The sequence below is a fragment of the Magallana gigas genome, chromosome 4 (genome assembly GCF_963853765.1).
Source record: "Magallana gigas chromosome 4, xbMagGiga1.1, whole genome shotgun sequence".
Taxonomy (NCBI): Eukaryota; Metazoa; Mollusca; class Bivalvia; order Ostreida; family Ostreidae; genus Magallana; species Magallana gigas.
Genome location: NC_088856.1, coordinates 3,432,352 through 3,504,440, shown reverse-complemented (window position 1 = coordinate 3,504,440; position 72,089 = coordinate 3,432,352). Strand labels below are relative to the sequence as shown.

General features: G+C 33.4%; 5 protein-coding genes and 1 long non-coding RNA gene across 15 annotated transcripts; 3 read left to right on the top strand and 3 right to left on the bottom strand.

The window, feature by feature from the left end:
• The first annotated feature begins 11,068 nt into the window (after window positions 1–11,068).
• Window positions 11,069–19,800, top strand: LOC105341151 (uncharacterized). Of its 5 annotated transcripts, none has more exons than XR_010712658.1 (8): window positions 11,072–11,194; window positions 11,566–11,668; window positions 15,472–15,629; window positions 15,767–17,566; window positions 17,827–17,996; window positions 18,784–18,821; window positions 19,128–19,288; window positions 19,459–19,693. XR_010712658.1 is itself a non-coding variant. In XM_066080948.1 (8 exons), the coding sequence occupies exons 4-8, from the start codon at window positions 17,527–17,529 to the stop codon at window positions 19,506–19,508; spliced, it is 384 nt and encodes a 127-aa protein (XP_065937020.1). In that variant the 5' UTR covers window positions 11,072–11,194; window positions 11,566–11,668; window positions 15,472–15,629; window positions 15,767–17,526; the 3' UTR covers window positions 19,509–19,800. The 5 variants fall into 5 exon arrangements, 2 of the variants coding, with proteins under 2 accessions (XP_065937020.1, XP_065937021.1); XR_010712657.1 differs by having other exon boundaries at window positions 18,784–18,841; XM_066080948.1 differs by lacking the exon at window positions 18,784–18,821 and having other exon boundaries at window positions 17,827–17,907; window positions 17,945–17,996; window positions 19,459–19,800.
• An 893-nt stretch (window positions 19,801–20,693) lies between these two features.
• On the top strand, window positions 20,694–25,140 carry LOC105327029 (cysteine and tyrosine-rich protein 1). 2 transcript variants are annotated; one of them, XM_011427309.4, is made up of 4 exons: window positions 20,694–20,827; window positions 23,413–23,542; window positions 24,636–24,796; window positions 25,006–25,140. In XM_011427309.4, exons 1-4 carry the CDS (start codon window positions 20,788–20,790, stop codon window positions 25,101–25,103), a joined length of 429 nt encoding a protein of 142 aa, XP_011425611.3. In that variant the 5' UTR covers window positions 20,694–20,787; the 3' UTR covers window positions 25,104–25,140. The 2 variants fall into 2 exon arrangements, with proteins under 2 accessions (XP_011425611.3, XP_011425610.3); XM_011427308.4 differs by lacking the exon at window positions 20,694–20,827 and adding an exon at window positions 22,425–22,849.
• Window positions 25,141–32,035: 6,895 nt separating this feature from the next.
• LOC105327028 (carbohydrate sulfotransferase 11) lies at window positions 32,036–39,133 on the bottom strand. Of its 5 annotated transcripts, XM_066080943.1 has the most exons (6): window positions 39,055–39,133; window positions 37,913–37,948; window positions 37,059–37,120; window positions 36,539–36,671; window positions 35,014–35,060; window positions 32,036–34,333 (listed from the first exon to the last, which is right to left on the bottom strand). In XM_066080943.1, the coding sequence occupies exons 4-6, from the start codon at window positions 36,648–36,650 to the stop codon at window positions 33,395–33,397; spliced, it is 1,098 nt and encodes a 365-aa protein (XP_065937015.1). In that variant the 5' UTR covers window positions 36,651–36,671; window positions 37,059–37,120; window positions 37,913–37,948; window positions 39,055–39,133; the 3' UTR covers window positions 32,036–33,394. The 5 variants fall into 5 exon arrangements, 4 of the variants coding, with proteins under 4 accessions (XP_065937015.1, XP_065937016.1, XP_065937019.1 ...); XM_066080944.1 differs by lacking the exon at window positions 37,059–37,120 and having other exon boundaries at window positions 39,055–39,105; XR_010712656.1 differs by lacking the exon at window positions 32,036–34,333 and having other exon boundaries at window positions 35,014–35,603.
• Window positions 39,134–43,399: 4,266 nt separating this feature from the next.
• On the bottom strand, window positions 43,400–49,510 carry LOC117682098 (uncharacterized). Its single transcript, XM_034448996.2, has 3 exons — window positions 49,276–49,510; window positions 44,405–44,600; window positions 43,400–44,088 (listed from the first exon to the last, which is right to left on the bottom strand). Exons 1-3 carry the CDS (start codon window positions 49,401–49,403, stop codon window positions 43,645–43,647), a joined length of 768 nt encoding a protein of 255 aa, XP_034304887.2. The 5' UTR covers window positions 49,404–49,510; the 3' UTR covers window positions 43,400–43,644.
• A 452-nt stretch (window positions 49,511–49,962) lies between these two features.
• On the top strand, window positions 49,963–53,601 carry LOC117682099 (protein rolling stone). Its single transcript, XM_034449006.2, has 2 exons — window positions 49,963–50,198; window positions 52,647–53,601. Exons 1-2 carry the CDS (start codon window positions 50,121–50,123, stop codon window positions 53,439–53,441), a joined length of 873 nt encoding a protein of 290 aa, XP_034304897.2. The 5' UTR covers window positions 49,963–50,120; the 3' UTR covers window positions 53,442–53,601.
• LOC117682100 (uncharacterized) lies at window positions 53,473–68,213 on the bottom strand. Its single transcript, XR_004596615.2, has 4 exons — window positions 67,805–68,213; window positions 60,693–60,723; window positions 54,611–55,731; window positions 53,473–53,608 (listed from the first exon to the last, which is right to left on the bottom strand). It is a non-coding gene; the product is annotated as an uncharacterized lncRNA (long non-coding RNA).
• Window positions 68,214–72,089: the final 3,876 nt, after the last annotated feature.

The window sequence follows — 72,089 nt, the reverse complement described above, 5'->3', positions numbered from 1 at the left end:
ACACTATTGCATTATTGTGGACAATTTACTGAATACGTTGCCAGGCATTCATTTAGACAGACTGTGATTTTATTGCCTTGTTGTTTAATTTACTGAAAACATTTTCTGAAAAATATATTTTTGAACATATTTAAGGGTTTTGTGCCAACAAGTCTACAGCTATCTTCATGGATGTAAATTCAAAACACATCATACATTTGGAGATTGGAGATTCTCGGGAGGTTGGACGACACAGTCCTAAAATGGAGAGGCTCCTGATTGAGAGAGGTCTCAACTACATTCTAAATGTATCACCGTATGTAGTGTGGGAAATAATTTCTGATGCTAGCAGAAATATAATTTCCATGATGCGTAAGTATATATACATGTATTTTACATAATATTGTAAGAAATATTATAGTGTGTAATTTATTCACCATTATATATCTACTTCTAAAAGGAAAATTTTGAAAATATAACTACATGTATATTACAGGCACTGACCCCTTCAAACATCTGCAGCACAGTTTAGACATCTGGCATAAAGCAAAGAAACTGGCCTTTCTGCTTGGAGAGATAGCCAAGAAGGCAGCAAACAAAGACTTACTACCGTGGATTCGTCCAATTATTAACCATTTTTGGTACTGCTGCAGTGCATCAAAAGGGAATGTAGAAAAGTTATTGAAAAAGTGGTTTGGCATTCTCCATCATGTCACCAACCAACACATTTGGCCTGGGGGAAGGTAATGTTGACAATTTAATTTGTATCAAATTGTGTATGATTCACTAAGATAAGATAATATTATAATATATTACATTTCTATGATTGCAGATGTCATCATACTGAAAATAACTTGGAGTCCTTATCTTCAAATAGAAAATGGCTTCATAGAAATTCTTCTGCTCTTCAAGAATTAAGGTAGGTCAACTAGAATGTACATTTCTGTAATATTCATTACTGTACTTATGAAAAAGCAATAATTGTAACCACATACATATATTTTAGGAAAGCAATAACCAATAGGGATTGGTGTGGAAGTATGGCATTCTATGTCAACTGCCGGCAAACTTGGGCAATTGAAAACTTTTTTAGCCATACCCTTTTACACTATGTTCCAAAAAGAGTGTCCTATAGCTATGATTCCTACACCATAAGAAACATGTTAGCTGTAATGGACCATAACAACCATCTTCATAGGCTACCACAGGTCACAGAGAGTGGTTTGCCCTATGTTTATTCCCACTTTTCACGGAAAACAAAGCAGTGGGTTGCATATGAAAAGAAGTCAATCAAAGAATACTCCTACAATTCAGGTACCAGTAGATACATGCTTTGGTGATTTTTTATACTTCCTTATTCTCCTGACTATATGAACCACTAGTAACAGTGTAGTATTACCGGTATATGATGATCAGAACTTATTTTGGCATGAAAGAAAATTTATTATTTGTTTTCAGGACTCATTATAACCTGCATGAAAGAAATATATGGGAGATCTTGTGCGGGTTATACAAGGACTAGGCAGTCAAAAGATCTTGACAACATATCTGCCAATTTATCCGGATCAGCAAATCCTGGGTCTCGGGTTTTACTTGCAGAAATGAAAAGCAGAAAAAAATGAAGTAAGTTTTTCACCAATAAAAACTTATTCTGAGTCTGAATTTGCGGAGTGGTAGCCCCTATATTGTCCATTTGCTTGAGGAAATCTCCTCCTGATTGCCACGCACACACATGAAGGCACTGGCACTCTCCTGCCTGCTCCCAGGGTACTGTGTTGCCATAGCACAAAATTCCTGTACGCTTGGTTCCGGAATGTAGATTGAGCGAATGAAGGTTCAAGGTTGGTACGATAACTCCAGTTCAGAATGTTGGCAATCTCCAAGACATCATGCCTCAAACACAGATTTCTGAATTCTGGTTTTGAAGTTATGCATGGAGATTGGCAACAACATAGGTTCATGCGAGGATCATCAAATGCTTGACATCGCCCACATGAACACCATGCTATTTCTGAGCTGGGGTTATTGTCCTGCCTTGAGCCTTCGATGAAACTTTTCATCAAGTCTGGTTCAGCTTCAACTGCTCTAATTAGAACTTGGCGTAGTGTCTGCTCATTCATTTCTGAAATAGTTTCCTAAAGTAAAATAAATATCATTATTTAATTTGGGAGGATGAAAACAAAACAACTTGAAGTATATCTGAAGTGTATCATTTGATAGAAAAGTATCACTGAAATGCTGATTGTAGTCATTGAACAGTAATGTACAGTTTCAGAAGGCAAGGAAAGTTGTATATTGCTGTAAAAGTATAAGAGACTAATACTGTAAATGTATTACATTTGGCTGTGTATTCTATTTAGCGTCTTTGGCTGAAAACGCATCCGCTAAATCAAGTACATCGCCAAATGTAAAATATATAAGTAGATAAAAAAGTACATTCGGACATGCGCTAAATCAAATCCACGCTAAATTGTTGAAAAATCGTATTCCCCCAAATATCGTACACACTAAATATGATACGTTTACAGTAACTTCATAAATACTTACTCGCAATGTTGACAGTGTCTCAATGTCCTGTCTATTTTCAGGACTAGCTGCAGCCTCCAAGACTTCATTTCGGCTCGGAATATTTCCCCTACTCGAGTTGCGAATGCTCTGTGAGGCGTAAGGGTGATAGCGTGCAGGCTACAATCAGAAACAATTATTGTAACATTTACAAAATTTATCCCTTCTGATCTAGGAGGACCTCATCGTGGTAGAAGGGTGAACATCGAAATAGATGGCCAACACTCCTAGGAGAAGAATTCATTTTACTTACTTCCTCATTTGTGGATGTTGTCTTGAACTGACAACATGGGTTCCGACAATTAGTGCAACCTCTCCTCTTGCATGGGCAACTTTTGCACTTCCCCCTGTTTTCACAGGGACAACAATGCTGATTAAAAATGTTAAAATTTACTCATTAAAACATATAATATTCATGTAGTTTTGATGTATGATGTATGAATTCATTAAAAGGTTAATGTTTTTTATAATATATTTTTATGTATAATATTATAATATATCAACAGAATACAGTTTCAATATGTAAAAGTTTTTAGGGTGCCCATGTCTGTAATATTAGTATTTATAACTTTTTAATTTTGTATGGTATAGATAAGAGAGAAAATTCATGCATTTTTTTTACATCTATCTTTTTTTATGAAGTTTGCTTACTACTTGTATGTAGAAAATGAGAAACATGAAAACTTGTGTATTCTGAACATCAGTCTAATATTTATGAAGCTTGCATATGTGTTGTATGTAGCTGATGTTTATTGAAATATGATTATGATTTACTTCAGATAATAATTCCTGTTCTGTCATGAATGAAAAATGATATTATTTTACCATATTATTTTTATTGAATAAAGGCATTTTATTGCATATTTATTTAGTTCCTGTTAAAGATAAAAGAAGGTATCGATAACAGCAAGATATTTTTCATTGGCAAGTTTACATGTGTATATGGCAGAAAATATACATTCCATTTGATTCTTTTGTGATGATGCATAAAAAGAATACTGTTTAGCAGGTTTATTCTAACATAAATGATCAGACATGTTTTTTATTATCACAAAATCATATATATATAGCTCTCGTTATGAAAAAAAATGACCTAGGAATGGCTAGGATTATTATTTATTTATCGTACAAAAGTACATACCCCCCCCCCCCCCCCTTCCCATAATCAGAGGACTTGGAGCGTAAAATCTAACCTTTTTGTTAGAATAAAAAAAAATGGGATAACCACGTAAATTTACAATCCAAAACGATTATATTTAATTTATTTCCTATCAAATATATGTTAGCATCATATTGAAAAATAGTTTCCTTTTCTTTTTTTTTTCTTTTTTTACGAATAATTGCTTCTCCCCGATCAATGCTTTCAAACGCTTGTCAGAAACAAGCATTTCGTTCACACAGAGTATGCGTGCGTGCATGTAAATACATTTGAAGTGAGCACATTTGCGTGTTGGTGTTCTTTATTGCTTGAGTGTAATGTGCATTTTTATGCAAGATTCTTACATTGGATGCCATGACTTGTTGCAAACTTCTCAAATTCTTCTTCGCGATGCGACCGCGGTCTCTAGGCCTATGCACACACCGGCACTTCGTCACCTTGTCGAGGAGTACACAGGTACTGTTTATCGACGAATGCGCTCATGGGTGACGAAGTATAGGGTCTATATATGGTTAGCAGATAACAATAGAACACCAACTAATATGGCGTCTATCGATAAAATATGGCGGCTGATTGTTTACATTCGTTGCTATTTTATGATGTCAGTAGAGCTTTAATTGTTTATATATATGTATAAGAGTAAACATGTCACATACCCGGCCTGGTACATCATACAATTGTATGTACAAGTATATGTATACATCATTTCCAATTGCCACATGCAGTAAATACGTCACCCGTTATTGGTAATATTGTTTGTTATAGAATTGATAGTCTAAAAATCATGTATACAAGTAAATGTTTAAACATACTGGAACGGCGCCGTGATCATGAAAACCGGGAAAATTGCGTAGAACTAATACCCTAATAGTTTCAATGCATTTAATAAAAGAAATGATTTCATCTTCCTTGCATTTCATTTAGCTGTGAATTAGATGAACGTTTATCTACTCGGTTTAAATTTATTTACTAAATAAGCCTAACGGTTTCCATTATGGTATAATCTATTTTTTTTCACTGAAGACCAAGTTCCGTATTTCATTCTAAATATATGCATGCATGTAATTTATAAATTAGATATGATTGATTGTTACAATTTGAATGGAAGTCAAAAATTTTTCAAGTAAAAAATACACATTGAATACATTGATTCAATATCTACTGATATATAGAATATAAAAACCTCCCTCAAAATGTAAGTTGCCGTGGCGCAGAGGAAGTGAGGTGATGCTGGTAAACGAAGGGTCCCGGGTTCAATCCTAGTCTTGGGCGTTTTGATTATTTTTTTCATTTTATTTTCTAGAACAAAAACCGTTTTTAATACCTTTTCTATCATTATCATATAGTTAATATATTTTGTTGGTAAATTAAGTACAATATTGAATTAAAAGATTTTTTAATGGCTTAAATGTGGCTTAAAGGTGGCTTAAAGGTAGCTTAAAGGTAGCTTAAAGAAGTTTGGACATTAAGGACCTATAAGTTGTCCTTAAAGGTGGCTTAAAGATAGTCTTTAAGCTGCCTTTAAGCCATCTTTACGCTTTCTTTAAGCCATCTTTAAGCAACACTTATAGCTTCAAGGTAGCTTAAAGGTGGCTTAAAGATTGTCTTTAAGCTATCTTTAAGGAGAACTTAAAGATGGTCATTCATCCTGTGAAGGTTCCATTTTAATCCTCATGCATTCCATTCAAGAAATATTCATTAATGTCATGGTGTGGAAACTAAAATAGAATAAACATAAAGTGTTAAAAAAATTACATGTAATTTTTGCAAACATTGTGCACTCATCAAATACTTACATGTATATATTCAATGAAGTTATTTCAAGAATGTGCAATTACTAACAATGTAATCTTTTCTAATATTGTACATACATGTATTACATCATTTTGCCACTAATTTTAAACCCAGCTGACAGTTTCTTTTTGTTATATATACAGCGTCAAAAGATAGTTGCATCATGTGCATGTACTTTCAGTAATTTTAAAAGCCATAAAAACATTTCAGTACTGCAAAACACTTTTGTCAAATGATTTTACAAATAAAATATGTACTAATATACCAGTAAGTCAAATGAGATGTATACTTTTTAAAGCAGTACAATGTATCACTTATATGACAACATCAGGAAACCTGGCTCAATCAATTCTGCACACACATGATAAATGTAATGAATGTGTAACTTCAATGGTGTAACTTCAAAGATATTTTAATTAGATATCCAGTGGACAGAAAGATATTAAATGTATTGAACAAAGATCAAAGTCATAAACACTTTTGTACTAACACTTAAGTAACATATGATTGTCTGTATGAGTTTCAACTATCAACATTCTATGTACACCAAGATATGATTGCATCAATAACAAAAACTAATCGGAAAAACATATTTCCAGCATAAGAAATTCATGGGATTTCTGCAAATCCCATTTTCTCAGAGAGTGTAAAACACATCTCTTAAAGTTTATAATATTTTCAAACTCCTGGTATTCCTTTCAGAGGTTCCCACCCCTTAAAATACAGATAATCAAGCAGATTTGCAACAAGATGCCCATATAAACCTTTCCCTTTTACACAAGACATTGTAGCTATTTAGATGACCTTGCTTGGCTTTCAATCAGCTTAAACCAAATATATCTACATATGGTAGACAAGTTGTAAGTTTATTACATGACAAAGAAGTACCTTCTGGGCTTCAGCAGACTTGATTGGGTCATTATCAAATTGACAATATTTTCTATATTCCTGATCTTCAGATCATCTGGAAGCCGCAGGTAAATCTGTAGATAAGAAGAAGAAAAATACACTAGCTATCATTACAAAGCTAAATGCTGTCATTATCAAAACGAAAGGGTGTGTCCTAGATTACACTTTTTTATGGGCACATGCAGTATCTGAGACATGGTCAAAACATTACCATGATAACAGCTATAACAACTCATTAAGTGGGAAATGACATATAACTATAAAATTTGTTATGGCTTTTCATACTCTCTCTCTCTCTCTCTCTCTCTCTCTCTCTCTCTCTCTCTCTCTCTCTCTCTCTCTCTCTCCATGATCTCTCTCAACATCTTTGTCAGCAATATTTTTAGTGCAATGTGGTATTATTGAAATATATATATGGTTCATGGAAGAAAGGCAATCAATAACAATTACATGCACACTGTAATTACTCTCTCTTTCTCTCTCTCTCTCTCTCTCTCTCTCTCTCTCTCTCTGAGAGTATCTCTCTCTCATACTCTCAATTGTATAATGTTATATTTACATAACAAATGCAGACCCTTGATTCATAAACACTCTCATCGTTAATAGATAAATAAGACATAAAGTTAACAGTTTGAATGAGATACAGATATCAGCACCACATGTACAGTGTACATTGTACGTGTCGAGGAAATTCTGTATGGAAATGACTGAAAGCATGATTGACAAAAACTCAATATTCTAGGAAAAACATACAATATTTTTTTAACGTACGCTGCGTAACAATATGTGTAAAAACTGACTATAATACACCTGCATACACATTTCATACTAACACATGTCTTTCAAGTCACATTTCATAACTTGTTCGACCATTAATTATCGACATTTTTGTAACATATGTACTAGACTTAAAGCATTGTAGGCTTTTAAAAGAGTTTTTGAGTAGTTTAACAATGTAAGTAAGTATGTTCTTACCGACGAATGACTACTCCTTAGCACGTTTTACATAGTTGACAAAATCGAGGATTGCTGTTCAGACTGTTTCATGCCACAGGTGCTTGTGGACTGGACCGTGCACGATTTGCAGACATTAAGGCCCCAACATGTTTAGGCCCCAAGACGGTTAGGCCCCCCCCAAGACGGTTAGGCCCCAAGACGGTTAGGCCCCAGGTAAGATGTTTAGGCCCCAAGATGTTTAGGCACCTGTAGTTTATAATATTGTTTATATAATAACTGATAGTTGAAAGAACATGGCTTTTAAGCACTTTGGAGCCAATAAATGCAATTTATTTTAATTTGTAGTAAACTAACAATTGTTACGCACACATGGCGTTGTTTACTTTATATACAAGTTCTTGAAAAACTTTAATCACGAAAAACATTATGCTAAAAACTATAAACTTGCATGCACACGCTATCAATGATAGTATCATCCAGCATGGTTATGTGTCCGTGCTTTAAATCAGTTAATACCGTGATCAAATCATACTATCATCACAAAGAAACAAACAAATGTTACATGTATATAAGGGGAAGTATTTCATTATTGATATTTCAAGAAAAGAAAACAAATTATTGTATTTTTTCTATTATTGGAATTATACAACACTTGAATGTCATAAAATTGTTCAGTAAGCTTATTTATGGCAACTGATTTATACATAATATTGTTAGGAACCCTTATACATGTATAGCCTAAAAGAATTCACCTACTTATTACCCAAATACAAGTGAAATATTATATCTGTGATCATATTTGTACAATTAAAGGATATCTCCCAAAATTATGTTATTTTTCTGCCAATGAAGCTTAACTTGTATTTGGCCTGTCTTCTTTTGGAGACCCGTCTCTTCATGGTTTACTTCCAAGGTGAGGTGTGAAACCCTCATTGTATTACTAGAGGATCTCTTCATTATCTTCTCCTAATTAGCACCTATCTAGAGAGGGAGCAGGATACGGTGGGGGTGTTGTTTTAACAATTTAATTCATGTCATACACAAAGTAAATGAAAGTCTTTACCGTTTCTTTGATCTCTAATTAGAAATTAAATATAGAAAATAATATGATGTGACAAAATAATATGATATTTAAAAAATAATAAATTATGCATAAGATGCAGATTATACTTCTTTATAATTTTTAAAGTAAATGAAGTTTTAAATAATAAAATGTAAATTATAATTAACTTGGAAAAATGTAGGCTGGTGCCTAAACATCTTGGGGGCTAAACATGTTGGGGCCTAAGCGTCTTATCAATGAAGGGCCTAAACATCTTGGGGCCTAAAAGTCTTGCTACCCCGTGCACTACCCCCCCCCCCCTTTTTTCTATATTTTTTTTCAAAAAATATTTTTGTTATTTCTTTTATTAATTATCATTAACAACCCCTTATATATGTCTCCAGCCGAAAAATAAAAGAAATATCACGACTTGGTAGCATTTTATAATCACACTCGTTTCCCCTATATATATAAAGAGAGAAGGTAAGCAACTCCCGTTTGTTTACATTGAGGTACCACCTGGGAAATTCAATCGATTACTATATCAAAAATCGCTATACCTTTGGTGTCATCTATTTTTCTCACTTCCACACATATCCTTCTATCTGAAAACTTATATAAATTAACACGCTGAACCGTAATCTATCCAATTAATAAATATTTGTCACTCGCGACCACGATATTTTGAAACGTTCCAAGTAGAAGCTACGGAAGTTAGCTGCACAGCGACATCTATGCTAAGAACGATAACTCTTCCCGTGATCCGAATGTCATTGACTTAACGGTAACGCACGAGAGGCCCGAAAGAAAGTTCGGGAAAAGTTTTAGCGCAATATTTAAGAAAATGGATGTAGATCAATTGTTTACCTTTCAAGCAGCAATTAATGGCAATAACTTGGTCATCACTGGCCAAGCTGGGACAGGCAAAACATACATAACAAAAAAATTGCAAAACACATTAGGTATACTCAAAAAAAAGAAGTATCAATAGATTGCTCTACAGGCATTGCAGCAACACATAACCAGGATTTGAAAGCCCAGACACTTCATAGGTGGGCTGGCATAGAAAACAGCAGATATTCAAATGCTGAAATTTTGCATTTAATCTAAAACTTTTCCCGAACTTTTTTTCGGGCCTCTCGTGCATTACCGTTAAGTCAATGACATTCGGATCACGGGAAGAGTTATCGTTCTTAGCATAGATGTCGCTGTGCAGCTAACTTCCGTAGCTTCTACTTGGAACGTTTCAAAATATCGTGGTCGCGAGTGACAAATGTTTATTAATTGGATAGATTACTGTTCAGCGTGCTAATTTATATAAGTTTTCAGATAAAAGGATATGTGTGGAAGTGAGAAAAATAGATGACACCAAAGGTATAGCGATTTTTAATATAGTAATCGTTTGAATTTCCCAGGTGGTACCTCAATGTAAACAAACGGGAGTTGCTTACCTTCTCTCTTTATATATATAGGGGAAACGAGTGTGATTATAAAAGGCTACCAAGTCGTGATATTTCTTTTATTTTTCGGCTGGAGACATATATAAGGGGTTGTTAATGATAATTAATAAAAGAAATAAAAAAAAAAAATTTTGAAAAAAATATATAGAAAAAAGGGGGGGGGGGTAGTGCACGGTCCAGTCCACAAGCACCTGTGTTTCATGCTGAACAAAATTTAACGAGATAAGGCTAATCACCCCAAACTTCGACTTCACATTAATAAACAATTGTTCTGCAACTTTATATTATTTAAAAGCTTGCCAATATAAGAAACAAAAACTTTTACTTACTTTTTCCATTTAAACTCCTCTCTCGATTTTCACGAGTATAAGACTGGTCTCGTTAAAATCCCGAGATATACGAAGTTTTGACTTTCTCGGGTTTTTTCATTCCTCGTGAATATAAAAACCAGAAAGGTTCCGATTATGCTAATAAGGCTGTGAGGTGTGCAGTGCTACCGACCATTATTAACCTGGTGAATGTATCGGTCTCAACTGAGATCTGTTTAAATAATCTTGAAATTACCATTTCATACTTCATAGAAAAAGACTGTAATTAACACAATTTTATTGACTATAGACCAGTCTCAAAAACTTTATCAGCAGGGTTTTTGGGCATGTTGTTACTCAGCAAACGCATAACCATCTCATTAGGACAGTTCTGTACGAAAACCTGCAGTCAGCATGCATATCATGTACTATGAGACAGACATCCTGCAAATAAAGAATGAAAGCAGACATAGACAAGGATCTAGAAGACGGTTACGCCATTCAGAAGAAAGGAGGTTCGATCGAAATGGCCACGCGTAACGTTAGGGCCTGAAAATCAATAACAAGCGTCAAATATGCCAATGTCGACAGGAGTGACCCTTAAGAGCTGGGTTTTTTGTCCTCTTCTCTTTTAACAAATACAAATATATCAAACATGTCTTACGTCTATACTATACCAAATGGTGTATAAACTTGGTTCAAAAAGATGAATTAGTGTAAAATACGAATGTGTAAATAATTAGATGTATGTACATGTATTATATTAATTTAAATTCCAATGCATGTATTAAGTTATCTTTTATATAATTGAAGATATAAAGATAATGGTTCTACTGCGGCGTTGCTTGAATTTGAAGGACTGCCAAATTTTTCTTTATTTAAAAAACGGAAAAGATTTTATGACGTGTGCATTGCATGAGAAGCCCTTGTCGTGTGAAGAAGTTTACGCTTATCTCCCTTGTTCTTAAAAGGATGTCAAAACACGGTTTTGATTTAGTTTGGAAATTGATTCTGGTTTTTCGTAAGTATTTTACGTGACAGCAGAAGTGTTATAGTGATTTCTTGTTAAATCTATTTAAATTATTATTTGAATATGATGATAATTTGATACTTACAAACAAGTTTAATTTAGACTACATTTTTATCTCGAAATTTGGTTCTTTGGTAAAACTGCCTGCATATCTTATTATCTGGAATTATCTAAGATATAGAAAATCCTAACTTTATCTCAGCAATAATCCGTAAATATTCATATCCTTTATGAGAACAATATAGTGCAATATCAAAATAGCTACAACATTGTTGATATCCACTGCATATTATTGTTAATATGATAAATGTATACAAGTAATACAAACATTTTAAAGGATGGTTTAATTACAATGTTTACAGTGACAGTTCCCGCGAAGTGTGCTTCTTACTGCTATTACTACTTCAGTTATACCTACTATACCACAAGGCAGCTATGTTACTACTATTACTACGACTCGGATAGGTGAGTAAGGCATTTGTAACTTATAGTCAGTTTAATCATTTTACTTTTACCATTTAAAATTTGAAAAATTAATGCTCGTAGTTAAGTTAGTACATTTATATTAATAATTCTTTTTCTTACACGGTACATGTATAGAATATGGTTTCAATAACATCCGGGGTATTAATTTGGTGGGTTACGTGAAAACCAAAACTAAAGGGTACTTAATTCCTTGGCAAAAAATCTGTACTTTTTCTAATTATTTATTTAAATTTGACTTGTCATTTTATAGATCAAGTCAACAACAAAATCCACAAAAAAATTTAATGTTGCATATCAAATTAATTCGTATTTTTATATTCTATTCAATTTTCCCATTACAAAAGTTGATGTCTGGGCTTTTCGAATCTTAAATTTAAAAAGCTGCTTTAATATTGCAAGTCTTGTCGTCCAGTAAATCATTTTAACGCCCTATATTAGGATTGTGTATGTATATCACGTTACTAGGAAGTAAATAATTTCAAATACTCGGATATATCATGTTTTCATTGGTCTAAATCGAAATTTGATTACAGAAATGTTTGCCAATTGAGCCTGTCTACAAAAACGATTCTATAGTTCGTCTATAGATAAAGGTTGTCTTTTGTGTCATGCTAGAGTGATTTTTTTAAGAGATGGTTGTTTAGTTAATGTTGATTGCAAATTGAACGTCAGATCTACGCAAAAATAACATTTTTACATAAGGTATACCTTATTACATATAACATCATTGGCGATGCTCAGAAATGTTTTACTTTCAATTCCATTAAAATAACTCTGCTCTTTCTTACAAATTAATGAACATTAAATCAAACCATAGGTTTTATATAAAAACGAAATAATCCGTTAAACTTAAGGTAATTACAGTTCAGCCCTGAAAGTTTTAAACGCTATGAATTACAATCCGTTTGCTTAAGAAATGCCCAGTAGATATTAAAAAGTCATTTAAATTATTCTAACGCCCAATAAAAGGATTGAATATTCGGTTATTAGGACGTAAATTAAAAACACAAAAAATTTATAAATAAAGATGGTCTCTTGTTCTATGTTACACCTAGGTGGTAATTTAAATACCTTAAATCTTGAAAATGGCCGGATTTCATAATAAGCCGGATTTCATAATAAGCCGGTTTTGAAAATAAGACACCTATTTATTGCATTGCAAATTTCTCGTTTTATGCACTGAAAATTACTCGAAAATAAGCCTGTTCTGAAAATAAGCCAGTCATGACAATGCCAGTTTGGAAAGCTTTAAGATTACCGTAAAGTCTTATGTGTAGCATGCAACTGTATATATTTTTTTTTTTTAAAACGCTTTTACTATGCATTATTCGCATTACCAAAAAGACAAAGTTGTTTTTTTTAATTCATCGATATGCATGCGTACCTTGTGTATTCAAATCGTATAAAAGAAATCAAAACAACCAAAAACGGCAATTATTTTATTGATAATTAATCCAGCTACTTGATTATTGTAAAATAAACATCTGTATATGTCGTTTATCGTCATTAGCAAGTCTAATAAATGATTGGTCTATTTTTAAAGTGTCCATCAGTATGCAAACCAATTACTGCATAACAGGACATCAAGTTAATATTTTTTTTAAACAAATCATAATCATTGCTTATCTTCCTACACTCATATAAACTGTAAAGTCCAACAGGACACCGGAAATTGTTAAACAAACATTGACCACGCTACAAGTCAAAAGATGGTTGTTTACGTAATGGCGAATACAATGGCTAGGACTTGTTAGATGCAAGGAATAGTGGTCAGAGTGCATAACTATTATAATACATGAAAAATCAAGGAAGCAATATAGCAGAAAAATACATAACTCGATGTTGTTAAATGTCTTTAAAATCATTGTATCTCAATTTAAATGATTTCAGACTTGGCACAAAGCATCACTAGGTAAAGGAGAATCATGTTTGTTCAAATAAAGGGCACGCCTTTTTTAAAGGGAGATAATTGAGAATTTTAACGAATTGTTGGTATCATTTAAAACTCTCAAAAAGTTAACTTGTGTGGAAGCATTCTTATGTAGCGTAGATTCAAGTTTCTTCAAATTATGATCTTTGAGGGAAGGTTGGGGTCACAATGGAAAATCAAGTTTTACTTAAGAATATCAAGAGATTTTTTTTTAATCTTCTCAGAAATTATTTGACCAGATAAGGTTAAACTTGTGTGGAAGCATCATCAAGTAGTGTAAATTCAAGTTTGTTCAAATCATGGTCCACGGAGGTTAGGTGAGGCGACAATGGGAGGAGGCAAAGGTAGGGTATTGCCACCATGGAGTGAAATTTTACATAAGATTAAATTGAGAAAATCTTTTTTTTAAAACTTCTTTTCAAAAATCATTCAGCTAGAAAAGGTCATTTTTGAGTGGAAACATGCTTAAATATTTAAGTTTCAAGTTTGTTTAAATCATGGTCCCAGGGGGTAGGGTGGGGCCATCATGGGGATCGAATTTTTACATAGGAATATATAGAGAAAATCTAGAAATCTTCTTCACAAAAACCATTCGGCGAGAAAAACTTAAACTTGTGTGGAAGCATCCTCATATATTGTAGATTCAAGATTGTTGAAATCATGATCAACGGGGTATGATGAGGATACAATGGCAGGGGATGGGGAGAGGGGCTCGAATATTATCAAAGGAAAATATACAGAAAATCTTTGAAAATCTTCTTCTCAGAAACCATTTTGGGGGCGGGGGTTACATAGGAGTAGAGAAAAATCTTCTTTAAAATACTAAAACAACAAAAGGGGCTTGGTTAGTACCATAAACATATTTGGATATGGCGGATTAAAAAAATAGCAAGATCTACCTACTTAGTTGTCAAGATATTTTGATTTTGATACTGTTATGCTTATTCTTATTTTGACAGGAGTATCTAAATGTATAATGCATCTTTTGTATTTTCCCCAAGTTTGTACACGGTTACGATTGTAGTAAACAAAGGCTTTACAACACAAAATCAAAAATGTCGGTTGATCCCTACTATGTTGTAAAGTTTCATGCTTTTTATAAACACTAAATTCAGCGCTAAAACTTGTTGATTTATATGACTTAGATAACAATAGATGAAGGTGGATAAAAATAAATTATGCTTGATTTGAATCTACATTTTAATTCATTTTTTACCCAGGGCCCTTGTTCTTTTAACGTCATTTTTAATTTCATTTAATTATTTTTATCAAATGAAATTGTTTTAACAATTACTACACATTTTATTTAATATTTCATAAGAAAAAAATGAATTTATTTTAGAAAAAAAACTTGTATCGCTGAAAATTTAAAGTTCCTGTCTTAAACAAAACCAGCACGGTTTCTCAAAAATTTTCTAATCAATATTATCTTTTGAAAAAAGCGAATCGGAATACGTTTAAATGACGTCATCCATGTATCATTTGTGTACCGGTATATCATTGGAAGTCATTGGGGTAAATAGATGCACACTAATAGAAAAATCTTTTAGCAGCTGGGAAAGGTGGATATAAAATAAAAGTTGATAAAAAGCTATACATAAAGAAAAGGCTTTCAAAACAGACTGTGGATTTAAGCATGGTTTCCATTGTAGTTCATATTTGAGCTATAGGGCTATTTAGCGAAAAGACAACAATCAGATGACAACATAATTGCTCAGAAAAGATATTTTACATATGATTTGGGTTTTTTTTTATTTTCTTGGTTTTCTTTTTACTTTCTTTTTTTCATCTTAGTTACTATACATTCATTTATCAATGTGATTAGCGGAGTATATCTTATGTTTATATTTAGTTCGGCTGGAGCGATAGCTGGCGGAGTTATTGGGGGCATCGTTGCGCTGGCCGTTATTTGCACCATTGTTATTTGTGTGTGTGTCAAAGTCTGCAAAACACAAAACCATGGTCAAGTCTTGGTGTACCCTCAACAGCCTGCGGTCTATACCAGTTCAAGTACGTAATTGTGTGTCAAATATAAAGGTCTCAATAGATGGGGGAAAGAATTAGTTTTCAGTTTTACGATAATCAACTTGTTTAAATATTCACTTTGGGTTTCATCATCTACATCGATAACTACTATATAATTGTAGCTACACAACAAGGATATCCGCAGCCCCCAGCTCCTGTCTACCCCTATCCGCCACCAACTTATTCGAGCGGACAGCAAGTTTTCTCCTATAGCGGATAGGATGTTCATCAAAAAAAGTTATCAGCTACTAATGACAGTATCTAATTAGTACTTAACTTTCTGACAAACAGAATATGCCAGTATGAAATATAATTACATTGTAAGTTAACTCACAGAAGATGTTTGTTAAGATTTTAGGTAGTTTACTATCGTCATTTGTTGCATTGCATTGACCTTTGTTTGATATCAAGTTCATTCACTAGTTTTTTTCCTTGTCCACAATCTACTGCATACTGTTTCCATAACATTAGACTAACCTAGCTAGTGGTTTATGACATTGTTATGATAGCCTTGAGTTTTATGAGAAAAGTTTGGGTAAAAAATTCATATGCAACATTTCTATCATGGTTTTGATTATCAATATATTGTATGATATTTATATCTTAAAGTGGTTTTTTTATTGAATTCATCTGTCATTGATGACAGTTTGTTGTTATTAAATATATGATAAAACATTAAAGCTGCTTGGTCCGATTTATTTGTTATTACAGTATCAAATTTTTTTCCACACAAACCATTTATCTTAGAAAGTTATGGACTTTCTCCTATTTACACCAGCAGAATCAGTCTCCTTTCAAAGTCAGAAATATTCAAAGTAAATAAAAATAATTTCGTTTTGGGCAAACGGAAAAACAAACCAAATGCATCACGGGAATGTTTAGAAACCGAATGATTGGGGTCATTCCACCCGTATGCTATGCATCGATTGTAAAGAAAGAAAACTTCAGAAATATTAGCGAACAAAATGTACACATGTTTATTTTAATTTGTCTGATAATTTCGACCTTTATTCACAGCGATGACAAAGTCGTAATACAACCATACCCGTCTCGCCGTCAGGGAGGAAATTTAATATGAGGCGAAATAACGCGGTACCATTTATGTCGTTTGTTTTGTTAGCAAATTTTGTACGTATTTTTCTTCATTGAAATTTGGCTTAATTGACTGGGAAAACTACTGCAATGTCTATTATTATACATATACTAAGCATAGCCATCGTTTAAAAGCGTGCATAAAATTTGATATAAAATCGGACCAAACAGCTTAAAATAAAATTGATAAAAAACGATTACTTTTTATCTTATTGTATTCATCTGTCATTGATAGGTAGAGTTTATTGACAGTTTGTTGTTGTTGTGAAATAAATAATAAAATATTCAATGACATTGATAAAGAACGATTTCATAATTAATTGCAAACTTACAATGGTCTAAAACTAAGCGGTCTCGTCATTTATAACACAATTACCGTTGTTGTAATTATACTTTATTTCGTTTGACCAAGATAAATGCATCTGGGCTGAAAAACGACTTTCTAAAATCCCAAAATACCGTCAATGTATATTTAATGGTTGAAATTGTTTTCGTTGCATCTATAAAACATTAGAATTATAAGTCGTAAAGACATGGAGATTTAATTTCGAAATACACGAGAGTTAAATGAACTGCTAAACATACCACCTCCTCTAATCTTCACTGTCATTGTGAAAATTTACAGGGAAACGCCTACTTATTTTATTATGTATATTGCGTAACTGTAGCAATGTACATATTTTTGACATGTATTGTTGCTTTGTTTTGTGTATTGTCAAGCTATAATTATAAACAGGTAACGTGAAATGTACATTTCACAAGTTTCGGGTTATTCACGACTTGAGCAAGTATGGAAGATTCCAAAGTCTTAAGATTGTTCATAACAATTTGTGAGTATTTGACCTGTAATAATGCCAATAAGGTAAACTGTAATAATGCCAATAAGGTAATTCAATCATTAATAAAAGTTATTTATTTATTTTTAGTATACACTCTTCATTCTTACTTGGATGGTAATACATGTACAATACAAGCCAAATTATTCTGTTTTTACATTAATATTAAAACAAATTATAAGGTAGAAAAATACATGCAAATTTATTAAATCTTATCAATTAAAACAGTAATGACTAAGTTAAAATGTTAACAGTTATGGTGACAGTTCCCGCACAGTGTAGCTATTACTGTTATTACTACTACAGTTATACCTACTATAGCACAAGACAGTACTTTTACTACTACTACTTACTCATCTAGAAGACAGCTCTGTTACTACTACTACGACTATTACTATAACGACTCCTCTCAGTCCTCCTCTAGGTATGTAATTCAATTTCTAAAATCTATTTAACTTCCTATTATCATTTCATTTAATTGTTTGGAGTTTTTTGCGTTATTTTCTTTCATAAGCACAAATCATAGAAAGTGCGTTATTTTCAGAAAGGTTCATAAAGTCTTAATTAATTTCCTTTAATTCTTTTAATTTTTTTTTCTGTTACGATTTGTTCAAAAGCACGAATCATAGGAATTTTGACAATTAATGATAATGTTGCAAATGCTTAAATGTCCAAAAAAAGTATTAAATGCTACCTTTTGAAAATGCATATATATTAAATTTTATTTCATATATAACCATTGGTTCTTAGGGGAAATATTCAGACAAGTACAAAAATGCTATATATTTATATCAGATCAAAAACTATTCTTGAAAAAAACACATCAAGTATATTGTTTTGGGGTTTTATGGGTTGGGGTCCATTTACAGTCTTAGATATTGCAAAAAATATTAATTTATAATATTGACAAAAGTAAATAAAAGCAGTACAATAAATACACATAAAAATATGTTGTTTGTATTTTGAAAGTCTGGAAAAGATCCAAAAGAAGGAAAATCATTCAAGTGTCTTGCAAATGAGATCATAGTACAGTAAACAATCCATAGAAAAATTTAGGAAGCAACATTCTTATTACGAAATAGGATTTAATGAACTGAAATATGAATTGTTCGATTGTTAGTTTTGAGATAAAAGGTTTTTTTGTTTCAACTAGCACGATTCTTATCTAATCTCAAAGATAATTGATGTTTTGATTCACAATTTTTTTTTAGGATTTTTGAAACATGACCTAATGAATAGAATTAGTAAGGTATACATGTATTGTTCAAGGTACAAATAACATGCATTCTTTTTGTCCGTTTCTTTTTAATTTTATTCTGGTAAATATTTTAGATATTCATGTCCATATAGCATGAAGTATTGTGTTGCAGTTTTCTTGAACTCTTTAATTTGTTACCTTTATATCACCTTTACCTTTTCATTTTTTTATCACGTTTCTTATATATATATATATATATATATATATATATATATATATATATATATATATATATATATATATATATATATATATATATATAGTCATTTGTTAATTTCATTATCATATATGTTTTAGTCCTTCCGCTGGGGTTATAGCTGGAGCCGTCATTGGAGGCATCGTTGGTATCGTCATTATCTGTGCCGTCGTTAGTTGGGTGTGTGTCAGAATCTGTCAATCACACAACCGTGGTCGGGTATTGGTGTACCCTCAACAGCCCGCAGTCTATACCACTTCAAGTACGGCATTGTATTCGTTAACAAAACAATAAGAAACCCCTCTAATTGTCTAGAGAATAATAAAAACTCCGGTATAATATGAATGTCTAAAGCTTTTACGCAAACTCTATTCTATTCACCTTAATATATTTACATTGGATATGACCATAAACATGGATATATTATTTCAGATACACAACAAGAGTACCAACAAACCTATGTTCGGGCTTCTTCGCCATAAACTTATTCGGGCGGACGGCAAGTCTTCGCATGCATCGGAATTATTGTTTCAAGAGATGTTAAAATATGCATCTGCTTGTAAATAAAATATTGACACACATTATATTCATAAATGAAATCATATGTGAAGTACAATACGTATAGTATAAATCAAAATATCAGATCGCATTGTTTTTATTTGATGAATTAATCTTTTTTCTTTAAATTTCATAATTTAATTATATAATTTATTACTTTTGTTTATCTAAATCTAGATCTGTTGTGTTGTACTTTTTTCACGTTTCAGCTACCTAGTTGTAAAAACAATTTGAAATGCTTTAAAAGTCATGTTAGTTTCATGAGTGAAGGTATGTTAAATAAAAAGTATACCTGACAGTACCTTAAAATTATTTAGCTTTATAATTCTACTGATGATAGCATGGTTTAAGTTCATGCATATCTTGTTTACATTTGTCACGAAACATTTACTGACAGTCTAAAGAACAGTATTTTATTCCAGAATGATTTTATTATGATAAATATTTTTTAAACATTATAAATTCACTAGAAGTAAGGAATTTATTTTGAAATTTAAAGTGACCATGGCATCAATGTATATAGCATTATGGGCGATCCGGAGAGTTGTGCAGAACTTAAAATGTCACAGATCTTCATTCTATTGATTATGATTAAAGTCATTGATCTGAGAGAATAAGTATCAATACATATAGTCAACAGTTGAGATCCGCGAGACCTATTCTCTCCGTTAAACAACAGGATAAAGATTTGACATTCAGTTAACAATTCGGTCAGCAAAGAGCAAATTGGACGGCGTAGCTCTTTTATTTTCCAAACCATTCAGTTAACATTCAGTTAACTAAATGCCAGGGCTTTATCTAGTGAACATTCTTCACATCCATCTCTTTGTGTGTCTGTCTTTTTTATCATTTACGGCAGAACTTATTACCAGGACATTTATCCTTCACTCTTGCATATTTAGATATAGTAGCTCACTAAACAGACTTTCGTTCCTTTGATGAGGTAAAAATATGCAACTGTAGTTATGCTCTTGTATCCCCAACTTTAGTGACCCAAATTTCAATTTCCAAATATTTTTTTATAATGATAGTTTTTAATAGATTAAAATTGAAAAGGATTTTATTTTCTTTACTTTAAATATTCTACGCAGAACCCATATTGCTGAAAATTTAAACTCCTTTGATAAGCTATAATTGCGCACTTGTCGCGTGTATACGTAGTATTGTGCGCTTGTTTCGGTTTGGTTTCAGACTTGAACAAATATGGCTGATTCCAAAGTTTTGTTAGCTTTCTTGACAATTCGTGAGTATTCAATCTGTAACAACAAGCTATAAACAATAGTTTGTCCTTTAGTTTATATTATTGAAGCATGCATTCTTTTATCCCTTTTCAATGAGAGGTTTATTTGTCATTTTTTAATGTTTGACAACAGTTACACATTTCTATTTAAAATGATTGTTTTTAATCAATAATCAGTTTGTTGTACAATGTAAAAAAAAAATGGAATTAAATAGTGATCAGTGGAAGTGGCAAGATGGGTGGACAGAAAGACAGACAGACAATCCAAAAAAATACGATCTTCGTTTTCTTGGACATTACAAGGAAGTCTGTGATATTTTTCAAACTTATTAATGATAATTTACAGAAGGTAACGAAGACTTGATTTAATAAAAAGATTTAAAATCCAGGTAGATAATTGTCCACAAATGCAGACATACGACAATAAAGGTCATTGTACGGTGCTGCGATTAAAGAACTTCAATGGCGATTATCTGATCATACGATACACGATATTTAATAAAAGAATTGTTTGGGTTAATGATCGATTTAGAAAATTAAATATAAATTTTGAAGAAAAGAAAACTGCATCAAAGCATTGAGAAACCAGAAGAATCATGCATACAAAACGAAAGTTCATTAACGAAAAAATTGTCGAAAATTCAATAAATATTCATTATTTGTAAGCGAGAAAAATAAAATCGCATGTGCAAACTATCGTAAAGAGAGTAGTTTCAAGCTAATGCTATCCCACAGAAGCTGACAGCTACAAAGGGCATGTGAGTCTTTAAATAAACCATCGGTAGTCATGTTTTATCATGAAATACTTTATATACAATAAATGTGCTTGATAATTTTAGAAGCAATTATTCGCGGCAAGAATTTTTTGTTTAAACTTTGTGGAGTTTGTAATAGCTAAAATGACTTACTTAAGTACATTGTAATGAATAAAAGAAAGAGAGAGAGAGAGAGAGAGAGCTCTTATATTGTTTCCATTGCATAGTCAATAAAGTATAGTGCAAGGCGCAGTGCGTGAGCAAACAGTAAAATTTGCAGGATGCCTCATATGGATACAAGTGTGATCGGCCGAAGTCGATCACAAAAACAACATGAATGTAGATACCAATCATTTACTGTTGACATTACAGTGATAAATACTTTCTAAAAAAGAAGGGAAGTTATAGGAGACAGGATGTAGATATACGTAAATAACGAAAACAAAGCCGTTTACAAATGTTGGATAGATTCCGAAAATGCTTTTCATAATATATTCCTATCAGACGTTTTTACTAATTCTAAATTGTATTAGCTTTTCATTAATCAAGTATTGAGTATCGATAAATGTATTAATCATGAGAAATAGATGGACATAAAAAAAAACCAGTAAAAGAACACAGAATATATGAAAGCATTACCTTGTGTTAACCACTAAATACCAGAGTATACTTGATATACACTTGTTTTGAAGTTTTGAATATCTGAATTTAAAAATGCATGCACTTGTTAACCCCTATCGTTAGATTGATATAAATCAAAATGTTTTATTATGTTACTGAGCGGATTAATTTAATACATAATTTGTTTTCTACGCTTAAGTTGAAACTTCATTTATATTCCACATTTAACAAAACGCTATTAGTTCTAATGACGCTTAACTTTACCATTAATTACGCTAATGCACTGAAGGTAATACTCAACATGTTGATAGATTCTTTTACATTTAAATGCTCATTTTTTCCTTTACATTTGGTTTATAATAGTTCCAGATTTAAAAAAAATCTTCGCTAAAGTCCAGTATTCATGTACTTCAATGTTTTTGTTCTGGAACTCCGTTTCCGGTCCAGTTAATTGGCACAACTGCTACAACGATCGACATTGATTGTTAACTTTACCATTCAAACAACAATAGAAAACTCAAAGTTGTGCAATATACTAACGCAAATGATCACCTGAACAAATCTCGGCTGGCTCCATTATTATTTCATTCAAACAGAATGTCGGATTTTAAGCGTTTTGTTTTAGTATTGGAGATTATATGGGCCCTCTGTAAGTTTTTTTGAATTTTTATTCATTTCGACTGTTGTAAATATAGTACCTTTTGATAAACTATCGGTTGACAAGGATTGTTAAATTATGTTAAAAGTGTTTTTTTTATTGAAACAACGGGTTAAACTTGCTGATTTACTGATTAATGCATACAGTCCCTTCTAACTACACAATATATGGTCATGTTAAAAATGTGACTTTTGTCTGGTTCACAATATTGGGGTTCGTTCTCAATTGGACATTTTATTGTAAACAATCAACAACGTCACAGTATAAGTTTAACAAAATGTATCTTGCACAGCATATGAATTAAACGTACTCCGACAAAATCATCCATATTTTGAAAATTTTGCCTACAAGGAAGTCAAGAAAAAAATTTATTATTCGGGGTGATATTGATGACACATTTGTTTATAGATACGATTTTGTTTTTTATACGTTATTTATTCATTTGCTCTCATGCGCACAGATCAAATACGTTGTTAATTATATAAATTCACAATTCACGTCTGTTGATTTTAATCACGGAGACCACTGTAATATCGTTAATTTATTTATTTCAGTGGCAGTTCCTGTGCAGTGTGCCTATTACTGCTATTACTACTACAATTCTTACTATTTAAGAAGGAGACAGTACTGTTACTACTACTATGACTACTCCTATTACTACTACTATTACTACTCGTCATATAGGTAAACAAGATTTCCGTGACACATGTACATGTATATACGTGTGTTGTATTTATGTGATTTCAATATTATTTATAACTTCTTATGAAGATACCAATATCTACATATCTCCTTTTCAAGGAGCTATATAGAAAAAAAATCACTTACACAGATGCAATGGAATTTTTTTTTCCAGTTTCAGAGTTAAATATAGATGGTACAATGAATTCCTGTATTTACATTATTAGTGAAATAGGCCTATATAGAATATTCAATGTAAATTATATTTATTCGATTTATAACAAAAACCAAATGATGCTTTATAACTCGTTTGAAAACATTCATTCTAGAACGCAAAAAAAAAACTTTTGTTGCGAACGACTCTTGATGTACAGTTTTTGATAAATATCAACTATCACAGATAGTAATATCATACATATCTCATCAACATACTGAATATTCATCTCTAGGATCAAAATTGATGTGTGTGTTTGTGAAGAATAAAAGCATATAAAGGGAGTAAAGGAAATAATACGGCATTTGGTTTTGATCAAGCCGCTTAGAACAGCAAATACAATCCGTGTTTTCAAAGCTTAACGAAATACACATTTTTAAAGTTTACATTTACACAGACACAATGGTGATTATTCGATTGGATTCAATGCAAGAACAGTTCAAATAATCAATGTAAAATAAAGTTCATCCATTGTTTTGGTTTAATATGCTGTATTTTTCAGTTGGTGTTGCTAGTATCAATATCATCACGAAATTAAAATATTGCTATATACAGACAACAAAACAAAAAGGGGGCAGTTTCAAAGTCAAACAACTTCATAAAATATACTAGTTTTCACGATTTTTAAATGGAAAGGAACATCTGTTCAGAGTGGCTTACATCAGTACAATGCGCAAGGGACAATAATATGCATGTACAAAGATTTTGTAAGCTCTTCAAGCTATCGTTAAATAATAACCAAAATTTATAAGAAAATTTCAACTCTTTTTTCAATGATTAAATATATCATATTTATAATAAATAGAAAATTTTTATATTTTTCATATTGCTTAAATAGCTGGATTTTAAGTGAATTAATAAGGATGTATGATTTACTTTCAGTTCCTCGGCTGGTGTTATAGCTGGTGCTGTGATTGGCGGTATCATCGGAGTCCTGCTGATCTCCACCATCGTTGTTTGTGTTTGTGTCAAACTCTGCAAGAAAACAAACCATGGTCAAGTATTGGTATATCCTCAACAACCTGTGTTTTACACCAGTTCAGGTAAAAAACATTTATCATATATAATAATTAACTATATATTGTAATGAAAGTTCTAAATCGAATTCTTTTTATTATGTATGAAAATAAAACCAATATATTTTATTTGGAGGGGGCTGTAGGTTATTATCATTCAGTCAATCTAAACTCAATACGTCTACAAGTATTTCTGAAATAAATTATATCTATGGAACACTGCTGTTTAATTTCAGACACACAACAAGGATATCCACAACCATCAGCGCCGGCCTACCCCTATCCGCCCCCGCCGTATTCCAGTGGACAGCAAGTTTTCTCTTATAACGGATAGACTGACTCCCTAGAGGATTGAACGCTGTTGTTAGTTTCCTGACGTACCAGTTACAGTGAAAGGTCTATAAGATCACAAACAAACAATATTACAATGGTTGATATCGTAATAATATCAAAGAGAAAATTATCATTATCATAATATGTCCTTATTTTATTTGATGTATAGTGCTGACATGTTTTTAATTTCTGTGTTACTGATCACACATTTTGTCTTTTCTATTTGTTATGATAGAAATGTTCAAAGTGAAATATTGTTACCATTTATTATGATCATAAACCAGGCATGTAAAAAAAATCAATATAAAAAAATAACTGCCCCCTTCCCCCGATGCTAAATGCCTGCAAACAGATTTTAAAACGGTTGAAATGGTTCTATTATAGAGGAATTATTTCTTATCATTTGGTTGTTTATATTTTAGAGGTTTGGGTGGTTTATTTATATTTGAGAGGGGGAGAGTTGTCTTTTATATCAATATTCTTGTGATTTGTGGATTTTTTTGGGGGGTGTATTGTTGATATATTTCTTTTTTGTTAGTAATTTTACAGTTTTTTAGCATCACTGCAGTACTCATGAATTTAATTCGCATAAAATTTAGATTTTATTATCCAATATGCATATGAAAGGGTAAATCTAAATTGTGTTGAGAAAAGTTTATGTAATGATAATCACATAATTACTTTCATGCCACAAAACTTCGCTCATTTGTATGCTTGTTTGTTTTTATATTCTTGTTATAAATACATTTTTTTTAAATAAAGTTTTTAACACATAATTTGCGTTATTGTGTAGTTACATTATTTGTTCAAAAAATTGTCTTCTCTACACAAATGTTACGTTACAATTCCATCAAAAAACTTATGTCTTATCAGCAAGTGTTCCATGATATATTTTTGCAAATATTGTGTTCGTAAATTTCATGCAATTTCTTTTTTCATATTATCACGAATCGCATGTAACGGAAAAATCTTTTGGAAAAAACATAAACAATCTTACCAATTATATCACAAACACAGTTTCATTTGTTTAAAGATAAGTATTTGAAGAAATAAAACAATGAAGAAACATTTAGCAAGTTGATGATACAAAGATCATCATGGCATTTAATCCATTTGCAATGAAATTTATAATTAACTGCAATAATGGGAAGGCTTCACAATAATCATATATCATGGTAGAAAAAAAAGTAGGTTAAGGATGTTAATTTTCATACTTTAATATTGCAACACTATCCTTTTATTTTATTCTTCAAAAAGTGTTATTGTTAGCAACATCCTCCTAAAAAAAAGGACCGGTTTTGCCAGTCTTCTAGAAAAAAAACGAGTTGAAGCCATAATGAACAAGCAGCGATCACATCGAAAATCAGGAGAAAAAATCGAAACTTTTTTTTTTTTTTGGAAAACGTTGGGGATTTTATTTCAATTACATTATTGGTAGACTTTAAAGCTCTTTAAAGGTCCATAGAACTCATAATGTATGACACGCGTTTAGCATATTTCTTTTCTTAGAAACAGGAAGTAGCCGATACTAGTAATCTTTTGAAAAGGAATTCCAAAATGTTTCACAGATCATGCGAAAACAAACCTCGTCATTAAAATAAAAGCTTCATCATTCTTAACCCACTAAACATTCTTTTTGGCGTAATATAATTTCTTTGTAGATGTCTCTCGGATGCATTAATGAATGTATATTTAATGATTGGGCGTATAAAGTAAGAATCCTGTTAAGGGTTTTCAGAAAAGTATAAGTAGTTTTCAATAACAGTGTACCAGCATATGATGTGTTCGAGGTGACTGTAGTTTTTAGAACAATATTTTTTCAAATATTTGATAAGATTACAGTATTTATCCTTGTTGAAAGTATCAGTTTAAATATTAAGTTTATTTATGACCTTTTTTATTGAACTTTTAACGTATCAGAATAAACTCTTTGATATGTAATAACAGTTAATAAACATACATTTACAGTATTGATTTGATTCATACATTAATCTTAAATGAAATGTACAGATTACTCTTCATAAAGCTAAATTTTATTTTTTCATTGTTTTAATTTGAGGGTGGTTTAAAGGGGCATGGATACGATTTTGGTCAAAAATTATTTTTCCGATTTTAATGTTTACAATGCTTAGTAACTTTTAAGGCATTTTAATAGGTAACCAAAATTTGAATGTCATTTGTTGAGTAATAAGCAATTTACAGAGCTTACAATTCATTGCTATGTAAACAAAGCATTTGTTTACATTTTGAATGTTGAAGTGAAAATTCCAATTTTAGACCTAAAATGAATGTGTTAAGCGTTAGAAACTTTTTATTTATGCTTAAAATGAATAAGAAGATAGACAAATCAGATTGAAAAAGATTTTTACTGGTATATTGAACCTATGTGAACAAAAACAGGGCACGAGCCTTGTTTACATGATAAAGAATTGTGAGCCCTGTATATTGCCTATAAATCTACGACTGACACTCAAATTTCATTTTATCAAGAGAAATGCATTTCTAAAGCATTGTAAATAATAAAACTGAAAAATAGAATATGACCAAAATCGTGACCATGTCCCTATAAGTTAAAGTGCTCTTTATGACAAAGAGGGGATTTAAATTAAAATACAAGAAATGACAGGAAAATGCATTAAGGAGAGACATCAGATGCATGGCGATTGATTACTATAGCTATAATAAAACGTTATATCTATTTGTTGAACATCGTCATATCCCCCCCCCCCAAATTATACTATTCTATTATTAATGTTTACATATTCAGGTATTTCTAAACGTCAGCAAAACTTTTACTGTCATGTCAAGTTTTTGATAAATTCGATATGTCCAGATTAATCAGTGTGCTAAAAGTTTTGTTTCTATAAAAACTGAGGTTTTGTTTACAAAGACTCCCTTCTTCTTTTTTCAATTGAAAGCAAGGATTACATAATCCTCATTTTAACTTCAAAACCAGCAAATATGTTTACGTGAAAACGTCACAAAGATTCAGTTCTCTAAAATGTTTATCACTTGCTCTCTCCATTGGTAAATTCAAAACGACAACAAAATGTTGGCATAGCTACTCGCGAATAAATGGCATGAAGTTTTCGCTTAAATTTCATGCTTGCTCCTTACGCCTCTTTCTCATGCAAAGAATTTGCATGAATTTCACGCAAGTCTCTCTTGCTTGTGTAAGGCATCATAAATTCGTGTATCTTATATCAACAAGAAATCATCTTGACGCAAGCGTCAAATGGGCCGCAAAAAATATAATTGTTGTATGAGTCATTGGTTGTTTACATTAAAACACACCACAAAATAGAAAATAAAATTTGGTTGTACTAATTTTTATGGTAAATTTTAATATAATTTCAGCAACTTGTTTTGAAGTTTAACTTTTTACTATTATCACAAAGAATCGAGTTCGTTACTGTAAGCATTTCTAACGGTAATTGTTTGATCATTGCCATAGTATGAAGTAATGGAAAACACATTGATTTGTACAATTCAAAGTTCAACTCATCATTTTTCTCTTGGAGATTATGTATTTCAAACCAATTTGTTTTTTTTTTTGTTGCATCGTATTGAATGAAAACTTAATGCATTAGTTTATATGAATTTAAGAGACCACATGATAAAATAGAAATTGATTAGTTTAAATTTTCCAGTCAATTCAAATTTTCATTTCTGTCATATTTTTGCGTAAATAATTGAAATTGATGTCATTTCATGATATTTTCTGCCACATTTTACATGGAAATATAATAAATACACACACAAAGTCATTTTATTTGACACGGCACACAGAAATTCAAATATATCATTTATAAAAAATTTAATGACATTCAGGTCTTTAGTATTTTAGGTCTTTAGTATGTACCGCATACCGATCCCGATGCATTGTTTTGAAAAGAATGTAAAAACTCCGAAGTTTTCCGAATAGATTATAGTCTCGATAAAAACGCGCCAAACACGACAATCTATTAAGTATGACCTACTAGTATTTTTCAATTACGAGTAAAACAAAAAATATGTGATATTTTTTAAAAGGTACATCACATATTTCTATATGCAAATTTACTTTTAATTCATAAAAAATATGCATAGTATTAATTCTATTAAAAAGAACTATCACGCAGAAACGCAGTAACAATATTTAAATGTGTATCAAATAACGGACCGCCTTCCGGCGGCCCGTAATAACCTCCTAGTTCATTTATATTTCAAATTAGGTTTAAAAAATAGACCATAAGATTTTTAAAAGTTAGTATATATTCGAAAATATACCAAATATTTCATATTATAGTTTATTTTAATAAAAGTGATTGAATGATACATATCAAAATTTTTGTTTTAAAATACAGTCGAATCAAAATCATTACACATAAACAAAGGGTGAAGAAACATGCATGTCAGTCATTAAAACGTGTACAGTTGAGGACAAAGAGTCCCATCAGATCAAACAATTCTCCAGGAACTTCCAAGCTTAGGACGGCTGTATGGTCCTGGTCATTGTAAGACTATATTAACCTCCTTGCAAAGAAGAGTTTGTGTTAACAATGTAAAGATAAAATTGAAGTGTCAGGTCTAAATTTTATGGAATTTATCTTTAGGCTAAATAAAATTGAAATTACGGTTCTCAGGCCCGCGCGCATCCGTTTTGAGGGTGCCGCATTGCAAATTTTATTGCATTTTCAATAAAATAAAAAGTTGATAATGCGGAGACCTATCCGGGGAAAAAAAAGTTTCCGCTTTCGGTTTGTATATAGTTTTACTTTCGTTTCTAATACGCAGCTTCCGGTGTAGTCTTAATCATTAAGTCGCTTATTTTCGTTAGCAAAAACTTTATGATCCAAACCTCTCAATGATATAGACGATACTAGTAAAAATGGGGTCGATGGAAATTTTGGACTTAAAACGAATCAAAATGTCTGCTGTTTCGATTTGTATCCGCCATGGAACCCTTTTAATTCTACCGTGGACTATAATTGAGAGTTTTTCCGATGGATATTTTTTGTTAGACCTGTACGAGGGAGTGAAATCGATGAAATTCGATTGGGAAAGTTGGACCTCCGCAGAAATATTACTTGGTGCCTCCGTTTCTTTGTCAGTTTGCAAGCACAAGAACAGTTTGGACGCCGCGATTTTAACCATTATAAACTGGCGGGGTTTATTGATAACTGCTGTATATTCAGGACTTACTTCTTAACTGTGAAGAAATGTGGTCCTAGTAACTGTCGGACACCCAAGATTGCATAATGATATCTCTAGCCAGTTACACAACTTTCCTGATCCAGTGCAAGGTATTTTAGAGTAAACATCATTTATGTCATTTTACGTTTTGTAAAGTGGATTGGTATTTTTCTTTATTTTTAAATGCCTGTCATTTATTAAAGGAGAAGAAGGACACTACAAAGAATTCAGTGAGGTTTTTTGAACAATACTACAGAGGAACACTGTCCTTCTTTATCATCTAAACGAGCACAATCAATTGCAAGCAGACATGGAATTCCATTTAGTCTATCTGCTCAGACTGCCAAAACAGTGAAACAAATAGGAACCTGCATAGATTGCCAGAAACCCAGAGTCTTATAAGTTATATAGTGCTACTAAACTTGGTGCCCAAGAAAGTGCCTTGCTTACCAAAATCATTGGACTTTATCAGTTTTCATGTGGATCTGAATTTAGGAATTAAAACCTGATAATCCTGAGAAAGCACTCTCAATATGCGCTCTCATGTAGAAAGTTTATATGAGATCAAATTTGACCTGTGCATCTCCAATTGAGATCCCCTACTACATATACAGCTCTTGTATATTTCCCCCGATATGCTATCACTGTTGGACACAAGGCACAGATACAGAAGAAGGACAGTACCCGATGTGTCATGATTGTGTTGTTTCACAACGACAGCCCGCGTTAAAATGGAAGAATGTTCAAAGCTCCAAGGCAAAGAAGCAGAAAAAAATGAGAACAAACAGTTCACTTCTAAAAGAATTGATGTTTTTTTGTTTGACTTAAATATTAAATATATCATTGTTGTTCTTTGAAAGTTGGACTGTATTTTCAAACATACATTGGGGTGTTTTTATCTGTTAAAATATTTAATAGATATCCTTATTAAATAATAAAACAGCAGATTGAATAAAGATAATCTTGTTTTTTTAAATTTTAGGTACTTAATTTCTTACCCAAATAAAAAAAAGCCTCCCTCATCTGTTTTTTTACCAATAAAAAAGAAAAAAAAAAGCCTCCCTCCCTCATCTAATTTTGCAAAATTTGGCCTGAGAACCAGAGAATTAATTTTATGTGGCCTTACTAAATAATAGTTTGTGGCTAAAATAATTATGATCATCTTAATTTTTCAGGTAGATCTGATGGAAGATAGATTGACATCCAGCCTCCCTAAAACAAAATGTAATGAATCTCAGACATTGATCAGATATAGAGGATAACATTCCCAGTGTTTCTACACATAAAACTTAAAACGTAAAAGCAAAAAGCAAATAAAGGGAAACAAAAAAAAGAGAAAAATTATGCTGAAAATGGTGATGGTTGTTCTTACTGCATTTTGTTTTTCATTCAATATTTATAAACATTATTATTAAAATACTAAATAAGCATACACAGATACAATAGAAAAAAGGCTATGTTGAACAAAGACTACAATGAACAAACAGAACAAAATAAGACTAGAATGCCAGCAAATTTAACATTTCATAATAAATGAAGACCAGCAACTCTGAACAAACACCTTTCCATGCCGTAATATTTTATCAAAAAATAAATGGTAATGCAACATATGATACCAAACAAAGGAATAAAATATTCACGTGTTGTCCTATAGGTTGTATCTACACTTTAAACAAAGGAAATTCTTGTAGACTAACATGATTTTTTGTGACAAGAAAAGCATCAATTATCATTTTTTTCTATGCTATAAAGAATAACTGTGGAAATCTATTGAACCTCATCAAAATCATTACTCACAAGAGCTTGTATACACATATTCTGCAACGACACTTAGCATTCCATTTTGAATGGTATTTAAACATATACCGCCTGATCTGTATTCCATTTAAATGGTTTATCATACAACTCTTCTAACAAAAATAATTGCATCACGAATAACGTCAAAAACACAAACTGGATTTCAGTAGGGTGGGGCTTTAATATTTAAAGATGTCAAAAATTCAATAAAAAAAGAGATCGTTATACAATATCTTGTACAAAAAGTGTAAAATAACAATGCCCCTTTTTTAATAAAAAGAAAAAAGGAATTGGCTTCATGAATTTGTAGGATTGATTCATATACACCAATCTGTCCTCATAGAACCCTCTTAACCTGGATATCAGGACAAATGATGGATCAAAATAAAGAGTGGTGGATAAAATAAAGAGAAATGGAACAATATAAGGAGTGGTGGAACAGACAACTTCCTGAAAGTAGCACTACAAAGAGGATTTTTTAAGTGTATAATACCGCAATAGTCACTATGGTTATGCTTGTCAAACCAAAATCCTACCAAGTGTAACAGAAATACTGTAATATTAATGTTTTTGCCTTTGCATGCAACAATGTGTTGTACTAAGAAATCTTGCAATATTCCTGAGAATATTGGTAAGTTTACAAAAAAGAAATAACCTTCAAAATGTTTGTATTGTTATTGAGAATGGCACTGAACAACTGTTCAAATATCAAATTCACAGGGACAATTTTCATGGGTTGCCAGTTTAACATAGGTTTGTGGGCATGTAATATTGTTATTTTTTTTCAAAAAATGAATAAAGTTTTCCGTAAGTTTATTAATTCGTTGAGGATTAAATTTGAACTGTTGTAGGATGGCCTTTTTTTTGCTTTTTTGATTGCACTTGCATTAAAATGTTATTGAACAAATAAATGTATATAATTTTTGATTGGATTTAACAATTACATGTAAATAAATATTGTCATAAACAAGTTACATGTAATAATTAAATGAAAGGAAGACTTCAAAGTAAAAATCATAATCTGTCTAATTACATGATTACAAGTATAAACAACCTGGTCATGGATTTCCTTATAAGTGAAAAATAAATCAAGAAAAAATCATATAAAATTTCTAAAAATTAAACATACTTAGATAAACATTATCTAAAAAAATACTTTTTCATATTCATACTTTCACAATAGCATAGTCTTGAATACAAAATACATCTATAAATATGTTTAGTTCTAATTGTGTAAAACTGAATTGTACAAAAACAAATACATTGTACTTGCTATAATTGTATAATACTTGTAATAGTTCATTATTGTGATGTTTGCCATTACACTTCATCCTCCGGAGCAAGAAACTTCTCCAGGAATTGTGGGTAAGGATAGTCAAACAAATTATAGTCTGAGCGATAAATCTTCCATAGTTTTCCCAGGAGATCTTTAGGAATAGTTTTGTAGAATGACTCGAGTTGGTCCCCGGTTTTCGTTCGTCGATAGGTGGCATTTCTTTTTGGAAACTTTATCAGCTCGTCTATCTTCAAATCTTTTAACACAAAGTTGACATCTTCGTCAATGGACTCGTACTTCCCGATTAAGTCATATTGCACGTGACAGGGGTGACAGAGGGCGGAGTAGTGAGCCCAGTGTTCATTGAACCCCTCGTTCTCCATCGTGTTCTCGTCAGTGATGTAGCGGACAAACTCTAGGAACGTCACATCGTTTCCCTGTATTTCCTGCGACTTGTTCACTCCATCTCGAAATTTGCGGACAATTCTTCTTCCAAATCTCTTATGAAAATAGGCACTTTTTTCAATGAATTTGTTTCGATACGCCGACAGCAATCTTTCTAGAGGTTCTCTCACAAAGATGAGCTTTTTGTACGTTCGAAGCTTTTCGGCAGCTTCTTCATCCGAATATGAATCTAAGTAGGTCAAATATTTATCCAAACTCATGTGAACATCTTTACTCTTTAAAGCCAATGGATTTGTAGTGTTCATCTGACCAGTCAGAATGAGGAAGACTCTCTTCATGTTGGTGCAGGCAACCTTTGGTATGTAGCAAAACAAAACTTTATACTGGTCATTGACTATGATGTGGCCTAGTTTCTTGGCTGGGACTTCCTTCTTTATCAGCTTTGCTTCCTCTGCTTTCTCACACTTCCTCCTCAAATTGTACAGACGCTCTTTTCGGATGTAATCGAAATCTCTCTCTCCCAACTGTTTCAAGAGGGAGCCCATGGGTTGATCTTCTGGAGACAACTTGATTGTTTTCTAGTCAGCAGAAAAAAAAACTGTGTACTAAATATATATACATAAAGAGATGATATGAATAAATGGTAAATTCTGTTCTCAACAGTTTAAGTGAGAGTTAAATGAGCTTTTAAAAAAGCACACAAAAGACTTTTAAACTCAAGCCTATACAGCATTCCTTCATATATCATAGAATCGAAACCATTAGTTCTAAAACTGTAGTTAACTGAGTTTCCCTATTTTGATTTGAGGCCATAAAACTTGGACTCAATCTTGCCAAGATTTGACCCTAGCTGCAAGTATGTAGCTGCCAGTCTGAAAAATCTTCGGATGGACTACCTTGGAGCTACAGTTCCTTACTGTTAAAAAGTAAATTACAGCACACCAAACTTTGTGCTAGTTTTAGACTGATTGGCCTAATTTTCACACAACCTTAGCTCCTTTCTCCAACATACAAGTTTCTGACGACCTTCTTCAAACCTTTCAGATCAGACATGAAATGTCATGTTGATGGTGATGATGTGTCCTTGACATTTAGGTCATAATTCTCATTGATGAGCACCAAATATGGTGAGGCAAATAACCATGAATGATGAAATTATAAGTATCTTCTGTTCTTTACAAAAATAACTAAAATATGCATAATTCTTGCAGCTGGGATATAACAGCTGGGCCTTTTTCATATTTCACATACTTCTTACCTTTGGTTTCTGTAAAAAATCCTTCCTGGCCACCAGCTTAGACCTGTCTGAAAATAAAGAAAGTGAAAAACCTGTAACTCAGGTAATTAATGAAATGTATAATAAGCAGATGAAGATATCATACATTAAAACCAGACAAAGTAGATCTTGATACCATACATCAAAACTTGACACATTAGATGATCATATTTTACGTTAAAACCAGACAAAGTATATGTTGATATCAAACATCATAAACCAGACAAAGTAGATGTTGATATTGTACATAGAACCTGATGTAGTGAGTGATTACAAACACGTAAACCAAGTAGACAAGGTAACAGTCTGTTTCAAGCAACAGTTGAGAGTCAGCATGTCTATCCTATCCATGATGCATCAGTGTTTCTCTCCTACCCAGAATGCATCAGCATTTCTCTCCTACCCAGGATGTATCAGCATTTCTCTACTACTCATGATGCATCAGCATTTCTCTCCTAACCGGGACGCATCAGCATTTCTCTCCTACCCAGGATGCATCAGCATTTCTTTCCTACCCAGGATGCATCAGCATTTCTTTCCTACCCAGGATGCATCAGCATTTCTCTCCTACCCTGGATGCATCAAAGGTCAAATTTTGACTATGTTTTAATTCTGTTGATCAACAATTGAATGAGCTGTTAGATTTTTCAAGCAACTAGAGCCATGAGAGAATTTTGTGAAATGCCTAACTTCATACAAAGGTATTTTTGTTAAACATAAGCATGATATTGATACTAGATGCCCAAAAGATATATTTTCAGGAATATATGAATCTATTCTAAAAGCTTACAACCAGTGACCAGAAATTTTACAACTTTATCAAATGGCAAATATCCTTCCAGAGAAAATACTGTTTATAATGTGTTCATTGAAAACTTGCTGATAATTGAATATTCCATCAAAAGCTACTTGATATACTGGATAAATCCTACTTGATATACTGGATGAAACCTATTTGATATACTGGGTAAAACCTACTTGATATACTGGGTAAAACCTACTTGATATACTGGATAAAACCTTCTTGGTATACTGGATAAAACCTACTTGATATACTGGATAAAACCTACTTGATATACTGGATAAAACCTACTTGATATACTGGGTAAAACCTACTTGATATACTGGATAAAACCTTCTAGATATAACTGGATAAAACCTTCTTGATATACTGAATAAAACCTACTTGATATACTGGATAAAACCTACTTGATATACTGGATAAAACCTACTTGATATACTGGATAAAACCTACTTGATATACTGGATAAAACCTACTTGATATACTGGGTAAAACCTACTTGATATACTGGATAAACCTACTTGATATACTGGGTAAAACCTACTTGATACACTGGATAAAACCTACTTGATATACTGGGTAAAACCTACTTGATATACTGGATAAAACTTACTTGATATACTGGGTAAAACCTAGTTGATATACTGGGTAAAACCTACTTGATATACTGGGTGAAACCTACTTGATATACTGGATAAAACCTACTTGATATACTGGGAGGCAGGCTCCACATGGAGTACAGTGACAGGATAGCAAGGGAGACAACCACTGCCAGCACCAGGTTTCCTAGCGTAACCTTCCTCATCCTGACTCTCATTGGTCAATCTTTATTGAATCACTAGACAAAACCAAAACAAATGCAATTTACATGTACTGGTACATAAATGCAAGCTAACATACATTTATGTCCTTTTCTTGCAATTATAAAAATACAGATGGAAACGGTTTAGGAGATGACTATAAAGAGTGTTAGAATCATGCGCTAGCTGGTGCAGAAATTTTTTTTCCATGGAGGGAGGGGGTCCGTGGGATAATTTTGTTTGCCAGCAGAGATCTGAGGCATATTTTTGGTAATTTTTCTATCTGGAATGAATTGAATAAGTCTGAATTTTCAAGGTAGGTCCGGACCTCCCAATCCCATTTCTAGTTCCATGCAAGATAACGGTCTGCATGACACTTTTAGCATTCTACATTATCATATAAATTCACAGATCAAAGCAGTTACCTCTCCAATGTAATCTTCACATAACAACATGGCAGCATGCACCAAATCCTGTCCTTAGTTTCCTACAAGTTTCAACATTGTACTGTCAGAAGATGTTTAATCAGTCAATTAACAGTCAAGTCATCTATTATTACCCATTCAATGGAGATTTCTTTATTGCACTCAAACAGAAATCACAGTGCAGGTTAGTATATGACTCAAATGATTTTGATATGTGAAAAGACGCAGTTTTATAAAATGCAAAAGCTTGTGGATAGACTATTTACAAGAGGTGATTCTATATCCTACAAAAAGCCACTGTAAAAAATATATAGAATATACATGAAATAATGAAAGCATGCACAAAATTTAATCATATCTATGAACTAAATATATTTAATGTATAATGTATGTATGACTTTTGCCACTTTTGGTTTTTGCCAATAAATTGAATTTTATAAATTCTATATTCGTCATTAATACAAAAAAAAAATTATTTTAAATCCAGATCCTTCTCAAAGAATTTTAATTTTTTTTCTGGTTTTTTTTTTTCAAGATTTCTAGACCTTTAAAGGTAATGTCTATAGGAAATGTTCAATTATCAAAAGTAATGTCTAAAAAAAAATAAAAACAAAGTAAATGTCACTGTTTCAAATTATACAGCAAATTAAGCAGCAAAAATAATGTCCTAAAGGCCATAGAATATACCCAATACAACAACGGTTTAATTAGATGTCTTTAACAACAACAAAAATATAATATCCCAAATACATACATGTAGGTTATATGGTATTGTCACACTAGTTATATACTAATGATAAGTACAAGTTAATACATAATGTCACATAACAACATAGATGGACATCATCACTAACCAAGCTGGCTTTCCATTGCTGAGGTCTCACTAGCTCCTACAAAAATAATCAGAGTTTTGACGAGAATGTTACAATGCTTGCTATTGATAATGTGTAAATATTTGTTCCATATTTTACTTTATTATTTTCAAACCATTTATCTAGTACACACACTTATCATTTTACACTTGTGCTATTGCTTAGAGATGGAGAAGGAAGTAAAAAAACTTATATCAGAAACAAAGATTCTTCAAAAATTGTATCTACTGCAAAGCTACCTAACAATCAAAAACTCAGGACAGAAGATAAGTGAAGATTATATATTATCATAACAGTAACTTGATCCAAAGGGTCGGATCAGATTGAGTAGCCAGATGCAGATCATTAGATCAAATAAGAAGTGAAGCATCAAGATTGATCTGAGCCGCAAAGCATTGAGTTTGATCTGATGATTAGCACCTTGCAACGAGACATGATTCGACTCTCTGGATCAAGTTACTAGACAATAAATAAATTTTAAATAGATACCTTTCCTTCCATTTAAAGGATCTTTGTTTCTACATTGTATTCTTTGTAAACTAACAAACTCTTTTAAACATGTTATATAATGTGTACTATATCATCAGTTTCAGAGAGGTGAGGGCGTCAGAAAAAAAACACTAAAAAAAAATACATTATCCTGGCAAAGAGGAATCAACATTTTAACAAGAAAAAAAATTAACCCAGAAATTATTTATATGATTAGAATCATTAATGTCCACAAGTATCATTTCAACCAATGATTAGAATTTTTCCCAAAACTCCACCTACATGTATATCCCCCCCCCCCCCACACACACACACACTTTAATCCTACACGTCTCAACACATCACACCCCGTACCCCATCCATCCCCCACCCAATCAATACCTGGGTTTGCGGAGAGAAGTGGATGATGGCGATATGCTCATCTACAAATTTACAAAGACTGACGAGTACGCTTGGGTTCTTAATCCAAGCTAATCAGCTAATATCAGTTAAGCGTGTAAACTTGTGTGAATCCTACTGCTAAAAGATCTCATAAAAAGCTGAAATTAGTAATCGAATCCATTAGGAACGTATCTAAGGTACTAAATGTGTGTAGCTGTTTCACATGACAACAAAAGCAATCAAAAGATTTTTACCAGTTTCGTCTATCCATCATTCCATGAGCTAATCCGGAAGTCTAATCATGCGTAATGTCGAACCCGATCTAAAAAAAAACAACAACATCCCCCCTCCCCCCACCCAGCCCAGAAGATTGGGTTATGCCCTTTGGAGTTTTAGTAACTTATCTGTTAACCATTAATTTGTTGCGTTGGAGTCTTGGTTTTTTATTATTTATTTTCATGACGTTTAGCCACATTCTGTTAAAACAGATTTTTATTTTAATTGTTGTGTCATTTGGAAATGAGTAGTGTTACAGGCACGTAGCATGTAGCATCAGGGGGGCCAGGGGGCCCACTTTTTTCGCAGCAACACATTTTTTAAAATTAACATATAAAAAATTGAATTAACATGGAGTTGCCCCCCCCCCCCCACTTTTTTGGGAGTATGTAAAAAAATTGATATGAAAATAAGGAAATGAGGAGTGAAATTGAAGTTATATTCTACGCCCCCCCCCCCCCCCCCCCAGATTAGGATTTTTAAGATTTTGTGAAACTTCAAATTTTCCTTCTTTTTTTTTGGCTTGTCAAGATTTTTGGGATGAGTCTGCCCCCCCCCCCCCCAACTTTCAAAAACGATGCCACGTGCCTGTGTTATCACAGGCAAAGACACTGAAAAATGTAAATATTCAAAGTTTTACTATCGTTGTGTTGTTTTGGGGTTGGGTGAGCTTTATATGTGTATGTTTATGGGGGGGGGGGGGGTTTGGGGGGGGGGGGGGGGCATTCCTTTTCTTTGAGGGGGTCTCTTTCTACATTTTCTAAATGTTAATCATCAAGGTTGCGAATTCAATATCAGGTAGAAATATCATGAAGCTTATATAGTCTGGGTTAAGAGCGTAAAATTTACCACGTGACCCTAAAGAGGTCAGCTACTAGCAGGTACATGCACATGACCGTGACGTTTTTTAGTATTAGACGATGTTAAATAGTTGATAACAGTTGTCAGCGTCAGAAGCGCTTGAACAGATGTCATTTATTCAAATTAGAAGTTCAATGCATTAAGCAGCAGAAGCGACAAAATATTCATGGGACCGCCGGTGAAAAAAGAAGAGCCGCCAATGCGATAGGACGAGCGGCACTCGTCCGATCATGCGCTTCATCGTACGAATCAGAGGGGATATAATTATATATCACCCATTTCCGACGCTCTTCAGTAGAAAAAGTTGAATGCAAAACAAGATACCGCCCAAGAATTTGACAAAAGCAACAGCCAAAATCAAGGTCAAATGTGGCCTGAAACAGATTATTAGTTACATGGTTTGTTGACCCAAATTCCATATGGAATTTACGGACCATATATAAACCATATTATGTCAACTACAAACCATGTAACGATTATATCTTACCGACTCTCTTTTTTAATGACAAAAATTAAATAAAACAATGGAAATTAATAAGCTTTTATAATAATATTACAAGCTTCAATCTGAGTACGAAACCTGACGTCATAATGTTCTAAAATGACGTCATAATGCTCGAAGGGTTAATATTTTCTTCTGACCATGTATGGAATGTACAAAGTCTCCACGTGACTGCTGTTAGCCAATGATTTTCTTACAATTTAGCAGGAGGTAAGATATACATGTAACTATATGATTATACAGTGTATACTGTATAAGAGAAATATTCGCCCCCGTTTTTTTTCGCCCATTTCGCTTTTTCTGTCAGTTAGTGGATTAAGAGTTGGCGAATTCAAATGTTTCATATTATCTCTCTTTTACCACAATTTTGTTTGGGCGAATTAAAGACGAGCCAAAACCATAAGTAGAAGCGAAATTTCACGGGGCGAAAATAACCCTGTATCAAGTATATATGTACTAGTGGCGGCAAAGCATGGAATCTGAAACCGATAAATCTTGAAATGATACATGTAATTATTAAAACGTTTGAAGATTACAGGGGACACGTTGAGTAACAGTCTCACAGTCGAAAACGCATGCATAAACAGTTTAAATTTATTTTACGAACATTAACAACCAGGCATCGCTTCTGCGAGTACACAAAACGTTGTAAAACGCGCGTACTACTGCTCGACCGTTGCATTGCTATAATTCGGATCACATTCGATCGCGTCTGAATAGTGTGCATGTCCACTGTCTTGAGGAGACTTGATGCGACCACAAAACACATGCAATGAATGCGGGAGCTCGTGCAAAGTGTGCGATAGCTCCAGCGAAGCCAACAATTTCGATCGCAAAGTGTTGTTAAGTGCTCGTGCACCAATTGTGAAAGAGATTTTCAGAGCCTTTAACAATTGGTGCACGAACAGGAACGACAAAATATTCGTGCGACCGACAAGTTTAGATTTGGATCGTAAACTGTTGCTGAAAAGTATTCGTACAAAACTTGGACGATCTAAAGCGAACGTTATGCGATCCAAACACATTAAATCTTGCGATATATCTTTAGTTTATATGCGACTGTTGCCCAATGAAAGCGAGTGTTAAAAGATAGGATCGCGCGAGTGATCAGGTGATCGACCGATTGAACGTGCACGAATGCGATTAGACGTGCGGCACTCGTGCGATCATGCGTTCCATGGTACGAATGCTCGTTGGAGTTATAGGGGGTATTAATAGAATCATTCATTATTACGAGTGTGGGATAGTGAAATTCCACCGAGGGGACAAGATTCACTGTCTAGGACGAGGCTTTGCCGAGTCCTAGACCGTGAATCTTGGCCCCGAGGTGGAATTTCACTATCCCACACGAGTTTATAATGAATGATTATTTTTCTCGCATTATATTAGCTTAAAAAATGATGTTTGACAACTTTCTGTTGTGTCGTTCAAAAGATGACTTTCGGTTTATCCCTCCGCGTGCTTCAAATAGTGCAAGTTATAAATGAAAGCATATGACAGTTTTTTTAATTAAAATATGAAAAATTGTAATTAATTATGCAACACAATTACTTAATGGATAATCTCAATGCATTATTTTGCATTTCCCTACAGCAGACAACGTTTGTTTACGTTTTAAAACGGCGTAGTAATAAACAGTGTAAGACAGAAAAATCTCACACTGCTGTCTCACACCGGACAAACCGATCTCACACCGGTGATAATGCGAGAAAAATACTTCCCGTTTCCGACGCTCTTCAGTAGACGTTGTTGAATATGAGAGAAGATACAACCAAGAAGAAGAATAGCATTCATGGTCAATTGTGGTTTGAAACGAAGATGCTTAAACAGAGTATACTAGTATGTACAATTGAGTGGCAAAGCATGGCAAATTAAAGCTGATAAGTCGTGGTAGTAAAACGTTGCAAGAATACATGAGACATGTTGAGCAACAGTCTCATGGTGACAAAACACACTCATAGACAGCTGCGATTCACCTTACAAACTTTCAAAATCGTGCAGCACTAAAGATTGCGAGTACACAAAACATTGTAAGACGTTCCTACAAATGTTCTTGCGTTGCATTGCAATAATTTGGATAACATTCGGTCGCGGATATCCACTATTTTCAGGTGACTTGATGCATCCACTAAAACACATGCAACGAATACGAGACATCGTGCAACGTATGTGAGAGCTCGTGTGAGGCTAAAACAATTCCGATCGCAAAGTGTTGTAAATTGTGATGAGCCTTTAACAAAGTTCTTGCGAGCAGAACAGTAATAATACTATTAAAAAAAATCCAATACTCATCTGGATTTTGCTTCACTTTAATGAACTTCAAATTGTAAAGTTCATGTCGCATAAATCTGAATTTCCATGACATAATGTTTAATGTCTAAAAATTTTAAGCTTTACTATTCAAGACTTGAAAACCACATACAACTAAAATTAACTTGAAATGGACGGCTACTATCAAATAAAACTGATATTAGATGGCGGAAATAAAATTGTAGCAACATAAATAATGCCTATTTCAAGACCACAAAAGTTTAATATTATGGAGAAACGCATTTTTGCTAGCTGAAATTTTACGATCCACTTCTCTCCTCTAAAAATTGAAGAGGGGAGAGGCGGATCATAAACTCTTGGCTAAAGAAGAGGGTCGACCGGTTACGCTTTCAAATGAGGAACATTTGTCTAACGACAATATTTTCATTTCTTTTCAATAATTTTGAAGATGCTTCTAAAGACCCCTCTAAGAAAATCTATTTTTGAAAATAAAGCATGAATGTAAACAAAATCTACACAATAATGGCGGTGCAACCTCCAGTCAATGCTTTAAATCACTTGGACATTGTAAAATCTAATTACGTACAGACACAAGTATTTTGACCGAAAAACTATACACTACCCCCCCCCCCCCCCGCGCATTATCAGAAATTGATTTGTTGCAATCCTTGGGGAAAAAAAACTACTGATGACATTTCAATAATTATGCATTTATTATTATCCTTTTTTAAGTTTGTATATATTTGTAAGTTTTCAAAAAATGTATATAAATTTACAAATATTCTTTCTGGAAAAGGCCAGACATAAATTCATCAAAATGGCGTCGTCAGTGTTCTAGCTTGAGAAAAATGAATACTAGTAGGTCAACGCTTCTTCCTGTGAAAAAATATTTACCAAGAAAAAAAAATAATATCAAAAGTGTTATTCTATTTTTCTAATGTGAAGGCCCATAAACGGACACAATGGCCGGGTCGTAAGCAGGGTGGCCCGCATTGTACTGTGGGGTCACGGCTGGGGCAAACTTCCAAGGCCGACCACCAAAGAACAGGCCTCCCCTCCCCATGTACGTGTTCTGCGGCCTTCCGAAGGATTGGCGACTGCGCGGAACAAATTCGGGCTGGTTGACGTTGAGTTTGCTTTTCTTGACGTCGACATCTTGATCCCATTTAGTTTTTGATTTTTCTTGTGACATCATGTTTTTATTACATGCTGGGCTTCCCAGATGGTTTTCCCTGATTTGGGCGATCTCTGCGTAAGTACTGTGAATGACATTGCCTTTTTTCTTCAGTTCGTAGAAGACGTTGTTCATATTCTGCTCCACCTTCTTCAGCTTCTCGTCCAACACCGCGCCCGTCTCGGTATTCGTTGCTGCGTCAGCCTGCAGAAGTTGTAATTATCACATTTGTCATCAAAAAAATTGCTGGGTATTTATGATTTATTTAATAAAAACAGTCATTGCCATTAAAAACGCGAGTTATATATATATATATATATATATATATATATATATATATATATATATATATATATATATATATATATATATATATATATATATATATATATATATATATATATATATATCAAAACGATGAATGCAGTACAGGTATCTATTAACCCCCCAAAATACTGTCCACCAAGTCTTTTGTTGGCACAGCAAAACTGTTTATTTATGCATAACCAAAACCACCTACTTTCGGCACAGACTGGAAATTGGTCAATGTTTCTTTTATGGAACTCAGCGCGTAGTTTAATCGAACACCATTCTTCAGGTTGTTGACGTCATCCAGCTTGACTCCATGGCGACAGTTAGGACAGAGTATGGTGACGTCACAGCTTACTGCTGGTTTCGCGTTCTTCACCCGATGTCGGCCTATTTCGTTCAAGCATCTGAAATGATAATTTAAAAATATTCAGATTTAGACATGCGAAAAATACCTATTTTGTTATACTCCTTCATGAAGTGAAGGTGGTAAAATTATTACGTTTATTGTATGAATATGTTCAAGCAAATCATTGATGGACCTTGGTAAAAAAAAATATGTACATGTATATTTTTTCCGCACAGTCTGGTGGTTTAGAACTACGGAGGTGAAACAATATTTTTTTCATTGATTATTAATTCAATTTTGGTTGTAACGCAGCATTTGATTGGATAGAAAAAATTAGTTAAATTTGTATAACCTTGTTTGGAGCAAATAACGCTCTTTTATAATCCGCTTCGCAAATTATAAAGTGTAAACTGCCCCAACCCAGGTATAACTAACTTGGGTAGACATTGAGTTCATTTCCTAAATAATATTGAGTTCATGTATAGCAATGATATACATACATCTGGGCATCCACCCTTCAGATTACATTCATACATTGTATCATGTCCAGACAGACCTTAAAGTAGTCCGAGTATCGCACTACGTCATAATACGGATTTTACAATATTGGTTCGACTTTTACACAGCGTTTTTGATACCCGGTATTGATTTTGCTCTACATCGCTGTAGTAAACAATGGCAATAATAAGCAATTTGAACGGTAATATATGCATTCTATGAGAAATAGAAATGATTAATCTTGAGAAACTAGATTCTGTTAAAGTAAAATGAAAAACGAAGTTTCTGATTAACCAGGATATCAGGTATGCTTATATCTTCTTTGTTTTGACCCCCCCCCCCCCCGAATTTTTCTTTTTCTTTTACTAAAATTTAGAGACAGAAGCTATTTCGAATTTAATCAATCGTTAATTAATTAATGTTTAAATGATATCTATCATCGTTGACAGATCTAGGCAGAAAACTGTAGCAAAATGTGACTTTTACGGATATTTTCGTCAGGGTCTACTTGGTTTAGAGCTTATAGCGTGAAAAGTAATCCGTCAACATATAATTTATTTAACCAAATCTTTTTTCTAAGATGTCAATTTATAGAATAAACACCATGAATTTAAGTTTGAGTCCATAAAATAGTAAAAAAATTATCAAACGTGACACTAGCATTGCATTTTTTGTATTCTATTTTGATACATCAGGTCCATAAAGCGTACTTACTACAAACATTTGCGCAAAATTATTGATGAGATATGGCTTAAATAAATATTTATACTCTATTTTGTATGTTCAGTTCTAATTTTCCCAAAATTGGTAATTATTTTTATGAAAAACGGACGTCTGGCAAATTTCATAATTGTCAATAATTTTCGCAAGGGGGTACACCCGTCTGAGAGGTGATAACAAACAAACTAGCATGTAAACATACATATTTTCTTTTGTATATGTATTGCTAGAATGTATATTTATCATTTAAAGCTAAGCTTTTAATGATTGAGCCCATTAAGTGCCGAGTATAGGACTACCTTAACATCTTGCGAAGTTATAAAAAGAAACACTAACGTAAGTCTCATGTTATATTTTGCACCATTTTTTAAATGAATTTTCTTATATAATAACTGTACATGTAGTAGCTGCAGGTCTGTAGCTCCCGGTTTAAAAAAATCGGACCGACGAATTTTTTTCAGACCGGGAGCTACGGACCTGAAGCTATACTAAGGTGTCAGCGAAAAACAATTGAAATCATTATGTGACGAAACAAACAGACTCCTGGCTCATTTTTTCAACGATATAATGCGGGTACTTTTCATGCAAAATCCCCGTTAACTGTTTTATTATTGGTTGTGTATTTAAACCTGAAGCAAAAAGAGGATAAAGACATAAGAACTGTGCGATTTTTATTCTAATGAATGTACATGTAGTTCGGGCACAAACGCACTACAGGTAGTTTTATTAATTGCTAGAAACAGAAACTTGGAACGGAATACATTTACAAAAATCCAGTTGATGCGTATCTTAATTGTTAACTTTGCTGGACCCATATATGACGTGTGAAAATATTATAGAGAGAATTCATATGTTACATGGAGGGACCATTTCATGAAAAGTATGTTTTAGATATGGTTTTTAATTAAGAGAAAAAATCGATTTTTTTTTAAATGGTGGTGGGGGGGGGGGGGCTAGGTGCTTTTATTTTTATTTCGATGATAAATTTAAAGAGTAGCATATATTTCTTGATTTAACTAGCTAAAAAAGGCACTAATAGAGAAAAACAGTTCAGTTGATAGCAGATAATAAATATTTTTGAAACAATTGTCGTTTGATGTGCTCAATAGGTGTGGAGAAATTTCGTTATAATTTCTTAAAGGCTTTTAGCGCGTTTTAAATATTGAATTAATTGAAAGGTTTTTTTATTAACCTTTGTAGGTATTACATGTACATGTATAATAATTAAAATAGTAACTTGATCCAGAGTTTGATCACGTTGCCAGGCGCGGATCATCAGATCAAACGAGGCATGCTCCTATACCCCCTGGATTAATTATTTAAGTTTCCGTTATGATGATAAATATGATCTGATATTATTTTTCTTCTGTTTATGATAACTTCATAAAAACAAACACATTAATTTTTTTTATCATAAATCAACATCCTTTTGGCGGCCAGTGATTTGAATTGGCAAAACTTTGGAATTCGTTACTCTTATGTAAAGGTACAATGTTCAATTCTTTACTCCAGGCATTAGAAATCTGCATATCTTGAGTATCATAAAAATACGTTTTAATTATCATTTCAAGACACGCTAATGTTTATTTGAAGAGGATAGTACTACAAAACAACCAGAAACCGCGACTCCTGACTTCAAGATCGCCTTTGATGGCTGTTGATGTTTAGGGCTGTTAATTGGGAGACTGGAGCCGACCCCTGCCAGAGAGATCGGGGTTACAGACACTGCACAGACGCTCATAAAACGTACTCAACAGTGCCAACACATACACAAAACCAACGAATTTATCGTCTTTGACAACTCGAATTATGTTTGATCTGCCCGTGGTATTTTACAAAGAATTTCAATAAAGTTAATTTAAGAATAGATCAATGATATTATCATCTACTCTTGCAGATTTTTACTCTTTATTCCCTCACCCCCCCCCCCACCCGACCACAACCCTCTGATAAAAAAAATCCTAAAATTTGACGTTCTAGACAAAATTATTTTAAACATCTTAAAATATTTTAAATGTACCTTGTATGTACGATTATACGTAAAATAATATTTACTGGCAGTAAAATACCTCCATAAAAATGTCCCGTACGTTGCGCTGACATTAACGGGGCGGGGGAGTATGATAAAATATATTTTATTGTTTTGTTAGAAAAGATGCATGCTGATTTACATGTATATACAGGAACTTGGTGTTGCCTATTAGCAGTGCCTAACGGTGATATTTCTTATCATTTATAATCCATATTTAATTTCCTACGGTATATATTTCCCCGGAACTTCATCCGACGGTCGTATGAATCCGGATTTCTAAATTCGTTAACGCTTCAAAGTACGAACGTCGAGCAGGGGCTTAGAAAGGATAGTGTGGCTATCGTGATTTTTTATCCCTTAATATTTCGGTGATTTTTTGCGATTTTCTAACATGGTCTCTCCCTCCCCCCTCCTGGCCATGAATTTAACTTCGACAAAAACTACCTACGTTTATACATGTACATGTATGTGTGTGTGTGGGGGGGGGGGGGGGGGGGGGGGGGGGAGGAGGAGGAGGGTAACGTAGTATATCTATGACTTTAATTTTTCTTATAATTGTCTTATTTTCATTTCAATTTTTTACTCACCGGGATATGAAGTTGGTTGCATGGTCACGATTAGAACAATTGTGTTACAATAATCCAAGCGACAAGCGATATTAGAGCGTGCTATGGTCATTGTGACGCCATGAAAATTGAACGTTTTCGTTATCTATGGTTTAGGAAACATATGTAAATATATGCTCCTAAAAAAGTGGGAAAGGAGCCAACTCCGTGATAATTCACTTTTTTATAAGTAAATTTAAGAAAAAGGTTTGCTGCCCCCCCCCCCCTCCATGCTACGTGCCTGCCCATATTTTCCATATAAATGTTAACTTGTATTACAAATGTAATGATTATCATTATCAATATAAAATACATTGATGTGGATTAGGATTTCTATCCAGTTTATCTAAATTTCCTCGTTATCTCAGACCTTTAAGAGGTAATTCTGGGAAATGCCTATACTTGTACTTTGACCGGTTAATGTATATGTCAATTTGTAACCCCCCCCCCCAACCCCCCCCCCCCCCCCAAAAAATCAGGCATATCAATTCCACACACTTAATTATGGTGCGAAAACCCTTTGAAAATGTTAAAATCTATTATACATTTTACCCTTAACATTTCTTTATGTTATTTAGATGCAACTGTGCAATTTATTTAATCTGTTTTCAAGGATCAGCTTTTAGATATCCAATTTGTTCGTCGACTTTTCTAGTTAAATTTTCTTCATTTTTTGAGTCAATGCGGCATTATCCTGCCATTAGTACCGCTGTGCTTATCATTTTCGACGGTTATTTTACGGTTCTGTGTTATCGATAAATTTCTTTAAAATGGCAAATTCAATATAAAAATGTACCTTTCGAATGAAAAAAAAGGTTATCAAAAACAAAATCTTATAGATCGAAAAGGCAGAATTTTTTTTAAAAGATCCACTTTACCCCATACAAAACGTGTGTCCGCAAGGCAAAATGGTGGGTTCCGTGAAAAAATCCCAGCAAATGTTGCACTTCAATAATCCTATCACATCACTGCCTATAATCTTCTCCAAAGCGCTCTCCTTTTCCATAACGCAATTAAGTTTGATTAATTAAGAAAAGAAGAAGAAAATGCAATCTTCTGAAACAAAAAGATACACTTTCGCGTGAAAGCGTGTTAATCGCTATGGATAAATAACAAAATATCATTGATGGAAACAACGTATATTCATTATGACGTCATAAGGCGGTGATTTGCGCGGTATTTGGCCAACGGCATTCCTGGACTGTCCCAAGGACTTCCGAAGATCATTAGCGGGACCGGATGGAATTTTTTTTTGGGGGGGGGGTTGAATGAAATTTAGTATGAAAAAGTTTTTTAGCCACATATTGGGTAAGAAGCTTCTATATATATGTTTTATTTTGTATACGCAGATATTTCTTTGAGATCTTATTCCAAGGCCGAATAGGTCTACCCCTCTCTCGCAGCTATTTTTGAGTTCTATACAACCACTACCTAAGTTTCAAAATTATAGAATTAATACGAAAATATGAAATTTGTTGTAAACCTCATGCATTTACACGTGGACACTGCTACATGTATATCTACTATGCGTGGACTATAAGCGGGGGTTCGCCGGGAGTATGCGCCGTGTTGTTAAGTGAGTAAGCAGTGATAACAACTCGATAAAGTGTAGCGCTGTCTTGTTTTATGGGAACCACGTGTTCCAGGTGAAATATACTGGTGGTGCGAGAGGCGGACAGCCAGAGAGGGAGCGGACCAGAGTGGGGCACTACCTAGAAAAAGAATGTCATTCAGGGACGAGTTTCAACTGAAGAAAATCGGACTAAGTTACGACAATCCAGCTCATTTCTTCTCTTGTCAAGTAAGATTTAATTTCTTTTTTTATCCTTTTTATTTGGAGGGGGTGGGGATGGTAATAAATTTAATTGTGTTATTTGATTGTGCTATAGTTTTTTAAAACTCATTTTCTTGGAATATCCGATTTTCATGATTTAGAATTTAGTAGATTCAGCTTCAGAATATTTTTTTAGGGAGAGAGGTCACGGATAGTGGCGGAAAATGATAATATACAAGTGTTTCTTTATTAGATGTAATGTTTCCAGTCAAAGTAAAATTGAAACAATTCGTTTTTAACATTAGATTATTTATCATCTTTTATAAGCACATTTAAAGGACGCCGTTAATACCACATACCGAGACATATATATTACAAACGAGGGAAACTAAACATTAAATGGCCTGATTAGCCCTTTCAATAAAACTCTAACAGACACATGTGTGTGGAGTGATATTCTGACCAGCGATTTCATCTAGATATTTTAATTTTTATTTCTAAAAGCACTGACGCTGTATATGTTATTGATATCCAAAATTTTAATGTTAAAAATTCAATAGAAATGTGAGTGCGGCGTTTGCCCGAGTAAATGTCAAGAGTACTTGGGGGTGATAATGGCATTTATGAAGTACATTTGTAGAAACAAATACGTTACAAAAAACATATAGTGAAATAAATACACGTAGACACGTAGAGAGCCTTGGTATCACAACGCGTGGATTTATTGTGTGGCCCGGTAACCCCGTCCCCGCAGAGATTTATAGATTCACGACATTCGGGAATTTTGTCTAGTCAAAACACTGCAGATATTTCTGTAGTTTGACGCCCTTATTTCTACACCACAACTAAGCTAAACGAGAGTGTTAGAAATTGATTTTGTTCCTTAAAAGTATAGAAATACATGTACATACGGTACATGTAGCTTTAATATATATTTGCATTCTATTTATGATCATCTCGCAACATCATGATCGAGTGGGCTCCGAATGGGAGAGATCGCCATTAATGTTCGATGGGTCTTTGATATAATTATTTTAATTTCTTCTTTGAAAATTAGAAATAAATTATACGTGTTGCTGTATGATATTTTAGCGTTTTGTAATATTTACATATGTTATCACAAACTTGACAGTATCAATGGGTTTGGGATAAGATTGATCACCAAATCCGACTTAAATGTGCATATATTTCGTACTCAGAAAAGGTAAATGTGTGCAACGAGGTGCCGAGTTGAGCACATAATCATTATGCTAACATTTACCAGTGGAAAGCAAACAAGATGTCCAATCTGGCCACAAGGCGCTTGGCAAAACGGTAGATCTATCATCGCGGAGTTTTGAAGTCGCTATCTGCTCTCGGCCGATTAAGAGAGTTTTTTTTTTAAGAGAGCCCCCAATTACATGTAACTCTTTAAACCGGCTGACTCTCCACTGCCTCAGATTACACTGACCCGGAATAATAGATTTTATCAATTAAAACAATTCTAATCAAAACTAGACCTGTGATGCTGTTTCTCTACGTCACACTCTAGTAGAAAAGTAGTCAAGCGAGTTTGGGGTAATCCTGAACTGATTAAATTATATGATCAAGGCGTGCGTGTTATACGCCTCGAAAAGTTATAAAGTGTAAACAATTACTTCAGATTTCTTAGAAAATCAAAATTCTCAGAAAATTAAATTTATTGAAAAATCAAATCATATTTTTGATATGATAATCAGACATTCTATACAGAATAATGATAAGTATTCTACCGCATTGAACCCACTTGTTTTTACGTGCTTTTTAAGTTCAAGTATTTCTTTTATTCTACAATCTTTTTTTTCATTCTTTATTTGCACAAGACTACAACTTATGGCATATGTTATTACATATACTTAATAGCAATATTGAAATAATTATATGGTACATGTACATGTAAAGTACATTGACATTGTATATAAAATAAAATTTTACTAACAGGCGAGAAAAAAAGAAAATCAGAGAATTTTTCTTAATTATCATGAATATTGAAAGCTAGATGGAGATACTTCCCCAAATTATACAGTTCTTTCAAATTTTGAACACTTAATAATTGTATAAATTTGTATACAGACGGGTTTTTCCAATATTATATCTTAATATATTTTACTCGAATTTCCCTATACTGTCGGCATTTCAAAACAAAATGGAATTCATCTTCAATATCTGAACAAAATTTACATAAGCGTCTTTCCACAAAATTATCTTAATAATATATATATCTCAATAATATCTTATTACAATCATAATGTGCATACAACTATATTCTAGTATTTTAAAGAGAATAAAATGTCTAAATTTCAAGTAAACAAAAAATAAATAAAGCGGTGCCAAATGGTCTGATGTGCACGCTTCTTAAAAATATATACCCATATCACTTTCATAACATCTGTCTCTAGCTATTAGTAATCTTTGGCATTTTAAACTTATAATGATGGACATTTGTTTCTCTTTCAGTGGAAATGGCCTTCTGCGGCGTATATTTTCATCCGGGTTTTTCTGTCGCTTTATACGACAGGTGCGTTGATCGCGGTGTGTGCGATGAACGCCACGTACACCCTGCTACAATACTTGACGGTGTGGACGTACATTCTCCTTACTCTCCACTTCATACTAACCGCCGTGATAACTGTGTTTCATCACTTCCGGCGGCCAAGAAAAGTAAGTTGTACCGAAAATCAACACATAAAAGACGAAAGTAAAAGTAGAGAAAACCGGGGATTTGTTGGCGAGAAAATGGAGCCAATAGGAAAGAGCATTTCTGAAACTCCCGAAACTGACCGAAAAAGTTGCAAAACTGAGCTGGTTAATGGAGTCACGTGGTACATGAAACTATCATGGCTGCTTTCGAACATTGTACAAGTGTTTTCTGTAATAGTGACGGTCGTGTACTTTAGTGCTATTTACCCAACTCTCCATGTCAGCAACTCCGAGCTCGTCAATGATACCAATATGCACGCAATCAACACCATTTTTGTGCTCGTCGACGCGGCAATATGTGCGCGTCCAGTCCGATTCCTACATTTCGTGTACCCCCTAATTTACGGCCTAGTGTACATTGGGTTCAGCGTGGTTGTGTACGGGGTGTCGGGGACCGTGATTTACAATGTCCTGGACTATAGCCAGCCTCTGTATCCCAGTATAACCGTGCCGGGACTGGCCATCCTTGTGATCCCACTTTTACAGTTGGCTTTTTACGGACTCTATAGACTGAGAGTTTATATCTCGACGAGATTTCAGAAACACGCCTGATACCAAACAGATAGTCACTTATGACAGTTGATAACGTTTGTAATGTTAGGTGGGCTTGCGATACAAGACAGGTGTTATTGTAAGGATTATTAATAGTAGGTAGAAAGAGGATGTCTTGTATGGAAATGAGCAAATGTTTTTGAAAGCAAGTCAATCGTTGCCATTGACTATCAGTGGCGGATCCAGGAATTTGAAAACGGGGGGGGGGCGCAGTTAAAGGCAGGGGGTCTGGGGGCCGCCTTGAGGCCCCTAGTGGGACCAGGGCGAAGCCCTGGTGGGGGTCCAGGGGGCGAAGCCCCTGGAAGCTCCTGAAATCTAGATATTTTTAAAGGAAAAATCATGTTGTCTGGAGGGCCAATTTTTACTTATTTTCCCGTCATCTTAGTCACTAGAAATGTTACCAAAATGTTATGATACATTTAATTTTGAAGTAACAAAAGCTGCAGAAAGTTTCAATTGAGCTCTTACAAATAAGTATTTATTTCATTGTATCTGGGATAAGACTTTTAACTAAATTTTGTTCATTTTGTAGGCTTTTGCAATTTTACTCAATAATATTGTTATTTGTCATAATTGTCCAGGAGAAAATTTGCACCAATGAGTTTGTCGGTCGTAAATAATTAAAATAAATAAAAACAAGAAATACTTCAAAATATCGTACACAATTATAGCTGTTTTATTTAAATGGATTGTTAGACACCATTCTTCTTGGGTTTTTGTTAATGAAGATGTCGACAATTTTCTTGTAGTCTAGGGGAATATCTCTGTGAATTTGGAGAAGAGTAAGGGCGTTTAACCGGTCCTGTCCCATAGTACTTCTCTGGGACAATTTAATACGTTTTATTGCTGAGTTTCCTCGTTCAACAGTAGCACTCGACACAGGAATAAGTAATAGAAAAGTAATTATTCTGTGAATATTTTGTACTACATAAACCGAGTCTTACACAAGAAGTCCACTCGTACACAAGTTGAGCCGTTCCTATTTTTTTTTTAATTACTAAACTATATCGAATGAAATAACACTTCTACATGAATATGCCTACAAATTATAAATCTTTGTAATATTAAAGTAAAGCATGACTTTATATGATCAGAAAAAAATCATCCACAAAAAAAAAAAAAAAATCAAACGGGGGGGCGCGCGCCCGGCGCGCCGGCGCTGGATCCGCCTATAACAGTATTTTCAGGTATTTCATTTATGTTGTAGCAGAATTGAACAATTTTGGAATGATTTATAATAGTACGTCTTGTAGATATGAGTCATGGAAATGAAATAGACCAAACTGACTATTTCCATAGCATCAAACGAAGGAAACATTTTGGGGTTTTTTTTATCAGAACGTGTGTGGTCATGTTATGAATTATGTGTTGTTTCTAATACAAAAAGACATTTAGCAAAACGTCTAAATAAAAATTTGAAACGTTAACCTACAAAGAAGGTAACATAAAACAATATTCAATGATCATTTTCAACAGTAGAAAAAGCAGGCTATATATAGACCTACCATTTCAAACCCATTCTTTGATACAGCCTTCACAATTATATTCAGACTACAATGAACGAACTTGTTATAATCAGTTCTATATGAGATATGGTCGTTAAAACACGTTTTTAAAATTGAATAGCTGTTCGGCTTTATTACTGTTTTAGAGACTGTTATTTTTTATAAAATTATTTTCAACTCTCAACGTTTTTTATTTGAATTTCCTGTGGTAGAGCTGTATCAACTATTGGACAAAGATGACAAATATCAAATTAATGTGATAGATATCCTCTGTATAATGTTAATGAAGAATTGATCGGTTTTTGATACTGTATATTTAAAAATTTGTTAAACTGGGGGGAATATTTGACCATATCAAGCGTAGTACTTTTATGAAATCTTGAAATATTTTTCCTCATTGCAATCTTAGTGGAATTTTTTTTTACCAATATCAGTTTACTTCAATATAACATGCAGATGTTTCTATTTCAAACATTGTCTAAAACAATGTATCCGGTAATTTGGCAAATAAATCTCAAACAAGGACAAGTTTTAATGCCCCGTTAATTTGCAATTCTTTCTTTTTTATACGGAATTGTACAATCTGTCGAGCTGATCAACGATATGTCAACCCGAATGCACAGTTCTGCAATTGTTCTTGAGTTGTCGTTCGTTAGTCACATTATGAGACTCGGCACACATATAGGCGACGGACTGCCGAACAATTTTCCTCAATGAAACAAGTCCAAGCCAGTTTCTTCTATTTATATTGCATGTATGAATGTAATAATGTGTCACCCATATCCCTGAAAAAATATGAAAACTGGAATTTCAATATTATATTTTGTGCATCGAAACGGTACACAAATTGATTTATTATACTTTCATGTTAAATACTGAAATCTGATTGGTTTAGACGCAGTTGGTAATCCGTTCTATTACCCTCAGCATTAGCAACACACTTAACAACGGGTAACACAACGAATTGTTACATGCGCGTTAATTATGCGCGTACGGTTCGCCGTAGAATTCACGTCATTTCTATATAAAGAAGTAAAATTTTCTTTAAAATTAAGACATTCAGTATAATGAAATAAATAGTGCCTGTTTGGGAAGTTAACTGTTGAAATTGACACCCCTCGAAAACCATTGTCAACCTCCGCCTCGCGTCGGTTGACAATGGTTGTCTCGGAGTGTCAATTTCAACAGTTACCCTCCCAAACAGGCACTATTTATATAGTATTTACGAGGTTTTATGATATTGTTAAGATTATGAAATATAATCATGTCTATTGGTAAAAACAGGAAAGAAATGATAAGGATGCTATAAGATAAGGAAGGAAGTCGTTGATATGTATACATATTTTAAACAGAACATTGTTATGTCAGAAAATATCAAACTTAGTTCAATATTTCACATGTGCCAGATGGTGCCTTCATAAAGATATCAGGAAGCAGAACTGCGACAAAATAAATGTTAAAAATTGTCATATTTCTTTGAATTGGAGGAATTGCCAATGTCTTAAGTGCAACTTTATATATTTAGATCTACCATGTGTTATTTCCTCTATTTCTTACAGAAACTTAAAGTTCATTCACAGCTCTATAGAAACAACCAGACTGAAATCTACACACCCCGTTTATCGATTGGTCGAAATCTACAACGGCTGAAACTGAAAGAAATTTGACAGGACTAAAATTGACACGCGCTGTTTATCGATTGGTCGAAGCCAACAGCAACCTAAGTTAAATCGCGGACTGCACGAAATAATTATGATGATGTCAGACTCAAAGTCTTACAGGAGACAATTTGGCTGTTTCATTTAGCTAATGTACTGTACATTAACAGTAATTTAGTGAATTTTCACTTTTTCATAATCAATTTATTAATTAGTTAAAAGAAAGATGTTAATATAGTGAAGATTGATCATTGCAGAAAAAAATTACATGACCCGCTAACGCTGGTTATGTATTTTTCTGCAATGTCGCTACCTTCATATCCCGAATGAACCCCCAAATAAATCATTTTATTGTTTAAGTAATAACATTAATACAAAGTTCATATAATTAAGCAAAGAACGAAGCCGTTTTCGTTGGCAAGAGTTAACACGAAATTTCACTTGAAAAGAAGGTGATTGACCCCCCTCACCCATTAATTGGTGATTATTTGCATGGTTATTATATATTAAGCTACAAGTCCTATGATAGTTTTTGGCAGTTGCTCGGAACTGGAATGTGGTGCTGGACCCGTGAAAATGTGAAAAAGGGCAAATTTTCAGAAAATTTTGAGACCGTCCCTGGCTATTCTAAATAGTGCTATATGTAAATTGTACTTGTTTGATTCTGAAATCTTTAAATTCTCAAGAGTCGGGACCTTGTGTCCCTTGCATGCAAACCAATTTTAGCAAATTTGAAAATCCACTGGAAATAGATCACATCTATGAGTACTATCTGCCTCAACTTTCCTCGACCAAATTAACTCCCCTGCCACCAATATAATGTGAGGTGGCAGGGGATAGTTTCGAACGAAAGACCCGTCAAAATTTGAAATAAAGGGAGAACCTAAAGGTTTGTCTGGTTATTTGAGGGGTATAAATTGCTAGAATATTTATTGCATTCATTTTGTGGATAGAAGAGCTCATGTCAATTTCATTTATAAATGACACTTTGATACTGGTAGCACTTTTCTTCAGATATGGAATGAAAATGCGAAACTGTGGCCAAAATTTTCACTTTTGGTTTTGAACCTGAAAAGTAGGGTGGGTGCAGAACACGAATTGTCACTCGAAAAGAAGGTGATTAACCCCCAATAAATTGGGGATTATTTGCATGTGTATACATTAAGCTACCAATCCTATGGTAGTTTATGGCAGTTGCTCGGGACTGGAGCGTGGTGCTGGACCCGTGAAAGTGAAAAAACTTTTTCAAAAAAAGTTCAAAAAATTTTGAGACCGTCCCTGGCTATATAGAGTCCTTTATGTAAGTTGTACTTGTTTTATTCTGAAGTGTTTAAAAATGTTCAGGAGTCAGGACCATGTGTCCCCTGCATGCAAACTAATTTTCGCAAATTTTAAAAATCCACTGAAAAATCAAATCACATATCTGAGCACTATCTGCCTCACATTTCCTTGACCAAAAAAACTATCCTCTGCCACCTGATCATTCAATACACATGTTCAGTCGTATATTAAAATATGAACTCAATGTCTACCCAAGTTATAATCGTATAACCTGGGTTGGGGCAATTTACGCTTTTTTATAATCCGCGAGGCGGATTATAAAAAAGCGTAAATTGCCCCAACCCAGGTTATACGAGTATAACTTGGGTCGATATTGAGTTCATTCCTTAATCCTTATAATTTAACTTTCTTTAATTTGCTGTAAAAATTGAGTCCGTTTTACTTTTATAAAAAAATGATATTAATCTGTTCAAAATTCAAACGTAACGTCAAGTAGATTAGTACGTTTTTGACGTTGGTGCATTGTGACGTGTGTTGTGACGTGCAAACCAGATTATACAAATCTAACTAAATTTTTGATCCAATCAAATGCCGCCTTACAACCAGAATTAAATCATTTAAGAAATGAACTCAATGTCTACCCAAGTTATTTAAGAAATAAACAACGTTATTTAGTGAACATGGCGTTATGAATAGCAATTGCTCTGTTGGCATATTTCATGATGCGCGCTAGCGCATCATGGAAAATATGCCAGCAGAGCAGTTGCTATTCATAACGCCATGTTCACTAAATAATCGTTGTTTATTACAATACTTATATTTGCATTTTACCACTCGCAAATACCCTGTTTTAGCCTAGACCTTGACATTTAGCTATTACATCAAAAGTAAACATTCAGACTGTAATGCATCTTTTTAATTCACATAGATTTGTTAACAGAGTCAATGATAATTTATAACAGTAATTCCTTTAAAATGTTATCAAAAACATGTTTTAATATAAAATACGTCAATTTTAATGGAGTTGGAGAAAAACACATGATGTATCGTATAGTAGTTTAAATCTATAACGTCATGGAAAAGTACATATAACGTTACACCTTTATGACGTCATAGAATACAGACAGAGCAATTGCGATTATAGAGAAATAATTGCAGCTCCTCCGTATGGGCTTACAGTGGAAAAGAACAATGGAAATGCAAATATACTCGTATAACCTGGGTTGGGGCAATTTACGCTTTATAATCTGCGAAGCGGATTATAAAAAAGCGTAAATTGCTCCAACCCAGGTTATACGAGTATAACTTGGGTAGACATTGAGTTCATTCCTTATAATTTAATTTTCTGGAATTTGCTCTACAAATTGAGTCCGTTTTACTTTTAAAAATGATATAAATCTGTTCAAAATTCAAACATAACGTCAAGTGAATTAGTACGTTGGTGCATTGTGACGTGCAAACCAGGTTATACAAATTTAACTAAATTTTTCTATCCAATCAAATGCCGCGTTACAACCAGAATTAAATTATTCGAAAATAAACAGCAACTTCGATCTGCATTAGATTTTCCTCTTGCATTAAGTGGTGTTAATTCATTGAACAGAAAATCTGAAAATTTGGGGGTTTTAGGCAGAAAAACATGCTCTCAATGGAAATATTCACAATCGATGCAAGACTACTCTCGATTTTCACGAGTTCAAAACCGTCTTATTTTCGTAAAGTTACAACGAATTAACATGCTAATCTATCTACAATCGTGAAATAGTTTTCTTGCTATTTGCCCATGGTGAAAAGTCGTCGAAATTATTCACCGGCAGTATTCGATTTCCCTCTTTTTTTAACTCTCACCCCAAAAAATCCAGGTTTAATCCCTGATTTAATGCCCAAACTGGTTCAGGAAATATCTACTCTCAATGATCACGTGGAGACTCCTACAGGGCATCAATTGTTCTAAAGATAGGCAGGAAGTCCTTATCAAGGAGGAAGTTGTTTAATGACCCATGCTTGATTAAATCTATATCAGAGATCGCTCCCCCCCCCCCCCCCCCCGGCCTCCACTCCCTACTCTCGGTATGGAAGTTTTATGGTTTTTACAGTGACTTGCTTATTTAGTGGTTGTGAAATTTTTGGGTCTACTCGATTTGACTTACCGTAGGTAAAATAATATTCATAGTCACCCAACGCTTGTCAAATTTCAGCACTTTACACACATGATTTTATTGATATAAACTTTTTTCAACCGTAACTTTGAATAAGATATATTGAAAAAAAAAAATAGGACAACAAATAGGATTCACAATTTATAAATTAGACAACCAGCGGTAGTTTGAAAGTTGTATGTACTGGTGGGAATGTGTTACACTTTTAAAGGATGAATGCACTTCATGCCGTATTTTGAATCCCTTTTCGGTCACTACTGTTACGTTTATTCCTCCCTCAATTTTATAGTCAATTTCTTATAGAAATTTACGGTCATAATGGTGTTAAACTGCGTTGCAATAAAATGATTTGTTGTTTTATTACCCTTACTGCTCTGCACACATCTTGAATAAATTTAGACGTGTCTGCTCATGATTGAAGATAAGATTCATATACACAGGTTGGGCAGTTACTCTATAGGGGAATGATTGCGCTAAACGGGAGATATTATATTCCTCTTTTTATTAACAAAAAAAATCCCGCAAATGCATATTTTTTAAAAGATGTATGCCCCCCCCCCCCCCAAAAAAAAAAAAATAAATCAAAAATCCAACTCACATTAACAATTTGCATAAGAAATAGGTGCAAATGTTCTTTACAAAACTGACCTTCGAAGCATAAACAGTCCTCCACTGGTGGCTGCAAACGAAGAAAATATTCCTTAGCCATTCCGATAATATTACAGTTTTTAACCACTTGTCTGTCTAGAATTATATAGTGAGAATATACTACTGAATATAGTAACAATTCTTATCATTCCCTTGTCATAATTGTAAAGTAAATTAAGCACGAAAGACAACTCATATTGGTTGATATCCTGGACATTCAATCACATGAATGGTTTAAATTTGTTTTTATAAAGCAATTCTTTATTTCAAATCATTAAATTTTTTTTCTTGCTAAAAAGCAAAACCAAATCATCTCGGCCGTGACTACCCCATGTATATCATTTTGACGCGGGGTTATTTCGACCAGTTTTCAATTTTCAAGTCCTCTTATTCATTTCCTTAGTTAAGATTCTGAAACGACTTTGCTTTCTTAATCTTTTTTTAAAATTTATAACGAATCGTTATAATTTCCTGGTATATCATTCTCTGCCTACTTATTACGTTATTTCCTGGCATATCACTAGCTTTTTCTACATGTACGTATATTTACTATATCGGCAAATTATTGCTATACATGTAATATATCATTTCTTTGTCCATCCAATTTGTTTACTGTGTGATGTACTGTTTAACAAAGAAATATAGAACCTGGATTTATTACGCTCGTGATAAGGTATAGTATCATTACATTTTGAACAATAATCAATTATATTTGCATATCCATTGTTCTTTCCCACTGCAAGTCCATACGGAGGAACTGCAATTATTTCTCTATAATCGCAATTGCTCCGCCTGTATACTATGACGTTAAAAAGGTGTGACGATATATACTTTTCTATGACATTATAGAAAAACCACTATACGGTACATCATGTGTTTTTCACCAACTCCATAAAATTGATATATTTAATTAAAACAAGTCTTATTATAACATATCATTGATTCTGTTAACAATCAATGTGAATTAAAAAGGTACATCTCAGTCTGAATATTTATTTTTGATGCAATCTAGGCTAACCTAGATCTAGGCTAATACAGGGTATTTGCGAGTGGTAAAATGCAAATATGAGTAAAAAACAACGATTATTAAGTGAACATGGCGTTATGAATAGCAACTGCTCTGCTGGCATGGAATATGCCAACAGAGCAATTGCTATTCATAACGCCATGTTCACTAAATAACTTTGTTTATTTCTTAAGTATTATCGTTATAAATATGACCCTGTGTGGTGCCCCAACTTATTTCATTCGGCATATCTCGGTGTGATGAAGGGAAGCGGAATGGCCCGAGGTTTCCGAATACTCTTTATCGGTTTTGCTTAATCTGACTGTGTGGTTATACACGCGTGTGTATCTATGTGTGTGTGGTGCCTTTTGTTGCTCAGGTAAGGTATGTTATTAAGACAAATGGTACATTCATTTTCTTGATCTGCTCATAAGTAAACATAAGTATGGTAGTATATGGTATTATTGGACTCCTTACGTAGAAGACGGACTCGCAGGCTATGAAAAATCTATATCTACCATTCCTAATCATTTTCTGGAGAGTTAGGATTATGTGGCTTCTTGTAGATTATGAACCGGCTGTATATAAACCGATTAAAAGATTGACTTGCTGTGTTGTGATGTTAGATAGATACATAGGTAGCTAGATACTTGTATGTATAAAGGGTTTAACAATTTCAGTCGGGTCCAATGTATCGCACATAGGGTTCACGTTGCTGTCTATTGTGTGTTTTTTACCAGCCCCGTAAAAATTAGATCAATTGTTACATAAGACACGCCCATTTCCTTTATAACGAGGAAAACAGTATTTGTAACAATGCTTTCGGAACCGCTCATCTTCTAAACAACACAAACAGGGCTGCGGACCGAGATGTAGACACAAGCTGAATCCCGATATTTTCTCCGTATATGTTTTCCATGCCCCGCGCATATCCCAGTCCCCTCAACAAGCTGCGAACACAGCAACAAATGCAGAAGATCGAAGAAGACGAAGAACGTAGCCTATCCCTCTAAAACGAAAAACTGAAACATGTGCATATATGTTGTGAAAAAAAAATCTTTTCTTTATTTGCAATACAGTACATGTTATTGTACGTAACAGGAAGTTCCAAACAAAAGTTACTAAAAATATTCTTATTTTGAACATTGTCATTGTTTCTGAACATAGTTGGAAAGAAAGAAAGAAAGAAAGTTTGTGTTTTTGTTTTTGTGTATAATGTGCGTGTGTGAAATTCCTGCTTGTGTTGTTTAGAAGAGGGGCGGTTCCGAAAGCATTGTGACGAATACTGTTTTCCTCGTTTTAAAAGAAATGGGTGTATCTTATGTAACAATTGACGTTCGATACAAAGTTTAGAATATTCCATTCAAACGAACATTTTTACCACTTCAGTGCGCTTCATTGTACTTTCATGCGATAACTTCTCTGTTATTTATTACCCACAATTCTTTGCAAACTTTGATACTTACTGGTCCAGTAGAGGATGTTGATGTATGCATGCATAGTTTCATTCAAAATTGTCTCCCCAATATTATAAAACGACAAGACCGATGAAATATTTCATTTGAATTGTTTCCGGAAGAAGCGGGGTGGGGTGGGAGAAGCTTGATTTTCTAATGCAAAATTTAAAAAAATTGAAAATTCATTTGTAAATTGAATGAAAACACACTCTCTTGATGTTGTAGATGGCTATACATGTGTTTTCTTTCGGGAATTTTTTGCTGCTTACTTTAAGGAAGGAGTCTTTTCTGGTTTTCGACTTGTCAAACGTAAATTTGATTAATTGTTCATTAAATCAAGATGAAAGGAAATTAAAATAGTATATTTTTCTTTCTTTTTTACTATCATACAACTTGGCATAGAAAAATGTAATCAATGTTTAGAATGGAACAAGGACTATATTTTTGGCTTAATATTGGCGTAGGAAAATATCACATGTTGCGCAATTCAGAATTGCTGCAGATTATATATATATAATGAGTCTGTTTTAGCATTTTAAAAACAATAACAATAATGTTGGATTCTTTTTTTACTAATGTGAACTAATAATATGATACTTGGGTTTCAGAATATGTTTTTAAAATATGATTTGGCTATCAAATAACATTTTTATAAGCTTTTTAAAGCGCCCATTCTATACATTGATTTTTGTGAAAAAATCACTAAAATCAGTTTTTCTCTTTTATGCAACTGTCATTCTATTAGCTTTTCTGTCAATTTATATCTTTATATAAAGTCTTCATAATACATAAAAATAAGAAATATTTTATTATTGGAAGCATAAAAAAATAATCAAAATTTCTTCAAAATTTAAGAAAATTAGAGGAAATGCGGGCTAAGCAATATCAATTTTAGTATAAATATTTATTCCAATTTAGTAGTATAAGCTGATAGACACTCTCATGGTCTATGATTTCATTGAAGATTTGAATCTTCAAATCTTAAACAAATGTCTACAGAACTATAAAGAGCTACACTTATTTTTATCACTCTTTACGTTGAGGAAAAAGGTAGTGACCTTGACCTGACCTTTATCCGAAAACAAAAAGGTCAAATTTAATTAAACTGATAGAATCATTAAGTAATATGATCCGTTTGACTGTGTCAACATTTCATGCATTTCTTATTATAAGAAGTATGTTTGATAATGAAAAGACTCCTTCCTTAAATGATTTTCAAATGTCAGACCTGCACATGTATGTAAGCACTGGCAAACCACTGGTTCGTCATGCTAAAGAAAACACGTCTCTCAAATCTAGTTTCCCGTAAGCAATAACACAATGCACAATGATCTGCATTGTTTATTTTGCCAAAATTCATATGAATTATAAGCAGTTGTAACATACATACATAATTATAAAATATCCATACACTCTATCTAAGCAAAAGCGAACGTCACTACTATAGTATTAATGTTTTACAATATTCTACAAGAAATATTATCCATACATGCAAATTCTTAGGAAGAGAGACCCTATAAATAGATAAATCCTTAATTTATGTAAATGATATAATAATGATAATACATTAATTGGATGTACAAATAGCCTGGCTTTCTCGTTTTTTACCAGCCTCACGCAGATACATTGCGAGATGGCACAATTGTTTGCGATTAATAATGGCAAGTTGAACTAATTTGAACATGGAAGGACGAGTCCAGTAATATTTTTTTAATTACAATACACGTAGACATTTATAAAAAGGACAGATAGGTATAAAATGGAATTCATCCTCGAGTTCACCTAAATTACAATATTTGCAGATACGCATCGATCTGACAGTTCCATTAGAACGGCCTTGCTCTTCCAAAAGCATATGCGATGACAGTCTACATGTATATTTTGTTAAAAGGACAAGGTTTTTCCGGAATATTTTTACGCAAATAAAATTGCAAGGAAAAAAAGTCAGGCAGATACTTGTACAATAAACATTAAGAGGAAGCAGTTACACAATGCTCAATTGATATCATTGAGCATGCCAAAAATTCTTTACAACCCAGTTGGATTTAAATTTTATCGATATGGCATTGAAAAAAGTTGATTTCTAGCATTTAATGAAATGTAAACGTGTGACACACAGTGACGATCTTAACTCAAGACTTGGAATCACTTCTATACCTTTTATGTCATAACCAATGGTAACGACCCACGTGAAAAAGCCGCGGGTATTTACTTACAAGGGTTGATCCAAACGCAATGGCACAGATGCGATAAAGTCGTGAAAAATCCGCATGAAGTGACAACAATTCGTGCTTCTTATATTGAATAAAATATTGTTTAAATTAATATGAAGATTTGTGCTTTGAGATCTCTACCTAATTCAATTCAGTCCTGAAAAATTGAATGCATCATTATGAATATTTCTAAAGATAATATATTTTGTAGAGCGTGAGGTAAGACTAGCAAAGATTATAGAATGAGATCTCTTTCCCCAAGCTACAAGGGATTGCATACAATATGATTTCACAATAGGACTGGCATGAGTTTCATAAAGGGTCATACACCATCTTTTATCACCACAGTTCTTTGGCACTGTAAGCTACTGTCTTTTAACTACAGTAAAAAAAAGGAAGTCATAGGAAGTGTCAGTGCTGTCCAGGTGTTGATCTGTGTCTACACAAAATCATGTTGTTTAAGGATCCTCGACACCCTGTGAATTCTTTTTTTTATGACAGTACGTCACAACATGGCGATTTTCACCCATATTGTGAAACAGTTTGTATCCCCAAAATTTAGTGTCTATCCCTGTAGCAACTAATAAGTGTATCTTCGGTTTACTGGCTCGTAGGTCCCGGGTTCGAATACTGCAGGTACTTTTGTTTTCATGAATAGCAGTGAAATTTTAATAGTTGATGTCTTCTCCAAAATTGAATTTTTTCTGTCATTTTCAAGTCGAACACATGCTAGAAATCAATATCTTTTGAGTTTAGAAGTTCGGGCTTGTAAGCAGAAAACAAGAATAACGAGAAATTTCTGATTTCCTAACAAAGCTATATTCCCATCTCTACTTTTGTATCTACAAACAAATCTTTATGACTATCTAAATTTATATAAACTACTTCAAAACAGATGTATGGTACTCATAAAAAACACTTATGATACGCTTTGTATGAACCAATACGGACCATCATGGGATACTTGGTCACAATGCTTCAGGCATTTACTCTGCCTGGTACAAACGACGTTAAGTCACATAGTATAGTGCAGATGTGCAATAATGAAATTAGTGCATGAACCACAGCATTGTGTGCACTACTCTGTCGTTACAAGGACTGTTAATAAGTAAACCATGTCCATGACTCCATACTGTGGTGGACTAGTCCTTACAGTAACAATATACATGTATATATTTACATTTTCCAGTGTCTTTTCCGATTTTGTACTACATATATATAACCCATAATACAAATGACGCCAAATTGAGGCACCAGCGGGGTTTGCTTATTCATATTTAAATATTTAATCCTACGATGGCTTAAAATTATATAAGTAATAAGGAATCATTCTTTGAATATTATGAGGTGATAATTTCGGTCGGGGCGTGATCAAATCTATCATAAAGCCTTTCGGGCTTTATTGGATTTGATCACGCCCCGACCAAAATTATCACCTCATAATACTCAAAGAATGATTCCTTATTCCTTATATAGTGCCCATTATGATTGTCTGAAACACACACTGTGGGTTATATAACGCACATGTCTAGATACTAACTGCTTAGCAATAATTAGACAGGCCCACTAACCTTTTCGCTAGCGACGTCGTTTTTAAATCTTTGGCGTTCTAATAGATTTGTGTAATTTAGTACTCTATATAAATCAATATAAATTTGCAACGATGCTCTGTTGTACATTTTTAATCATTTTTTTTTTTCAAAAAGTAACTAAATAATTGATTGAGTGGTATATTGGAATATTTAATGTGCGATCGGTTTGTCGTGGTCTCTTCAAAAAGTCACGAACGTAGCTTTATAATATAGCCTTTGACGTAGGAACCCAGCTTTAACTTTCCTTCAGAGCGTATGTCTTCTATTTAATTTATTCATTAACATGACATTTTCTTTTAGTAGATATAGGAAGCACGTTTAAGGTACCATGTTCACTCGCTCTCAATTTTAGGTTGATATATCAATTCCAATACATTTTCTAATGATTTCTATCCATCGAAGCAAAAAATGAATCGTATTACTATGTAGGAACTTGGCAATTTGTCTTTAATTTTTTTTTTATTTCATTAAAGTGTTTAAATTTTTAGACACATTTACTTTTTATTACTCAAACTAACAAACCGAATAAAGGTGTCTCAAATATTTCTGTAAGTTTGAAATTAAATTAATAAAATATTGGGAGTTGTGTTTTAAAAATTGGGTAAGAAGTTTTCCATGGAAGATGTCATGAATACTGTTCATATAATCTAAATAGCTTTTCTCGGTTTACACTTTTTGTTGGCTTAATAATAAAATTAGATTAATTACTCTAATCGATTGAATAATTAGACACTCATTACGATAATCCGCTATCGAATCGTTGACAAGTGAATAGTTCTCATTTTACATCAGAGTATATAAATTACAACTTATTAACGGTAAAGTACAACAGGTGGTGTTTTACCTGTGAAGAGGACATCTTGCAGAAACATTATTTACCCGTTACAATGAGACAGTGTCCGTCCTTGAGTTACGACCCCTGATGTCCTAAAACAAATCAGTTTGTTTCCGAGGCCTAATTATAGGAGTTTTATCGAAAACAGCTAGAAAACACCAAGCAGTTGTTTCTTTTCAAGACCACTGGACGAACTGGTATAAACCATGTAATTATTGTTAAATGAAGTTTAGGTTATGTAAGGAGGCTCGATTGTCAACAAATTAACCATCTGACCTACCTAAAATTTAAGGATATGATTTGTTTTCCTATAAACTAATAAAAATAACCAGAGAAAATTCCCTAAATTTTACACTTAAGATTTAGGTAACTTCCTCTATTTTTATATATAGCTCTTCTTCAAAAAAAGGAGATAAATACAGTCTAAAAATAGCGACGACTATCGATCCCTCTTCAGCCGACGTTTCCTGTTTTAAACACAACATCCTACATAAAGTGTCTTTTTCCTTTCACAACAATGAACCCATGTACACGTCGATATGTGTGTATTGATTGTGTGTTTTATACAAATTGCTTTATTAATCATCATCATCATCATTTATTTATTATAGTGACATGGGTTACATCTTTTACAAGTGAGTAGTATACAATTACATGTATCAGACACCCGGCCCATTGGACCTATAAGTCACTGTAAACACTAAGTAATAATTTTTAATTAATGCGCGAGAATTTACTTTGTCTTAATTTAAATGCAGAATGTATAAAATTAGCAGTTTGTCTTGGAAAATTGCAAATGAGAGTTTGAAATAGATTGTCTTGAGATAAATATGAATTATTAGGAAAATTAACACTTTTGTAAAGTTCACTTCTTAGATTGTTATATAGAGCACATTTTAGAAGAAAGTGGAATTCGTCCTCTATTTCGTCCAAGATACAGAAATTACACGTGCGCTCAGTGACAGGTTCCCCCCGAAATCGTCCTGTCTCTATCTTCAGCGGTAATACCCCACACCGAAACTGTGCCATAGCTGACCTAATATGTTTAGGAATATTCATTGAAATATAATTTTCTAGGCAGAAATTTTCCTTTAAAAGTTTGTATGTTCTTAATTTAGGAGTGTTATGGATATCTATTTGCCATCTGAGTCCCTGATCTGACTGTTGTTTGCCGATAAAATAGGTTATGTTACATGGGTGCATATTTAAATTATTAATTATTATTATTATCATTATTAAAAGATACCGTCTCGTCTTAATGCAAAGCGTAATAGTATAAATATGTAGTTTTAAAATATTTATATTTGTTGACAGATACTGGTGAGGATGAAATCTGGACGTCAAACTCCTCCGATTTTAAGATGCATCTCTGGCAAATTTTCCCGTAACCTGATCTATCTGACAGTATTTTGTGCAGCCATTATTTGCATTCTTGTCATCAATCATCTCATGTTTTATAGAACTAACCCTGAAACTTTCCATGATCATTGTGCAAGTTGGACAAATGAAACTGACTTTGTGATTCCTGGTGATGAAAAACTTGGCATGATGTCCCTCTACGAAATCTCGTGCCTGTTCACGCGATACGTCACTTCCCTTCAACGTCTTTGTACAGAACCTAAGCGTTTTGGTGACGTTGACTACGGCGGTGTTCGTATTTGCACAGACAGAGCAGTGGCGCCGAGTCCAGGATGTGTTATATATAGCTACAATCACGACCTCAGTCAGAGATTCACAGATCAGATGGAAGAAAAATTTAAATGTGATGTGGTATTTTTTGGTAGAGACGTAATTTCTAGCAGTTATGACAGTACTAGTGGCTTTATCAAAGTTCTCGCCAGTCATCAGCAAGTCATAAGTGTTGTTGTCATGAAATTAAACTCCAGAGATTTCAAATATTTGACTCAGTTTATCCGTACTTTGCGTAGAATGCAAGTCAAGCAAATTATCCTTGAAATTCACTTAAGCCCAAACTCAGGAACAAAATCGGACTACGTTCAAATTATGACGGCACTGCGGCGATTGAACGAGTCCAATTATTTTAAGTATTGGTATGACAGAAATTGGAATTGTATAGGAAATGAAAGGAAAAGAAATAGGTATTCTCGATGCTGGACCATTAACATGTTTTTGAAAAATGGAGACGAAGAGGATATTGTGATATCAAAGGGGTCCGACTTACCAAATATAGCCCCTCTTGGTACGAGTCCAATAGATGAAAATGAAAAGAAGAAGTATAAAAATGAGTACCTTAAGTATATCTCAAAACACCAGATTCTGTGCAAACAGATGCTTCGTCTTGGAAATATTGTGGATGGGGGGTGGGATATTTGTCATGATGTCCAGTTCCGTCCAAAACCTCCGTGCATTGTGTATTCATTCGGAATCAATTACGATTTTTCCTTTGACGAAGATATGGAGAAAACTTACGGATGTGACGTGTTTTGTTTTGATCCTAGCATGAAAACCGCTGATTATAAGCATTCGGATCACATCAGTTTCTACAACGTGGGGTTGGGTGATAGAAATAAAGAAGTAACGGTCAGCGGGGAGACATGGAAACTCAAAACCCTGAGGACCATACAAAAAGAGTTAGGTCACACCAATAGAAAAATAGACGTTTTGAAAATTGACATCGAAGGAAATGAGATCAGCACCATCCCTGAAATGATATCATCCGGGGCTCTAAATAACGTTGTCCAGTTATGTTTAGAATTCCACCACTACTATGATCTGGGTTCTCTTCGGAAATTATACGACATTGGTTTCCGAATATTTTGGGCCCATCAAAATCCTTTTGCTGCTTTTTACGCCAATGGAGAATCTTATTCTTATGGAATGGAGGTTTATTTTGTAAATATCAATCTGGCTGCAAATGTTTGACAAATCAAGTAGTCTGAATTAACTGATGCTCATGTACAAATCTTTAATCTTCTTGTGAGTGTGTATGTCACTGTATATCTGTGTTAAGAATGTGTGCTAATATGATGTTCTTTTATAATTTATTTCTGTTTATATTTTTTCATAGTTTCATCTTTCTCCTTTGATGAAGCAATGTTTTCCTTGAATTTAATGCATTGTCTCCATTACATTGTTTTGTTCCATTTCTATTGTTTCCTTTCAATAATACATTCTGTTACTACAAATATAATTTCATTTTTCATGTCATTTTAGGATGAAGAGTCCATGACAAAATGTGGCATCAGTCACAATAAAATTTGCGATACAATGTTTCCTTTCTTATTTATCAATACCTATACATTAACTGTACAAATTATTACACGAAACGGTATAAATCTTTTATTACAAATGAGTTCCAAGTATGCCATCAAACAAAACGCACCGTAAATGATAATGTATCTGAGTGCTGGTATTAGAGATGGGGAAAAATGGCGTGTTCTAATTTTTTAGTCGTGCTCAGCTTTCGTAATATAACTTTATTTAAACACGGACGAATTGTTATCCTTTTCCACTTCCACTGTAATCTTGTATGCCATCTGGGCCCAAAATTAGAAATAAACTTTTATAATAGTATAGATGTAATGGAACGGGCTTTTACATTAGTGAGGGCTATATAATATATACTGGTACTCTACTACAGTTGTATTGGTAAGAATGCTGATGTTAGTGAGGACTACACTGATACATGTACTCTACTACAGATGCATTGGTAAAGATGCTTATGTTATTGAGGGCTACACGGATACTCTAATACTGATGTTTTGGTAAAGATCTTGAAATTAGTGAAAGCTATGCTGATACTCAAGTAGAGATGTATTGGTAAGGATGCTGGCGTTAGTGGGGACTTTACTAATACTCTAGTACAGATGTTATGGAACGGATGTTTACATTAGTAAGGACTATACTGATACTTTACTTCAGATGTATGGATAAGGAGGCTGACGTTAGTGAGGGCTATATACTATATACTGATACTATAGAACAGATATATTGGTAAGAATGCTGATGTTAGTGAGGACTACACTGATACTCTAGTAACAATGTATTGGTAAGGATGCTGACGTTAGTTAGGGCTATATTGATACTAGTGGTAAGGATGTTGATGTTTCTGAGAAATATTCTGATACTCTAGTACAAATGTATTAGTAAGGATGCTGACGCTAGTTAAGGCTATACTGATACTCTAGTAACAATGTATTGGTAAGGATGCTGACGTTAGTTAGGGCTCTGCTGATAACTCTAGTACACTGAAAGTCTAGTACGGATGTTTTGGTAAGGATGTTGAAATCAGTGAGAGCTATACTGATACTCTAGTACCAATGTATTGGTAAGG

Bases quoted from the DNA above. Each gene is read 5' to 3' on its own strand.
- LOC105327028 (XM_066080943.1), bottom strand. From the start codon at position 36,650: ATGAGAGTCAGGATGAGGAAGGTTACGCTAGGAAACCTGGTGCTGGCA. The intron at 35,061-36,538 runs GTAGGTTTTATC...CTTTATTTTCAG, and splicing joins CCTGCCTCCCAGTATATCAA to ACAGGTCTAAGCTGGTGGCC. The intron at 34,334-35,013 runs GTAAGAAGTATG...TCTGCTGACTAG, and splicing joins ATTTTTTACAGAAACCAAAG to AAAACAATCAAGTTGTCTCC.
- LOC105327029 (XM_011427308.4), top strand. From the start codon at position 22,798: ATGTCGGATTTTAAGCGTTTTGTTTTAGTATTGGAGATTATATGGGCC. The intron at 22,850-23,412 runs GTAAGTTTTTTT...TATTTATTTCAG, and splicing joins GGAGATTATATGGGCCCTCT to TGGCAGTTCCTGTGCAGTGT. The intron at 24,797-25,005 runs GTAAAAAACATT...GTTTAATTTCAG, and splicing joins TGTGTTTTACACCAGTTCAG to ACACACAACAAGGATATCCA.
- LOC117682098 (XM_034448996.2), bottom strand. From the start codon at position 49,403: ATGGAAAAGGAGAGCGCTTTGGAGAAGATTATAGGCAGTGATGTGATA. The intron at 44,601-49,275 runs GTAAAGTGGATC...TTATCATTTCAG, and splicing joins GGACACACGTTTTGTATGGG to ATGCTTGAACGAAATAGGCC. The intron at 44,089-44,404 runs GTAGGTGGTTTT...CAACTTCTGCAG, and splicing joins ATTTCCAGTCTGTGCCGAAA to GCTGACGCAGCAACGAATAC.
- LOC105341151 (XM_066080948.1), top strand. From the start codon at position 17,527: ATGGAAGATTCCAAAGTCTTAAGATTGTTCATAACAATTT. The intron at 17,908-17,944 runs TTTACTACTACT...GAAGACAGCTCT, and splicing joins CTATAGCACAAGACAGTACT to GTTACTACTACTACGACTAT. The intron at 17,997-19,127 runs GTATGTAATTCA...TATATGTTTTAG, and splicing joins TCCTCTCAGTCCTCCTCTAG to TCCTTCCGCTGGGGTTATAG.
- LOC117682099 (XM_034449006.2), top strand. From the start codon at position 50,121: ATGTCATTCAGGGACGAGTTTCAACTGAAGAAAATCGGACTAAGTTAC. The intron at 50,199-52,646 runs GTAAGATTTAAT...TTTCTCTTTCAG, and splicing joins CTCATTTCTTCTCTTGTCAA to TGGAAATGGCCTTCTGCGGC.